Below are 60,948 nucleotides of genomic sequence, written 5' to 3' on the forward strand. Positions count from 1 at the left end.
ACTAAGTTCATTAGCGCCCAGAATAACTGAGGTCTCGGAGTTCAATAGAGGAAAACAATAACGTCTATGGATATGTCTGAAAATTAAATAAATAATAGTAAGTTACATAATTATGCATACATATCCGCTTGATTTTCAACTTTTGCCTTTGCACTATTATAAAACCTTAATTGTCCTCGTCTGTTTGGGGTATGATCTTTGTAACCCACGCCATACTTGGTTATTCAACGTTGCATACAATATTACTTATTAAGATGAAAGTTTTCAGTAACATCTTCGGTAGACTGTAAATATTTCGTCCTGATGCATAGCCAAATTGCCAATCTTTAACGCTCCGTAGCGAATGAAACGCAACTGTCACTGTCGCACTAATATGGAAAAGTGATAAATAGAGATGAATACGCAACAACGCTCCGGAGCGTTACCGATTAGCAAGATGGCTAAGCACCCTGGTATGCCAAAAATGATATCATCTTCCACTGTAAGCACACTTTTTTATGGAAATCAACAGAAACAACACACTATAGGTACTTGAAAGTTTATAAAATTTGGGGCCAGTGAAGTGAAGAAGTAGGTAACATACAATATGTACACCTAAATTTATTCTTAATGGACTATACCAATGATAATAATACTAAAATATCCTACTCTTAAGTTGAACTTGTATTCTAAGTTGAGTTTAGTTTAAGTTTTTATTAAATAAAAACTGTATGAATTTAGTGTTTCGCTAAGTTGATAGCAACTTACCAGTATGTAAAGTAGAATTCAATAGAAATGGCAAATAATGTAAACAAACCAATTTACCTTCATTTCTTCTTATAATCTCGCACTTTTTGTGGACAACCATGATTTTACCAACAGTTTACATGCCTACCTAAAACATTTATTTATATCAATTACTACTTCAAATATATGTTCATTATTATTATTTAAATGAAAACAACCATCGTAATTTTTTAGGTTCTACGTCAAATGCTGACAAAATTTGTCATATTTGTTTACATTATTTTGACATTTCTATTGAACTCTACCCGCCGTGCATTTTATATGTTCCTAGCGACCCTTGTGTAGAACAGAGTACTTACAACTTTTCTGCAGAGATGAGTGACTTCTTAATTTACCACATTCATTTTGTAAGTAAATATCTGAAAGCACAAATGCTAAACCGAGAAGGTCAGGTCACGTGGCGCTTTATGATTCAATTGTCTGCCGCGAGCGACCGTCTTCAACCGACCTCATCCGAGCCGGCAGGCGGACAGGTTGACGTCAACTGATACAACTCACATTTACACGTACAGCTACCCCTGCTTAGGGATAACTGAATAAAGTTAAGATTAACAGAAAGTAGGTAAAATTTAACCGGACGATTATTTAAGGAGGCTCATTTAAACTAACGAATTTATGTTAATTTCATCTCATTTTGACATCACTCGCTCGTGGTTTGGACAATACGGGGAAGAAAGAGTAGACATCTTCTCAGTCGTATACTCTTGCCTTTTTGAATTTTATTGTTTCCCGCCCTGCCTCTGTATTTTATTGCATTTGTATATTACAGAAAGCATCATTCTACGTAACTGAAGTCGCGAGAAGAATCTTGTTAACATTTAAATAATTATTTATTTACAATAACAATATACATAATGGATATATACAGAGGATTACTATACCTAGCTCATATTTGAAATAGGCCCTTGAGGCATTTTACCAAGGATGCTGGCGGCATTTCCTCGTTGTATCGCAATACTGATGCGTTGTGCGAGGAAACCGGCAGTTCTTCGGTTACCAGTTACGCTAACCAGACGTTTCGCGATTTCTCCAAAAACCTTGTGCGCGCTGGGACCCCATGGACCTAAAGTTTCAACGCCAAATGGTACAAAATGGTACTCTCTACCGAGGCTAAATAATAGATTTTATAACTTTGAATTTCATTTCAGAACTTAATTGCAAACAATAGGGTTGTTTCCATCTACAAATCTTAGGGTAGAATTGTATCCCAATAAATTCTTTTGGATTAGGTATAAGAACATGTTAAACTACTTTTAGGGGACCTGTAATGACCATATTTTTGTAAATATTGAATTTAAAATATCTTTTGGCACACGTCACGTGACCAAACTTGAAACGTCTTTGAAGATTCTGATGACGTCACAACGTTAGGCGATAAACAACAAATGACAAATGTCAGTTGACAGCTCGTATCTTCTACGTGTGTATGTATTTATGTGTCAAACCGTAAACTGTGACGTCACACAATTTTCAAAGAGCGTTTTGGCCGCGAAAGCATCCGTCAAAATATATTTTGTTAATTTAACATATTTAAAGCCGTTTTTAGTATAAAAGTTGAATTTTAGGGCAACTTTTAGTTAATATAGAACGTAATACAAGCGTTTCAAAAAATTGGAAACAACCTTATTATTTGCCACTGAGTTTTCAGACTCAACTTTGCGTCATGGTTTTACTTTTCTGAAATGAAATATGAATATATTTTATCTTGGATTTTTCAATTTAATTGACAAATGAGAGGTAAAAAATAAAAAGAATGGGAATGCATTTAATGTCGTTAACAAGTTAAATTAATATAAATTGTAATAACATAATTTATTATATAACTACTTATACAGTAATTTACGAACTTAAAAACTGAATTCTAAAAAAATAACAACACTATATACTAGGGTTGACAGGTACCCGGGTAAATGTGCCTAGCTCGCTGCTGGCGTTGCGCCTATGGACGGTTAACGAATTATGCTATTTATGCTGGACTAAATATGCGTCTGACATGAAATACGGACCTGGAATCGCCGCTTGATGGGAAAGCTACCTTGATGAGAAAAACTAGTTCGAAAATAGGATTAGAAAAGCTACATAAATTAAAATCACACAAATTTGTATACCCACATAATTATGATAAACAGTTTCATAAATTATAAAGTGTGTAAAACTGGTTGCAAGCTAGCTAGGTATGCTATATGTTATACGCGACTACTCCTGAGGTGCTTATAGGGGTAGCCAGGGCATCTGGAATGCAAGCAGTGTCTAATGTTAATGCTCCTAAACTACGAACATCGGGCAATGGGATGGAATCGAATTCCAAGCAAGCGTTTGGGCCCCAGTGACTGGGTATAACGCCTGGCCTGCACGTAATTCTGTGTAGGTACTACGTAGGTATATAATTTATATCTAGGGCTTGTACTCGACTAAGCTTATCTCGACGTCACAGTCTAATGGCATGCTTTTGATGCGAAATTAATATTCCGATAAAGTTCCCTTTAATTAAATTATGAATGTTTACTTAACTAATCTGACACTTAAAGGCGGTGGAACCGTGAGCCCGATCGAAAATAGTAAATGATTGGACTTAGACTTTAAAATAACGTACTCGTAAAGCTCTCTAGATAATTTCAAAAAGTTAAGAAAACTCGCACATTTATACTTACAGCTAATTTTACTTAATTTTCAGAGGGAAATCAATATGTATTTTCTAGCAGAAAAAATATTAAAACACAGAAAACAACGACTACTATACTTGCATATTGACAAACAACACTCTGCCTAAACCTTAACGCTTTAGGCAGAGTGTAGTACGACCTTGATATTTGAATTATTCATCAAATAAATTATAAGTAAAAATTCAACAAGAACATATATTTTTAAATTACACTTCTGAAGTTAAAATTGGGTCTGCGAGATTTCTTCAAGTCGTAGATAAATTGTTCACTTTGGCGTATTTAGAATAATTACCTACCTATCTGAATATCCCTACATTGTGAAGTGAAGATGAGTTACAGAGTTAGTTGGCAAGGCACGACTAGTACCTAGTGAAAATTTATTCGATAGCGAAACGTGACGTACGCGTTTGCGTTAAGTGTCATTTTGTATGGGATGTTAAGTTTCCAAAACGTGCCATTTGGTGCGCTGTTTCTAAATCCCATATAAAACGCGTACGTCAGGTCACGCTTCGAATCACGCATCGAATAAATGTACACTAGGGGTTCAGTTCTAAGTGTTCCATTTATCGGAACGTTACAACATCGCTACCAATATTATAATTTAAAAAAAGTACTAAGCACTAAATCCCTTTCTATGTTAGTTTTTAAACTTTTACCCCCTTATTCTTAAACGTGTACTAAATTTACGATGCTGCTAATAATCGTTTGTCCCTTTCCGACGTATCGGTATGATGGAAAGGGACAAACGATTATTAGCGGCATCGTAACTTTAGTACACGTTTATGAATAAGGGGGAAAGTGTTTAAAAATAGTTGATAAGTTCAAATATCTAAGTCATATGCTCACTGTAGATCTGAATGATGATATGGTAAGGGAAAGAAGAGCGATGGCTGTAACAGGCAATATGCACGCCCGCAGGTTTGCACGGTGTAACGAACAGGTGAAACTGACGCTTTTTAAAGCGTATTGTCAAACATTTTACACGTGCAGCCTGTGGGTGAAATTAAACAAAGGGCCTAATACAATACGTCTACAACACAACAACATCCTCAGGATGCTGTTGAGGCTGCCGAAGCACTGCAGTACATCTGGCATATTTGCCGATGCTAGGGCGGACGACTCTTTTGCCATTAGGCGAAAAAGAATAGCGTCACTGCTGAAACGATTGCGCGGCAGTGGCAACAGCATGCTGAGCGTAGTGACTGCCCGCTAATAAAATATTGAGTTGATGTAAGTATAGGGAGGGACATGTACCCCAAAAGTATTTGTTAGTAATTTTATGTCTTTGGCATTATTTTTGTTTTATGTTATTTATTTACTTTTTTGCATTTTATTTTCTTTTTGTTAGCTAACCCTTAGGCTTGTAAAATAAATTTAATTTTAATATGTACTACGTCGGTGGCAAACAAGCATATGGACCGCCTGATGGTAAGCAGTCTCCGTAGCCTGTGGACGCCTGCAACTCCAGAGGAGATACATGCGCCTTGCCGACCCTAACACTCCGAACCCTCGTTGAGCTCTGGCAACCTTACTCACCGAAATACACAACACTATGAGTAGGGTGATGAGTTGATGACCACCACCAGCACTAATGACCATTGATGGTCCGAAATAAACAATTGTTTTTTTAACGTTCCATGAAGCAGTAAACTTGACTTCTAAAAGTGTCCGGCAAAAGGGGTATCTAATACCCCTTTGTCAGCTATGACCGTGAAAGATCCCTAATTATAGTAATCACGTTGTCTCTCCCTAAGCATGGCGGCGATGACGAGATTTGATTATCACTTATTTACTAGGTTGTACCAAATCGCATGGAGAAATCGGGAGTCAAGCAAAGATTTCTAAATAGGGCCGTCAGAGCCAGAACATTTCAAAGGTCTTCATACTACTAAAACAAACGCCATCGCCATTTATAGGACAATGTGCAAGCTATGTGAATATGGTAAATATCGTTTTCTCAAACTTACAATGAAATGTAAGTAAGTACTTAAGTATTCATCTAAGGAATGGTAACATTTGGACAGTATCTTAGGTCGTGAGGCTGGTAGCAAGAGATTGTTTTCTTTTTTTATATCGGATTTCACGAGGTCCGGTTACATATTTGAGTTTTGTGTATAATTTGCAAATTTCCAGAATATATATAATAATGTAATATTGAGTATATTATATTATTATATATATGTATGTATGCATGGAAGGGTGAGTATATAATATTATGTTCAAATTAGTTACTTCAAATTAAGTCCGAACGACGTATCCGGTGCGATGAGTGAAGATGATATACGTATGCCTTAACACATAGCCCTGTAAAGCAACCTTCTTTTGTTTTTAAACGTCAAATTGTGACACAACGTCGTGGCATTCAAGCAATCAAATAGTTGTAGGTTCGTAATTTGTTTTTAGCTGTGTAAACCTACGAATAACACAAATTGACTGCATTTATTTTAGTACGGGCGGGAACCGTATGATCTACTACGGCATCTGGTACAAGGATAAGCCCCATGGCACACGTTCATAAAAGTCATGCTAAGTTTGGAAAAATAGTATAAAAAATTAGAATTGGCCGAAAGTACACATAAAGTACTACCTCCGGTTACAAAAAAAAAGTCAAGTTTACGTCATCTGATACAAAGATGAAACTGGTCGTACCCGAGTAGCAAACTTAAACTTTTAGTGACACTGAGTAAAGGAGCGATTTTTTTAATTTCAAGCGCTCGATTTCGTGTGACTCACTTCAATATATCTCCACTATTAGGTATTTAAAAAAATTAGTAGTCAATACCACTAGATTCCCGATTTCTATCTCTCGTGTTTCAAATATATCACTGCGCCATTTTCCGCAGACTTTTGAAAGACGAAATAGCACACATTATTCAAGATAGCGTCGGTTCCTCGAGGTCTCCAAATGTCAAATGGTGAGGACAAAAAAAAGAGACATTTAATTTACTTACATACTTGCCATTTTCAGAACTGTTCAAGAGATTCGAGGTTTGTCTTATTTCTGGCCCACTTCGTAGTGTCTGTAAATCCAGTCTATACGAAGTACCTAATAATTGAGATATATGCCATTGACAAAGCTCATATTCAATAAACTAAACATAAGTTTCGTTGGAATCCACGTGAATACACAAGTAAACATGTCAATGTGCGCATCGTTGTGTATTCTGTTTGCCTCGTCCAGCTGTAAGTTGACGGCCCAGCCTGCCTCGTGCCTCGACAGCATCCGCGCGGCGAAGCGTCGCGCCGCGATGCCCGTGCGAGCTACAAAGTGTGGCGCTAATCCCCCGCGCGGGCGATAGTGTTAATGCCAGGCATTAAACTCCTCCCCGCACTCGCTACAATGACACGTTTATAACGCCCCTCATTAAAATGGCAACGGCAATATTAACTACGTGCCGTAGGAAAAGAATTCATTATTAAAATACCGCCGAGACTAAGACTGTCTGGAGTAGAATTTAAGATGCAATTATACTCTGGAAATGCTCATAAAACGTTATGGTTGTTCTACGTTAGACGTTGGTATAGATGTGTGATAAAAAGCTTTGTCTACCTATGCAAATTACGGCATCATTGTGATGAGTGTTGATATGTATTTGTAATAATATCTGCTTTTAAATAAATGTGTGCATACCTATTTGGTCTCAAATGAACTAATCCTTTCCCCGGCAGCTTTATTATGAAGCTATTTCAACAGAACAGAATTGTGCGCAAATTCTCTTTGTCTTCAGTAGGCACTTTGCATTTCGGCGAACGCTTTACTTTATGAATAACATATATACCTACCTAAGTAAATTAGTTTATTTCCTCTTGGCGACAATTTAGCTCACGCTCTTGTCACAAATTGTCAGCGAGGGTAAATGCAGACTATTAAGGAAATACAGCAATTCAAGCAGCCCTTACCCTACATTAGAGCGCAATCTTACCCGGCGAAATTATAAGCAACACCTCGTGCCGTGCCGCGCGGCCGTTACTGCGGCCCGCGACGTGGACGACAGGCCTTTAACATTAGCTCATAATAAACTTAATCGCTTGCGTTTTGTGTTACTTACATGTTTCATTTTTAACCCTAGAAGGTACCTTTCCACACTATACGAAGGTTTTATCATCACGAAGGTTTTATACGAAGGTTTTATAGCACTTCGTCCTCCGTCAGACGTTGTCAAGGTGAGGAGATAACGGGTTTCATCAGGATAGAGGGAACTTCTTAAATTTTGATGGATTCATATCCAGACCTTGAAACTTACCCGAAGCGCGAAAATTTAGTATAACATGACTGTTTAACCAGACAGGAACGAGTCCTACAAAATGCTGTATCACCAATAACTGAAACAAATAAAAAGGGAAAATAAAACCTTTTGAAAAGAAACAAAACAGACTTAAAATGAGATAAAATAAAATATATAAGACCTTTTAGGTATTTACATAATATATACGCTAGCATCTGTAGTAAGCTGGTGCCAAGAAGCACTAGTTTGTGGGTTACTCATTAAAACGACAATTTCAATTATCGATGTTTCTCTCATCATCACTAGTGATCGCTCCAAGTTGTGTTTGTGTCAAAATAAAATTTCTTTGAAAGCATTAACATGAAACAAAATTACAGGATTTAGTCACAGCAATAATATACGGGGTGAATACTGAGCAATTTTTACTATGGGACCAACCCCGAAAGCGCGAAAAAAAAATTGGCTGTTTCATATATTTTGGCTGTCTGACCTTAACATTTTCTATGGGAGAGTAAGATATTTAGCCCGTTAATTGTTGCAGGTGACTAAATAAACACCCTGTATAAGTAAATTCCCTTCTTTATTTTAATGGGATTTTGGAAACTTCACTTATCATCTTTTTTTTTATACCTTTGTATATGATTTGTCTACACTTTATCAATTTATCATCGACTTCGTAATAATAGGGGCAAGTGCTGGAATCGTGAACTTAAAAAAAAAAATCTTATATTACTAACAATAGTTATTCACCATATTTATTAATAAAAAAACTAATGCCAATAAGTAAAATTTTATCCCTCTAATATAAATGTTTATTTGTGAATTCGGTAAGTTATTCAAGTGTTTGTACAATTACAAAATAAGTTTCAAGGTTTTATAGTTTTCTCCAGGGTTCGCATTTCGCCAGATGTGTAATTTATAACTAAATATTATGGTTAAAAAAAGGAGGTAGAGTAGTGTACCTATGGACACCCTGACATACGAAAAATCAAGCTTTATTCGTCTAAAGCGTTGCGTACTAAACGATGATTCCGAGGTCTTTGTAGATCCTGGAGACACTATCAAGTCCAAAGTAACTTTACTGCTGAAAAGTTGTACCAAGAATATTGTCCATAGGTACAAACCCTGCCTATATCATACAGTCCATAGGCACAAATAGTAGTTGTACCTATAGACAAAAATATCAATTTTAACGTTTATTTTATATCTATTGTTCCTATTCAGATAAAGTAATAAAACCAGTCTGCAATTATAGACCATTTAACAGTTGTTAAAAAGAGTTTTGTGATATTGTCAATAGTTTATGATTTATGAACAAAATACAGTCAAAATCTGGAAAATGTCTACGGGTAGAGCACTTGTCCCTACTTACAAATAATTTAATATACAGTTACAATAATTTAAAAGTACCTACTGCCAACAATTTGTATTAATGTTATTTTAAGTCAGTTTTATTTATTTTTAGATTAAATGTTTGATCTAACGTTAATTTTATTTATTTTATTAGTTGTTTATATAATAATTTATATAATTTTAAATAAATACGTCTCAATCCATGGGTCAATTACGATATTTTGTTCGACTGTACAATTTACGGCAGTTATAACCCAGTAAACACCTATTTAAATTTTGTTTGCAGTTCTAAAAATATTTTCCGAACAACTTGATACGTTCGGCGACCTCGGCGTCAAGAATCCAAGGAATGAATTTACAATTCCGTATGTGAGTTCAGCTTTACCGGACAAATGCTAAAACTCCTCCCTGGGCTACGCTTACTGAATTCAAATGTCGTAAACAGAAAAAACAGCCACGCTATATATAACCTGTCTTAGTTAGACAAAAACGAAGACAAACGAAGCCTAACATTTTAGCTAAATCCGGATCATCAATTTGTCATTCGTTCCTTTCGCCTCTTATTAAAAAGCATTATTGCATGTTACTTTACCTACTTTAAAGATACCCTTTTATTTCCACTCATTCTTAGTAAAGTCTATGGAATAAACTAGTCATAACTCATGCACATTATTATTAGTAACGTTTGCATTTAAATCATTTTGGCGTTCTGTTAAATCTAAAAAGGGAAGTACATCTATTCCACAGACGATACTACGGCCATACGTCGTCCTCTGATGGTCAGGGCATTTGTAATATTTTTTTCACGCCAGCAGCTAGAACAAGGGTAATTTGCTGCTTAAAAACAGTGAGCAAAATCGCATTTTACTCACCGAGTGAGACAAAATAACATTCAAGTGACCTTTAGATTCGAATGTCATTTCAACGTGCGGGGCCTAATACAAGTTCGAAATATTTGGATTCTATTGTCTTTATCCCTTTCACGTCATTAGCAAAAAGAAAGAGACAAAAAAAATTGCATACGTAATTCAACGGTATATTGACGGTTTATAATAGACCCCCGAAATAAGTCAGACCGCATCGTTCCAAAACACCCTACGAGTCTTCATTCGTAATAATTAATTAATAAAATAAACGTTTAAAATTTAATAAAAACACCATATTTTACGTATTTTATTATACAATCAAAACAATGAACTTATACAAATTTACGCAATTGTTACGCAGTAAATAATTCTACTTAACTACTTTTAATGATCTCTACTATAGTTGACAAATAGTAGTATCCGCAATTCGGACCGGATCTTACAGTGTTTTTTTTTTACAAAAAAAAGTTGTCGATTGAACTGTCAATTGATGTTCGTTAATTCATTATTTTCGTATTATTTTATTGAAATTTCTTTCGTTTTGTTTTATTACGGTAATTAAAGTTAATTGTTAGAATACCTTCAGAAAACATGAGTGAAATAGTGATCCGTCCGTCTGGATTACATTTTTTCAGGTTGTATTTTTTGATGGCTGACTGACGTGAAAAATTTTGTGTACTACACGAGATCAAAGTTATTTACATCTCGTGCGCTTTTGAGTCCCTTACTACGCTCAAGATTCTATTATAGAATCTTTTGCTTGCACGGGACTCAAAACAAGCACTCGAAGAAATATCAAACTTTGCTCTCTTGTTGTACAAATAACTATTCTGAATACTTTGGTTCTGTCTTCAAACATCACAGCCCTCTTGACTTAGCCAGTTTGACCTCTTTTCGCCTTGATTGGAATAGATCCAATAGACCCATCTTGTCAAATATCTCAATTAGTCCTACAGTACATATATAATATAATAAATGAAATCTCTGGATATGGGTATGGGTCCGGATAGGATACCTGCATCGTTTGTCAAGGAGTGTGGTGAGGAGTTGAGTGTTCCCCTCTATCTCCTATTAAATACATCTATTTGCACTGGCGCATATTGACTTTTGCCGTAACTCCAGATTTTGGTGGAAAAAAAAATACAACAACTGAAAAAGTCCTAAAATTTAATCGATTTTCATGTACTTTTCAATGATCTCAAGGGCTTTTGAGGTCGAAAACTTGGATTTGTCATTACTATTTCATCACTACCAATATGTATAAAAAACAGAACTACGAGCACCTCATTTGATGTAAGGTAACACCTCTTTTTAGGGTTCCGTAGCCAAATGGCATGAAACGGAACCCTTATAGTTTCGCCATGTCCGTCTGTCTGTCTGTCTGTCTGTCTGTCTGTCCGAGGCTTTGCTCCGTGGTCGTTAGTGCTAGAAAGCTGAAATTTGGCATGGATATATAAATCAATAAAGCTGACAAAGTCGTACAATAAAATCTAAAAATTTAATTTTTTTTAGGGTACACGTAAAGTGGGAGTGAATTTTTTTTTTCGCTTCAACCCTAGAGTGTGGGGTATCGTTGGAAAGGTCTTTCAAAACTAATAGGGGTTTTCAAGAATCATTTTTTGATAAAGTACATATATTCGGAGATAAACGCTCCGAAAGAAAAAAAAATGTGTCCCCCCCTTCTAACTTTTTAACCATAGGTCCAAAAAATATGAAAAAAATCGTGGAAGTAGAGCTTAAGAAAGACATTAAATGAAAACTATAGCGGACATGATCAGTTTAGCTGTTTTTGAGTTATCGCAAAAAGTTTTCCCTTCATAGTAAAAAGACTTACTTTAATTAGGTACTGATTATGCAAATTTGCCTATTTGTTTAACTCGGGTGAAAGGTACCGTTTCATCCCTTGGTTAACAATTTACTATACTTTAAGCTCCAGTTTAGCTTATTGTGACGAAAGAGTAACTACGGAACCCTACACTGAGCGTGGCCCGACATGCTCTTGGCCGGTTATTTGTTATCATTTCCATGTATTAATAGTCAAAGTCCGACAGTCGTACTTCACTCGCGAAACGCTCTCAACAAAACGATAAGCAAACGTGAAGTCACGGTCACCAAGAGCCCATCTTGAAGTATGAAAAACATTAAAATTGCGATTTAGTCGGTGAAATATTGCAATATAATATTATTTTGGATAAAATGTAAGGAATCGAATGGTACCCTTACTTTATTCCTTTTTGGAAATAAAAAAAAACCTTTAGGTTTGAAACTTTCAGGTTCTATATTTTTTTATCATTTCCATATATTATTTTAATAACCACATTATTGCGATAAATTGCTCATTTGCTATCTGTCTGTAATAGAGACCGAGGTACCTATTTAAATATTCCCATACTTGAAATGAAAAAATATATTGAACTATTTCACGATAACGAAAGCAAATAGCGGTACAAGCATAAAACAAATAGCAATTTTACGTTTTGGCAGCAGCAGAATAATTCGACGGCAGGTGCTCCGCGGAATTGATTCGTGCCTCTGCCTCCCCGTTCCGACTGATGACAACGCTACGAGTAGGTATCTATATAGTGTCAACCTAGCCACTTTACTATGATAGATTTTTTAACCCCAACAGAGTACCCGCAAAAAATTGTTAGATTGAGAAGTCATGGACAAAATATACGTGACATAATCGAAGAAAATGAAAGTTATAAATATTATTTCGTGGATTAACTTTCACAACACAGTGCCCTTTTGCCCATGATAGATTTTTGATTGGTGGAGACATTTACTCTCCAAGCAAAGCAAATTTGAACGGGTTAAAGGCAGCGATAGTCACATTTTTAGATGCTGTTAAATACGTTCGACTGTCCCTGACCACTTATAGTCAATGATTGAGATGAAAATTAGCAAGTCTATGTCCCCCTCGTAACTTCGATAGTAATAAAATGTAAGTCAAATCCTTCATAATTTCAGGATTTTCTACACAGCACAGAACTTGGCACCCATATAGACCTCAATTCTTTTGTTGGCGAGTCAACAACGACACATATTTTTAACATTGAATTTGGCTCTCATTTCACATTTATGTTTTTGTTGATACTCTCCACTATGATAATAACTTCTTAAAATTCTTTATACCCCCGCTATTATTGATGCGTTACTTATATTACAACGAAAAGAAATTGATATGATAATTGGACCCGGAGGTACGTTCTTAAACTACATCCACAAGAGAGTTATGGGCATTGTGAATGTCATCTCGCTTTGTGTGGTAGGGCACAGCACAGCGGATGTCATTCCAGATCTAGAGCAGAGCCCAACTGGGAAAGTACCTCCACCTTACAGAAAACCGCGGCCAAAAAGCACTAGACCCTACTCATATTCAGTTCTAAGTATGGGGAACCCCCAAAATTTATGTGTAAAAATCCTAATGCGGTTCATAGAATACATCTACTTACCAAGTTTGAACAGTAAAAAAGATGGTATGGTATGGTGGACTGTATGAATAAAAGGGAGGAATATACCTTTGATATTGTTTTAATAAATATTTACAATAAATAGAAAATCACATCAACGACACAACCAAATCAGTATAAATAAGTAACCTGAAGTAATCAGTACCCCTAGTGTAAATTTAGTCGATAGCGAAACGTGACGTACGCGTTTGCGTTAAGTCTCATTTTGTATGGGTTTTTTGAACAGCGCGCCAAGCGGGACGTTTTGGAAAGTCAAAAATCTCATACAAAATTACACTTAACGCAAACGCGTACGTCACGTTTCGCTGTCGAAAATATTTACACTAGGGGTACAGAATGACAAATACTTTTTTTAAGTCAATTTTGAATTTGAATTTATAATAGACAAATAAGAAAAATAAGCCTGATGCTGCAAAGAGTGTGCAACAAACAGTACCTATAGCTCTTATAGTTTCGGAAAAAAGTGACGGTGACATAATCGGACAGACAGACGGACATGACGAATCTATAAGGGTTCCGTTTTTTGCCATTTGGCTACGGAACACTAAATGACTTGTCAATCCACATCCCTTATAATCCCTTTTATTTATGCACGTACTATACGTCAATAAACGCAAACTGTTGTCATTAAATATTATTGAAGTTTATTATGAACAGATTGTCCTGCTTCATCCTCTAAAATACGTCGGTAACGGACGTTTGTCAGGCCGGTGGGCGACGCCAAGCTAAGTTTCAATCGTACGAGCGTTGCTTAGTCGAGTTTTTGGGCAAACCAGCCTAATATGTTCTCGTAATCCGTTACAACTATGCGTGACTTTAGAGGACGCTTACTTGGTTCAGCTGAGACTTCGACTAGCCCACTCGGTAAGCGGTTGACATGACTTCAGCCTAGCACTACAGTCGAAAAGTTTCTTCTTCGAACATCGACGCCATGAATTATGCATGGGAATTAAGTTTGACGCCAGATAAGCGGCCCTAAGATTTATTTGCCGATATGATGTGTAGAAAACAATCCAAGTTGTTTCGACTTTCTGAATTATGGCCGTTGTTTCATCGGGGCACGTCAATGCCAAACTTTTCGAGATCGCTTTTTTTATTTTTGTTATAATATTACATATCCCGAAATAGAGTCTTATTTCGTTAAACATATTTTTATTATCATTGAAACTATTTTTATAGATGTATCTACTGACCGTACACTTAGGTACTACTGATAAATGGTATGTACACACATAATAAACTAGTTACACAATGCTTATACAAATATTAAATCATACAAAAAATTAGGCCCATTGCCTCGCTGAATGGCGATAGATTCGCGTTGATTATTTGAGTGGATCATAGAAACATAAATGCTATAAAGTAATCTATTTCTTATAACGTATAAATGCAACTTATTATCTGATAAAGTACGTTATTTGCACCCATGTTACTAGAAAAGTGACGCAAATACGAAATCAGTATTGCGGGACTAGTCCGTTATCAGACTTACGCACGCTCTTACAGGACCTTCCCGGAAATTTAACTTCGTTAAGAATGAAATATGTCCCGCCGTTATTCCAAGGTTTGTTGCGCGAATACTTACATTTCGAGTTTCCACCTCTAGTTTTCTCATCAGAACCAACGGAAATAATTTCAACCGAGACTGAGTTATGACAAAACTCCGCCGGACATTGCCGCATCCGTAATGAGAATGGAGTCGAGATATGACCTTAATTTATTATCACATACTACTGGTCGGTACAACGGGAATCCTGCAATCGACTTTTTGCTATTAAATTTGTATGACAAACTGACCACAATTACCTATAACCAACACAATTTATACACGGCGACTTTTTGCTGAGATAAATACAAACGGGACTTCATTGCTACATTACAGATTGGCGGTGTTTGTGTTAATTTTGCAGCGCGATTGTATCAATTCAACAAATTTAATTGACTAATTGATTCATGGTACAACATTAGTTACAGCGCGTACTGTATGGATGCTTACGTGTTCGTATTGCGGATAAGTAAAACCTGTGAAGTTCGTCGTCGTTTGTAAATGGCCTATAGCATTTGGGTTAAGTATTTGCCGGCTTTGGGAACATTAGCAATGCACCTCGGCTTCACGAGAGATAAGCGGCGGGTACCAGAAGTGAAATAGTGGGTGGGAAGGCTGAGGAAGTATTTAATTAAATTCAGCGGCGGCGGGCTTCTGCCCCTCTACATCAGCTCCACTAATCACAGGTAGTAGAAGGCCGTCGACTTTACTTTAACAACGACACGGACATTGACTTTAACAAACAACCATTAATAAGTTTCTTTTGCTTTACTTAAGGGTTTTTTTTTATGACTTGTACATTTTACCTTATTATAACCGGATTCAAAGTTAATGTTATTTGTGTTTTCGTAGGCAATCCGACAATTCATAAGGGTTGAAAATCGATTTTCAAGATTTACTTGGATATATGGTTAAATAGTTATTTACGATACAAGTGCAAAAAATAGGAAATTCGTAACGAGTGGCGATAAATTAAAACACGACCGAAGGGAGTGTTTTAAATCGACACGAGTTGCGAATTACCTATTCGCACATGTATAGTACCTACAACGTTTTACAGTACATTATGGCTCTTTAAAATTTCAACATAGTTACGTAATGTGCTAATTATCTCACTTGGCAACTAATCCCTAGAATTGGCGTAGGCATTAGTTTTTACGAATGCGACTGCCATCTGACCTTCCAACTCATAGGGTAAATAAGGCCTCATTGGGATCAGTTCGGTTTCCTCACGATGTTTTTTGTTTTCCTTCACCGAAAAGCGACTGGTAACTATCAAATGATATTTCGTACATAAGTTCCAAAAAACTCGTTGGTCACCGGGGTTTGTACCCGCGATCTCCGGATTGCAAGTCACACGTTCTTACCGCTAGGCCAGCAGCGATTTTTCCACTTATAACAATATAATATCGAATAATTGCACCAAAGCATACTGGGCTAGTAGTTACTTATTTGCCTAACGTACTGCATTGAGACCCGAGTGGCGTAGAGACCTATGCGTGGGAGTGAAGAAGCACGACGAAGTGTGGCTGGAAAACTTAAGCAAAAGGCGTCACCAGGCTAATGGCCTGTGGGACTAAGATGGTCAGCTCTTTATCATTTGTCACCATGCCTGCCACGTTGTAACAAGTATGTAAGTGCGAAAGAGACGGGCATAGTGTTGTATAGCCACATAAGCGGTAATGCATTGGCCGTCTCAACTGCTCTTGACACAGCGTTGCAACAATCATATCCGTCGCCGGGATGCAGTGGCCATTGATGATGATGATGATTAAGTACCTAAGCTAAAAACGCGTTTTTCGAGAAAGACTGGGCGTTTTTGCTGGTTTTCCATTATACAAAAGTTTTATGCCAATTAAAAGGCTAAAATTCGTGGTTCTTGCCTCTATTAGTATTTCTCACAGCGTAGTCTAGTCTATTACTATCTTGTATACCAAATTGAAAGCAATAAACATATACTTGCATTACTATAAGGTATGTATTTTTTTGGATTCCATTATTTTCAAACTTTTCTCCACAATATTAGGTCCACTTCGGCGGCTTACAAGTTAGTATTTCGTTTGATATCTTGTAAACAAAAAAACTATGAAAGTTACAAGAAATCAAACAGAAAATTAACTTGTAAACCGCCCAAATAGATCTAATATTATGTAGTATGAAAGTACCTACACATACAGATGCATATGTAGATGTGCACGCACACATACATAGCTAGTTCCGGATATAAAATCGAGATAGCGCTTCGAAATTGGTTTCCTTAAAATGCTTCAAGAGGGGTCTCTTTTCCTATATAAAGCCTGACAACAGTTTATTTAACCCTGAGATAGTGTCGCTGCAAACAGCTTACGTATGGCAATAATGTGCGTACGTCATGTATAGTCGGGGTAGTGGGCATTGGCTTCATGTTGATACTCGTATAATGTCAAAACATTGCTTACAGAGAATTCGGTTCTTTCAATTTACCTATTCGTCAAAATCTGATTCTAAATATTCAATATTTATATATTCTTCGTTTTCTGACTCTGAAGAATTCTGATTTTCATCAGATGTTGTGTCGCTTTCAGGGCCCCCAACCTCGATTATAAAACGTTCAGTCTCCAATTCGATTATAGGACCTAAAGATCCTATAATCGACTTCAATTTTTTTAACATGGTCACAGCAATTGCTCCAATTTTCTTGAGTTACTTCCTATACGATAATAATTTATTAAAAAAATTAATCATTAATGATATAGACTGAATTCAAAATAATATACATAACTAAATTCTCAACATTAAAATAAATTGTATACCTGAAAACTATCTTCAACAAGCTTTAGAAAAGCCTTATTATCGATAGACACATTTTTAGTTGCCACTTTAGCTTTTACAATGCCCCAAATCATCTCAATAGGATTTAAATCACAGTGATATGGCGGTAACCTTATCACTTTGTGTCCGTATGTGGAGAAAATCGTGTCCATATATTGGTTCAGGTTTGTGACGTCTCAAAATCTCTACCAATCTAGCTTTGGATGCTTTTTGTGGAAATGAAATTTTATTCGAACGCTATGCTTTCTGTCGCCAGATGTTAGTGGTTTATTAATGCGAAAGGAATGGTATCGGGCATTATCCATAACTATACATGTGGGTTCACTTAGATTGGGAATTAATGTCTGCGTAACCCATTTCTTAAAATTATTTTTATTCATCGAATCATGGTAATCTGCTTTTTTTTCTTTATCATTATGTACCAGAAGTGCATTAGGAACAAATTCGAATGGTCCACAGGCATGAATAATAATATGTCGTTTCCCTGTTGAAACGGCTTTCGATACTCCAGGTTCATTTTCGCTCTGCCAAAATTTGGCGTGGTTCAGAGAAGTATGAATGTAGGTCTCGTCCAAATAAACTATAGGCATATTTTTATCCCTTACTTCTTATATTTGATCCAAATAACTTTCACGGCAAACCACAATATCGGAACGCTCCATCAATATTGAACGTTGGTTTCTGCATTTTTTATATTTGACTTCCATACTGTGCATCAGTTTTCGTAAGTACTCTCTGCTGCCTGTTAATCCAATGTCTTATTTCAAAGCAGTGAGCAGAGTTTTGATACTCGGTACTTGTTTTCGCACGGCATAAAATTCATGAATATGCCTTATGGCACATTTATCGAAGTCGTCTATTTGAATTCTCTTTTTGTGTGGGGCTTTGTTTTGTACAGGTGGCAAAGTAAAGACCATCTCATTGTTTTTAGAAATATTTTTTTATCGTCGATCTACATAAACCTTAAATGAAATATTAAAGTTTAAACCAAACCACTAACCAGTTGAATACAACCGCACTATAAAATGTCAATACCGGTCATGTCAACAACCAACTATAAAACATTGTTTATTGGAATGCTATGTAATCCTTCGTCTTTTTTAAGCTGTAAGTATTTCATTGCATTCACTACTTTTTTTTGCATCTTTGGAAATGTTTATATTTGAATATATTCGTAGATAAATATTTTCTGTTTGTTTACATCGGTGACATTGGATGACATCCAACTTTCGTTGTCAAAGAGTACTTGTTGCCAGTAAAAGAAATTAGTACCATTGAAAATCCGCAAAATGGCGAGGGTCAAATAAACTGTTGTCGGGTTTTACTTACTTTACTCTTTGCTCTAGGCTCGCCAAGGCGAATCGAATCTAATCGCAAAAAAAAAATCGTATGGCATAACATAATACAGAAACATATAATATCCATTTATCCATACATTTATTAATTATTATAAAACTGCGACTATTAATGAAGAGCCGCGGCGTGTCGATTTAAATTTATAAGATTACTGTGGCGACGCGTGTTTAGCGAATTACTGTGGAGACGCGTTTTAGTTGCGACTCGACTCGGCGCGCCTCAATTTACGCGGGGTAGCGCGGCGCCGAGGCTCTTCGTCATCAAGCGCAGTTTCATAGTAAATGTATAGAATGCATAAGATAAGACTGGCGTCGACTACAGTTGAATGTGCACCTTGGACAAAGATGTGCACCAAAGAATATAATACGCACCAAATGTACACTCATCGCGGCGAATAATTTCGATTCGATTCGATTTGCCTCGGCGAGCCTAGTCAACGCCAGTTATCCTAAAAAAAATCAAGTGGTTGACTTATTTTCTTTGTTTCAAATCTTGCAACATTTGTGACGTTGACTCATTGTCAAATTACTTTTGTCAAAAAATATTTTTGAATTGTGTTTACAAAATATAATCGCGCAAACATTCTTTAAGATATAATGGATATTATAGACACGCTAGAAAGTGGGGAACGAGTGACTAGTACATACGCTGAAAATTATTTTGATGACGAATACAGCCCTTGTAAGAATGGACTGGTATCAACAGATAGCGAAAAACGAGAAGACAGTAAGAAATCAAATACTAGTCCAAATGGGTTCCGAGAAAACTGGATATCACCAAGTGATTTACTTATTGGAATAATAGAACTCACTCCACCATTTACGTCTAAAATAACTAGAGGAATTACTCATGAGGGTATTATATCTATCGGTAATGGCATGTTGGCAAAAGAACGTCAAAAATTTGAAACTGAACTGAGACGGTTGCTTCGGGATAATGATGCTTCATGGAATCATATTTTATTGCATGAGAAGCAGCAAGTCAAACTTAAAGTGAGGAAATGTTTTAAAAAAATATTTGAAGAGAAAAGTAAGATAATGACTTCAGAAATAGAACATTTTTATGAAAAATGCCTTCTGGAACTAGAAAACCATTTGCGTTCTGAAATACAACATGTCCTGGTTAGTGCTCATGCAAATATAACCAGCGATTTAAATATAGAAATAAACAAGAGATTAAAGGAAGAAAAGTGCGTCCTCGAGACAGTTTTAGAAAAACAATACCGATCAGAAATAAATAAGATAACCAAATACTATAAAATAATGTCAGATTATGAATTAAACAGAAATGGCAAGATTATATCAAAAGCGCTACATGAAAGAAACGATGCGTTGAATGCTTTCTATAAACAAATTGAAGCTGAGACTATGACCAGTACTATGTATGTGATGAGTATGGAAAGAAAGAAATGTAAAATAAAACAATTTTTGCTTGAAAACTATCAAAATTCTGAAATAAAAGAAAGGCTTGAAAAAATTCAAGCAAAAGAAGAGATTATAGATTCATATAAGCAAAGAGAACGGTTTATAGCTGACATCAACTTTGAATGGAAAGAAAAAATAAAAAAAATCGTACAGTTATTTTTGAAGTTCATAAGTTTTAGTCTGAAATTGCTACCTGAACAGACTACGTTTTTGCTAGACTTGGAAAAACTGTTTGTTTTGCAACTTAATGAAATTCAGAAACATCCCCAAGTAGCACCACAGATATTAGTGGAAGTTGAAAATAATTTAAATAATATTTTCCATTTTAATGAACCGAATATAACATGTGATAAGGAACCATTCGAAGTGATTGGTGATACTTCGGAATCCATCCCAACACCTTACGGCAGCCGCGAAACCTTACCTTCGCACGTAGAACTTCCCGCTATAACGGTTTTACTAGAGAAAAAGTTTGTTTATGCCAAATGCAACAAATTTGATGAAATTAAAGCATTGTTGGAATCATGCAAATGTCTTGAAGAAAAAGCGTGTACATGTTTTAGAAATAAAGAAGAAGAAACGCCATCGAACATATCCGTGTCTGAATCTGCGTCTGTTTCCAGTGAATTATATCAAGGAAGTCAATCAATCAAAAGTGAATCTTCAATTGAACTTATGCAGGTAGACGATATCAAACGAATGCAAGATTGTCCGTATAAAAATTGTCGAGATTGGACTAAACAAATGACTCTTGATATATCAAATTTTGTTGAATTCACTGAAGAAAATTTTAAAGTAGTTCAAAATAGATATACCTTTCCGCTTAAAGAGGCCAAAAGACCAAAATTAACGAGTGCTAAAGAAATTGCACACAAAAAACTGCCTTTTGTCGAGGGTTTAAAGCAGGGCACAAGTTATCATGATGCGGTAACTCAGTGCTCTAGTGACGAAGACATGCCATTCGTCAAAATATTCGAAAAGGATGTTCCGGAATGTACTTGTGTGAAGAAGCATAGTTCTCAGCAGTTAAAAGACTATAATGAAAAAGAATCCAGGAGCAAACTGATTAACGAGATAATGGTAAAGCGCAGAATTTCTATGCAACGTTTATTGTTTAGTAACCCCAACTTACTGAAGATGTTTACCGATGAAAGTTTTGATATAAAGATTTAATAAGCTTTTTTTTACACACAGCTTTTCGGATTTCTTTTCTTAATTAACTATATTACAAGTGTAACAAAAATAGTGGGGATCCGTTTAAGGGCATATTCTGTATCGTATTCTGATTAGGAAAAAGTAGAAGAATTTTTAGATTTTTTTGCTGTGGGGCAGATTGTCCAAGTCGGCTAACCCTCCATACAAAAGCCAAAAATGTTTCGGGTCAAAACATGTTTCCTCTACTTTTTCCTTATAAGAACACGATACCGAACATGCTCTTAAACGGATCCTCGCTATTTTTGATACACCTTGTATGTATTTTACTTTTAACAGTTACTCTACTATTTAAAAATAAAAAAATAGGTACCTACTAACCGCTTATCATTAGCTATAATTATATGTAGGTATAGGTCTGTAATCCAAATTGGTTTTGTAATGGACCGGTACACACAGTACCGGCGTGCATCGGGATGATAAAATGAAAGGCTCCCGCAATAACCCGACTTAGACGTTTTCGTTACCATTCTGCATAATCTGCCCAGACTGCGTAGCCAACGTGCCAATCCTACGCTCTGTAGCGAACGAAAAGCAACTGTCACTGGCGCACTAATAAGTATGGAATGATGCACTAATATGCACTAATAATGAGTGATAGAGAGAGATGACTACGCCTCTGCAAAGCGTAAACGATTGGCACGCTGGCTAGGCACCCTGATGTGACACTCGCCGTTGTTGTGATGTGATTTCTAAAGGAAGGCTAAAGGCATTGTTGACAGGGCTGTAAAATACATAACTACTCACGGGTATAAATAAATACATCATAGTAGATTATTATTTCGTCTAAAAGTCTTCTAGAAATCGATTTTCGCTCAAGTCATCTCGTATATGGCTATATTTGGTATCAATAGTAACTGTGACGTCATAAAGTAGGCGGGACAAGGAAATAGTTATTTACGATACAAGTGCGAAAAGCAGGAAATTCTATGACATGTAATTACCTATTACTTATTCGCACATGTCTCGTACAACGTTTTACAGTACATATGGCCCTTAAAATTTTCAACATAATTACATAATGTGCTAATTTACGCACTAGTGTGGAAAAGTACCACCATATATACTGTAAAAATACTTTTCACTCTCTTTGGTCGTGTTTTAATTTATCGCCACTTGTTACGAATTTCCTATTTTTCGCACTTGTAACGTAAATAACTATTTTAATACAGTTGCTCAAAAAGTGCTACTTTATTTACGTAGCTGTTTCTGTAGCGTTCACGAAGTTGGTTTTTGGGACCTACGAGTTATACTTTTTACTTTTCCAACTTTTTAAATTTATATCTGACCGTAATCCATACGACCACACCAAAGAGTTGGATGTCCAAAAATTTTATATATTTTTTATTTCGCCATAACACGTTTATTACGTCCAAAAAATGTTATTACACGATATTAATTAAATATTTATTTGTTATTACAAAAATTAAATGTTATATAATACGATATTTCACTAAACATATTTTTAATTATTGACTGAATGAAACTATCATTGCCACGTTGGCTGTCATTAACAGAAAAAATTAAAAAGTAAACCCGGTGCCCGCCATTTTCACTTAAAATTTAGTTGTATCAAAATAATTCAACTTAAGGTGCGACCAGACCGCAGCTTAAAAAACGGTCACGATACGGAATCGCAGTGACGCGTCGTATGCGTACCGTTTTTGACGCATGCTCCCCACACCGCTGCTTAAAAAACGGTGACGGTACGGAATCGCAGTGACGTGCTTCTTCACGCGAATCTTTTTTGTTTACAAAACAGTTGCGTCTTTTACGTCATCGATGTGGTGTCTGCCATTAAGATCTCCGTGTAATATTTTTTGCGATTTTTACGCAGATCAATTTACGGTGCGTCAGCGTATTTTAAGCAGCGGTGTGGGGAGTATGCGTCAAAAACGGTACGCATACAACGCGTCACTGCGATTCCGTATCGTGACCGTTTTTTAAGCTGCGGTCTGGTCGCATCTTTAGATTACAACTGTGAGTGTTTTTTTATAAAATGAGTTGTTGTGATTTTTTGCAGCGTAAGTCTCCGCTGAACAAGTTCAAGTGAAAATTCGTAACTGTAATAGCTATTTGTTTTATTGTGATTTTTTCGCTAATGTATATTAAAAAACGTCGTTCAATGTACACTTTGCACACTTGCATTGAAATGTACTATTCTTTTAAACATACCATGCGGGGGTATCAAATGAAAAGGCTATGTGGGTAGATTTAAATGGCTTATTTAATTATGGCTAATTTAAATGAATGAAATGCCACCAAAAACATTTCATGTAAAGTGTTGCCAAGACTTTTACACTAAAAAAGTTATGAGATGCCCTAGTGGGCACCAAGACATTTACTTTGTAAGCGCAAACTTTATCAGCTCAATAAAGCCAACAGCTTGGTCAAACAGTACGGCTTGGCCGTTTCGTTATTGTCACATAAACACTCCTGCGGTGGACTTGTATATGTAGTACAAAGTACTTACTACTTAGCACCTAACATCGGTCTTTAAAATTCTGAAAATGATAATACGGGATTGTCCATATGACAGCTACGAAACGGCCAAGCCGTACTGTTTGACCAAGCTGTTGGCTTTATTGAGTTAGAGCTGATAAAGTTTGGGCTTACAAAGTAAAAGTCTTGGTGCCCACTAGGAGATCTCATGACCTTTTTAGTGTAAAAGCTCTATGCGCCTGTTAGTCTAGGCAACACTGTGATGAAAAACATTGTGTGTAACTCCGGGGGTAAGAATATTGCAAATTCGGGTCTTTAATTCTCTCCAGCCTGCGGCTGTCGGGAATAATCACCCTTGTATCCAAAATTTCCCTTACCCCCCTCGTTACACAATGTACTATTAATCTTACCCTATATTACAAACAAATATGAAATAAAAATCCGAACACTTCCGATACGACATACAACAGATGCTTTAGGGACGTACTTAACCGTTTTACCTATGACGTTGACCACAGTTGGACTCTCTCAGTAAGCTATGTAAGTAACCCTTAGGTCGCATGGTCCGACTGACTAGTCCGATCAATCGGAATACGAATATTTTTCTTTCCCGCTGGCTCGATTGATCGGAATATAAGGACTTCTGTGATTCTCGTAGTCCTACTATCGGAGTAACGGGATTTTAAAAGTTCGTCTAGTTCGATGAATCGAACCACGAGGTCATTTTTTTTTCCTATTGGATCGATTGATCGGACATAACTGTAGACTTGATTATGATTGCCTATTATTTTAATACCTATATAAAATTTATTAATCCTAATTCACATTGAAAACAGGCGGATATAATATCCTTGAGCGGTTTTTAGAGAATAAGGGCTCTTAAGATTATTTGTTAGATCTTTCCTTCAAAACCACTATTTCGTGGTAGTAAAATTCCGCGTCGAAAAGCTAGCCATACACGGACGGTTTTGCCCGTCGGATCAGCCCGCCAGATGTACCGCCAGCGGGCACATCCGTGCGTGTGTGTCGAGAAATATAGATACGGATCTGCCCGCCGGGCACCCGTCCGCAGGCAAATCCGTCGGTGTGTGGTGAGATATAGCCACGGATGTGCCCGATCCGACGGGCAAAACCGTTCGTGTATGGCTAATTAAAGTGAGAAAACACTTTTGAGATGTTGGTAGATTACAAAAGTAACCATGAAAGTACCGGTCGGACAAACAGGAAAAATAAAAATTGTGTGATCGGATTAAGAGGATTTTTCAAGGTCTCGTGGTTCGATCGATCGAACTAGACGAACTTTTAAAATCCCATTACACCGATAGTAGGACTGACAGGATTTTCTAAGTCTTTATAGTCCGATCAATCGAGCCAACAGGAAAAAAAACACTTCGTATTCCGATTGATCGGACTAGTCGATCGGACCACGCAACCTAAGGGGTACTAAATCAGTGTAGAAAAATAAATTTTATATTTAAAATCAGCTCTAGAGTTTGATGAAATGCGAGCATTTTTAAAATCACTATATTCGAATCGAGGCTGCCCAAATCCCTTTGGAGCTGGCATTTAATAATGATGCGAGTTTAATGTTCGAACTATTTTGCAATATCAAAGTGGTAAACTATATAATATTTGTTCAGGCACGGTTCGCCAATCAATAGCCACAATTAGTGATTCGAAATGAAAACTACCTGGAATAAAGTACGCCATTATTACAATATATATCTTCGTAGTTTGGTAAGAGCCCAACTCTGAAACCGCCGGCGCGTTCAATTTAACCAGGTGTTAACATAACCCGTGTCAGTGATCACAAATTGCTCGCCGTATCTTGTCGGTTACTCCCTAAACTCTATTCATTTGTTCTTGTTTCCTCCCAGTATTTATTTACGCAAGTCAAGGCAAAGTTAACGGAAAATCTCCAAATAATATTTTATTATAATGATAAATGTATTTCTCTGTACACGAGAAATTTAACAAAACTGTAATTTTAATCATTCAAATTGTACGTAATATATAATATTGAAATTATGCATAAGACAGCAAAATAAATGGTACGAGGAACGAGAAAGGGCTATCTTCTGAATGCAAATGCTTTATTTGTTTGTGAAAATACAAATATCACTCGGTGTATGCCCGTAACATTTGAGAAGTGTCTTCAATGAGGTTAATACCCACAGATTTTTCTGGTTTTAACTGTACTATTTGTTTTGGAATCATCAAAAATCTGTCTCTTTTTGTTTCTTCCGGGCTGCTTGTTTTTGTTTGATTATTATTATGGGATACATAAAAAAACATGTTACACATTTTAAACATTAATTAAACAAATATACCTATGTGCTAGCAAATTTTGAGGAACGTTACTTGTATTTTATTGCCGTGAGCTACTCCTTAAACAAATATTCCTATATTTATACCCAACTGCGTCAGAAGGAGGGTAGATAATGTTTTTCGAGCGTATAGTTGTACCGTTCTTAAGAACATTCTCCGCTTCCTATGGGAAATATTTTCAAACGAGAACATTTCCCATACAATTCTCGAGAAAGGCACAAGTCTATTCGAGCATACGTATGTATGTCCATTTCTTTGGTACGCCTAAACGGCTGGACGGTTTTTGACATATGAGGGGTCGTAGAATTCGTCAGAATTGTGGTAGACAGTGATATATGCTATATAAATTTTGAAAATAGCGCCCGCAAATGAAAAAAAGGGTGGGGGTGGTTTTTTTTATTAGCAATATGGTATGAAACTCTTTTTAGCTCATTATTTTTAAGCAGTTAGACTTTTTTGTAATAACAGCCTTTTGTTATTATTAATTCTGAATGTGGAACTTAAAAAAATACTCTTGCTGCGCCATCTACGTGATTAAATTTTTGAACTAAAAGAAATCTAATCTGTTTAGGAATAAATGATACACTTAATTTATTTCTTCTCAAAATTTCAAACTGGTTAAAATTGCAAGTAACAAAAATATTGACAATCACAAGTATGTTTATCAAACGGTATCAACTGCTGCTTATTGACGACGGAGCCGTAGGTATTACGCATGAGATTGTAAAATATACCCGAGCGATACTTGAACGTCAAAATTATTTTCATTGTCTTGTTTTTTGTATGAGATGGAATTTACTTTTATATTTTTGATGTAAATTATTACGCTACCTACAGATAGAAAGACATGCATATCACTGGACTTGATTTTTTTTTCTACAAGACATAAATACAAGCGTAACAGAGTGGTCAGAAACAAGACAATGAAAACAATTTTCACCTAATTATGCAATAGGTTTGATACAATCATGTAATTACAAGTAACACATAAAATTAAATAATTACGCATGAAATAAAGTTTTTTAATAATAATGATCATTTCACCCAAAGCATTGTTAAATTTCGCATTTACTACACGATAAATATAAATTGCAGCGTTAGCTAAGAATAATGCGGGGCGGCGGATCCGCGTAAAGGTAAATTTACACACGTCCCATAACAACTTAAGTTATTAAGTCGTCACAGCTCGGAGTTGCGACTTATGACATTCCTAGAATTACTCCTCAACTGTTAGGAGATTAGTGATGTGCTGTGGTGTAACTTGATAATAATATGAGCATCAAGGTGGGGTAAGTAATATCCCTACTTACTTTTTAGGGTTCTGTAGTTAACTAGGAACCCTGATAGTTTCGCCATGTCCGTCTGTATGGCTGTCCGAGGCTTTGCTCCGTGATCGTTAGTGCTATATAGAAAGCTGAAATTTGGCATGGATACATAAATCAATCAATCCGAAAAAGTCGTAAAATATAATAAAATATTGTTTTTAGGGTGGGGTAAACCGTCTATTACTGGAGATTACTGGCCACCTTATACTAAAATGGCTAAAATAAGAATTCTATTTATTTATTTATACAATTCAAGTAAACTAAATAATTGTCGTTCTGATGATTAACTTAGATTGTGTGATTATTAAACAGAATCCCTTTTAGTATAAGGTGGCCAGTAATAGACGGTTTACCCTAGCTCCCGTACAAAATGTTTTTTTTTATCACTTAATCTCAATAGTGTGGGATATCGTTGGATAGGTCTTTCCGGGTCCGCCCTGGGCGATTCCAGCCTGGGGCCCTGGAGGTCTTGGTCCCTTACCTACCTACCTACCTCTTAGTATATGACATTTATTTCACGTTATAATTTATATAGTAGTGTTTCTACTTGGAAACAAATTAAAAATAGTTTATGAAAATATTTTAATATGTTCTAATTCTTCTAATACTAATGTTGCTTTAAATAATATTAGCTACAATTTAAAATAATGTTTTTGGTATTGGAGTGGTCTGCACTTGCGCGAGGCCAGCGCACGGGGGGTGAAGCATTATAATGAACTCTCCAAACGTCACCGATAAGCGCAACCGATTTGCATATACATTCGGCCCGATTTGAAGAACGAACGATAAGTTCTGGTTTGTTTGTTTGTTTATTTATTAGACATTTATAAGCTAACAGGTACACCAAATCGCTTACAAACTAGATTACAGTAGGATATACAATACAAATTACATTATATACATTAAAACACAATTCATTATTTTCAGAAATATTAAATATAGGATTATTAAATAAATTAAATTAGTCAAATAGAAAACATCATCATTAAAATTAAATTATTAAAAATATAAGTAAGTTTTTTGTGGCCAAATATTGGCTAAGGAATTCTGATAGCTTTTTACCAAAACCACCAACACTATCCGCGAATATGTCAATCTGCGGGGCAACAATGGACATGACATTAAGGAGAGAGAGCGCCCGAGTCGTGGGTGAGTTAGCGGCGCGGCGGGTGCGCGCGGGGCACCCCGCGAACAGGCGCGCCGGGCGCCGCGCGGGCAGCGCGCTCAGGCCCGGGGGACAGGGACGCCACCCCGGGACGAACAGGCCGAGTCTCTCCAGTACATCCGGATTATTTACTGTGTTGTTTATTACACCGTAGTAGTGCATCAACAACAACAGCTTCCGCCTTAGCTCCAGCGTATGAAGCCCCACCATCCCCGAGACGAAAAGCGAAGGATACAGGAGAGGGTAATATCCATACTGCCTTTTGTACAGGTATCGGGCGAATCGTCTTTGGACTCTCTCCACCATTAACTGGTGTATTGTGGTATTTTTTTTCGCTGGGGTCCCACGCTATGGCTCCAAACTCTAACTTACTTCGGACGTAAGCATTGTACAACAATACCGCTACCCTGATGTTTTTAAACTGCGCTGATACCCTCATAATGAATCCGAGCGTTTTCGTAGCGGCTTTACACATCTGTGTTATATGTGTACGAAAGTCCAGCTCCACATCCAGTTTGAGTCCCAAATCAGATATTTCACTGACTCTTCCAAGCGGAACGTCTCGAAGATGGTATGCAGCGTACACTGGTGAACGAGCCCTAGAAAAAGTGATGATTTTACATTTAGATGCGTTAAATTGCAAGTTGTTAGCATCACTCCAACCTGCAAGAGCCTCAATATCTTTCTGCAGATTGTCACAGTCATCCCGTTCACTAATTTGCAGGAAGAGCTTGAGATCATCCGCAAATAACAGGCACCTAGAGTTTCTGACGACCCTCGGTAGATCGTTGATCATCAGTAGAAACAGAGTCGGTCCCAACGTGCTGCCCTGACTAACACCGGATCGGGTGTAATATGGTTGGGAATGATATCCGGACACTGCTACATATTGACTACGACCGCGTAGGTAATCTGCAAAAAAATGTATCAGCTTAGGCGTGAATCCGAACCCAGCCAACTTCTGCAGCAAAACGTCGTTGTCAACCAAATCGAACGCTTTTTTGAAATCAAAGTAGGCCACGTCAACTTGGGAGCGGTAATCCATGGCCTTAGTCACATAGTCTACAAAGCAGATGTGATTAGTTGTGGTTGACCTACCAGTCCTAAAGCCATGTTGAGCGTCATCAAGTTGAGCGGCCGTTTGATTGATGATTCTATTGTTGAGAGCGGCTTCGAAGACCTTGCCAAAAACTGACAGCACCGCAATGGGCCGATAGTTACTCACATCGGAACCGACACTGTTCTTGGGTACAGGTGTTACTCTGGTGATTTTCCAGCAAGAAGGGTAGGTAGAGTTCTGTAGTGCCAGATTGAATATGTAGAGAAGCGGTTGCTCCAAAACACTAATACAATCGCGGACTAAGAAGTTAGGAATACCGTCCGGGCCAGAGGCAGACCGTGCCTTCAGAACCCTGACTGCGCGTCGCAGCTCCCGCGCGTCGACGCTGTCGACAGCCACACGCGCTGCATTAGCCTCCGCAGCGCCACAACCCGCCGCCTCCACGGCATTCAAGCGCGGCGCCTCGCTGTGAAACACAGAGCTGAAATATTCCGCAAACGCGTCTGCCGCCTCCTGTCCGACCACGATTTTACCTTTATACGAATAGGTACTTACACGTCTATCCCTCCTTTTGCTTCTAACATAACTCCAGAAATTATTTGGCTCATCAATAATATTTCGCTCAATGTTTTCGAGGTATCGTCCATATGCAACTTTGATTAACATTTTGACATGCCCCCTGTAGTATCTATAGAGCTCCCTGATGAACACTTTTCCCATTTGTTTGTATTTTTTTAGGTGAAAGTGTTTGCTCTGAATATACCTGATAATTTCGGGTGTATACCACGCAGGATAGATATACCGCCCGGATCTTTTTCTTGGTCGTTTATTAGGAACACAACTAGATATACATTCCTTTAATTTTATATAGAAAACTTCGGTCGCCAATTCAACATTACGTGTCTCTAAGACCTCGTCCCAATCGATAGAGGCTAGTGACGCGTACAACAACTTAAAATCGGCTTTACGAAAATCCCACACCGGTGTCACAGGGAGACCACTCAGCGACGGCGAGGGTATCAACGGCACGCCTCGCCGTCGCTGAGTGGTCTCCCTGTGACAAATAAGTGTGTGTTTAAATAAGTTCTCATTTAGATATCGTTTGTATGTCGTATAATTGACAGATGCAGCTCGATTCGGGCGACCAATGTCACTCTTTGACGTTAGAAATATCGTAGATAGATCTTATTGGGATCACAGCGAAATCGAAATAAATGTCAATTTTGACATGTCGTTTAGCTATCGATATTTTAAAGATCTTTCCAAGATCTGAAACGTGTCTTAATTATTCTTCGAATCGAACCGATTGAGGCATTTTTTAAATTAAGTTCGTTGGGTAACTACGGAACCCTACACTGAGCATGGCACGACATTTTTTTTGGCTAAATTCGGTTTATTATAATGAATAAATAACTTTATACCTACTCATTAGCATTTCTTTTATTTTCATACTATTGTTTCAAGCAAATTATAAACTCTGTGTAACTCTAGCTACTTAAGTTGTGAGTTATGAATATAATGCTACCACTGACTGACATGTAGATAAACATACAAATAAGACTCCACGCTTTATATTAACGGTTTAAAATATTTATTAGTTAAATATAAAATTATACAATGCCGTTTAATGATTCAAGTAGATACCAATCTTGGCCGACATAAAGATTGCTTGAATAAAAGCCGGAATAACAGCCATCACTAGCAAAGTTCTCAAATAAATCTGCCTACAAAGCAATTTTCGGTTAATTAAACATAATCTTGTTGGAGTTGCCGTAACCGTGTCATCAAAGTTGGCAAGTTAAACAATATCGTGTCGCGGAATGTCTCAAGCATGTAGGCAACCTCTAGGCAAGCAAATATCTGAATAAATTGTGTGTCCCTTTCTATCTTAGGGACAGAATATCTTGTCAATCAGACTTGCACAAATAATGTCACGTAGAAGTGCCTGTCGATCATGCGTATCATACCGAGCTAGCGTATCCTAAGTATGGACGCTCACTTTCGATATGCCGTATCACTAGCATCGTGGCGTGAATAAATGCGTCCATTTTATTTTAACCGTAGCGTATCAGCATATCGTATCATAACGCCGTATCATTACGTATGGATGCTCACCTTGGGCATACCGTATCACTAGCATCGTATCGTAACACCTTATCATTTACCTTTATTTTCTGCTATGATTCGTCTGTACAAGGTGGCTAGCCAAAATGTCAATTGTTTACGCTACGACAACGAACCGCTATCTGTCTCTCTATATCACTAATATGTAACAGTTACAGAGAGACATAAAGCATTTCGTGGTCGTAGTCGTAGCGCAAACGACTGGCATCTTGGCTAGGCCCCCTGAACTGCATGCTGTTCAAAAATGTCGCCTGCTGAGATGACTCACCGAAATATATTAAGAGCACATCTACTTTATAATATAGTCTGTCAAGTCATTTCCGTCAGTAGAAAAAAAGTGGCAAATTTAAAACAATGTATGCACGAAGGGTTATCGTCGCATAGGAATTTTTAATTTCACGCCTTCTTATACAGACCTGACAAACTTGTTTAAGTTTTAGTTAAGGCTTTTGAGTGCCACGTCGACCAGGTGGTGATCTATTGTGACAGCCCTTTTAAGTTCATTATTAATGCCCATTGAATCCAGGAAATTCCAGATTATTTGTGTCGTAATGTTTTGTACCTCATAGGGTTGCAATACGTGCCACCATAAGTAGGTACTTATTTTTGAAATTGGTGATCCACAGAAACAGAGCATGTGCATTGCAGTCTCCTCTGACTCCTGGCAGAACCTGCATGTCGCATCTTATTTCTTTCAATTTCGTGTCCAGTCAGTATTCTGGTCACCGTGCAGGTTTTTGTGAACGTTGAACCCTTTAATTAGACCATTCAAGTGTTCTTGTCCTTTGACGAATTTCCACCATTCGATTGCTCTTGTTTTCAGCCTTGCTGAGCAGAGAATATGCAACCCGTTTTGTGATTCCACAGAACGGTTCTGGGCCGACCAGGGATGTGTCCGCGCCCTAGCAAGTTCATCTGCTTCTTAGTTTTCGTTAATGTCGGAGTGCCCTGGCACCCATCTAAGTATGACACGCGGGTTGACTCAGGAACTACAAACCGGGGGGCGCAGGTGAGCAGTAGCAGGGATGACAAGAGAACCGTCAATGACGTGGTACCTGTTGTGCCGCCGATGCCGATGTCGACGCCCATCGAGTGCTGTGAGGCGACAGAAGACAAGGACACATGGAAACAAGTTTCCTATAAGAAGCAGCGAACCAGTGCGTCCAAGTCGTCGCAGTTGGTAGCAGTTTCTCCCCCTGTGGCCTCGGCTATGCCTCCAGCTCATAAAACTTTACTATTGAAAGGGCAGTGCGGAGATTCTGCTGATAACACTGTCGGCAATAGCGCTAGGCGGGAATTCGACAGACGTCAATCGTTGCCATTGCGGCCTGTGGTTAAAGGTATCGGCCAAAATCATAATCTCCAGACCATAGAACCCAACAGGCGAATACACGCGTGTTTCTTCAAGCCCGAAACTACATCTGAACAGATTATAAATCATATGAAGGAGATAAGCCATGTTGCCAATTTCAAGGTTGATAAACTAAAGCTACGCCATGAAAACTATGCATCATTTATTATTTTAGTTCCGGAAAGTCTCTTTGAGCGATTTATGTCTGCTGATGCTTGGCCGGCAGGGACTCAAGTCAGTGAATGGTTTCAACGTTCCACCGGGCGCGTACAACGAGGTCGTCGCCACCCCGCCCCCGGCTGGAAAACTAACAAGGGTGACGAAGCCACTGTCCCGATGTCTCAACGAGATTAACTCAAGACCTTCACTGCAAATAGTCTACCAGAATGTGCGTGGCCTAAAAACTAAGTTGAAGTTTTGGCGTCACAATGTGTCGCTTCTACATGTTGATATTATCGCTGTTACTGAGACGAACTTGGACTCGTCAATAGGCGACCTCGAAGTGGTTCCACACGGCTGGTCAATGCTAAGGCGTGACCGGGGATCAAGAGGAGGTGGCGTACTTTTGGCAGCGAGACCTGGTATAATTCTTCGTCGGCGAACAGATCTTGAAACTATGACTGGGGAGGACTTGTGGGTCTCGGCCACACTCAATGGCTGTGAGTTTTTGTTATGTGTAGTGTATATTAAACCTAGTGCTGCAGATTCTGACTACATGACATGGTTCTGCAAAGTGGAAGACTGTACAAATTTAATTGAAAATGCCAATATTGTAATCCTAGGAGACCTCAATTTAAATAGTGCTACTGTGAATGTAAATAATTATTATAACTATTTTTTGACATTTTGTAATTTATCGGAGAATAATGACATTGTTAATGGTAAGGGAAGTAAGTTAGACGTAGTGCTCGTTTCTGAATGTGTGGGAGCTGTGAGTGTATGCGCAGCATCTGAAGGCTTAGTAGAGCATGCTGATGTTTACCATCCCCCACTGGAAATCGTTGTAACCACGGCGCAACCTGGAAGGGCTACAGTGATCGAGCCAAGTAACATAAACCCGATCACCGACTGGAATTTTGCAAAGGCTGACTTTCCTATGTTGTACGACCGAGTCACCAAGGTTGATTGGAGTACCGTGCTGGCTGAAAAATGCGTGGACGGGGCGGTTGAGCGATTGTATGCTTTATTGTATAGCTGTTTCGATGCATGCGTTCCCAAAAAGAGTCGTAGTAGGAAAACTACCAGAGTATATCCAACCTGGTTCTCCGCGGACATAATCAAGGATTTAAAGAGGAAGGGTGATTTGCACAGGCAGTGGAAAGTCTCAGGTGACTCGTACGTATATAGTCTGTATAGTGCACTTAGGGCTGGCATAAAAAAAAGAGTTTCCGCAGCGTACGATATTCAGCTATGCCTAAAAACGAACCCGAAATCCTTTTGGCGATATGTGTCCAACCTACGAAACAAAGGCGGATTCGAGTCCAGTATTACTTATGGGGACCGGATGCTTAGTGGTCAGGCAGCGGCGGGGGCTTTTGCCGACTACTTCAGTAGTGTATTCCTCCCCTGCGAGCCAAAGCTAAGTGCTGAATTAGCAGGTACTACTGGCAGTGATCATCTCATAAGCATATCTGGGTTTTCCGAGTGTGAGGTGGGACTAGGAGTAGACAAATTAAAACCGAATTGTGCGCTTGGTCCGGAAAATGTCCCCGCGTTTATAATTAAGGCATTTAAATCCCAACTTTCGGGTCCTCTAGCCCATGTGTTCAATCTGGCGCTCAAGTCTGGCACCTATCCTCATAGTTGGAAAACCTCGAGAGTCACTCCAATTCTAAAGGCGGGTGACAAGTCGCGAGCCGAAAACTACCGTCCCATCGCCATCCTGAGCTCATTTGCTAAGGTTTTCGAGAGTGTCCTGCACTCTAAATTGTACACTTTAGTTGATCCTTATTTAAATGATGCGCAGCATGGGTTCAGGAAAGGCCGCTCCGTCAACACCAACCTTCTCTCGCTCGTAAACCACGTCTCGGATAAACTGGACAAAGGATGCCAGGTTGATGTTGCATACCTTGATTTCAGGAAAGCATTTGACCAGGTTGACAACGATATCCTTTTAGAAAAACTGTCCGCAGTAGGCTTTGACCCATCACTCCTTCAATTGTTTGCCAGCTACCTGAAGGATCGTAAACAATTCGTTCGGCTCGGTTGCTTTGACTCCGATCTGTACCCAACAAGATCTGGTGTTAGTCAGGGATCCTTGCTAGGTCCCTTTCTCTTCACTATTATGGTGAATGATCTTTCGACCTGTCTGGTTTCCGGTAAACTTCTATTATATGCCGATGACATAAAAGTCATGGTAGATATCAAAACCCCGTCAGATTGCCAGGACATGCAGCATAACTTGGATGCGATATATCGATGGAGCGTTAAAAACCGCCTTTCCCTTAATGTGGCCAAGTGCCATGTCATGAGTTTCACCCGGGCTAGGCTGGGCATACTCTCGAACTACCTCATCGATTGCAAGTCTATATCCCGCACTCATTCTATGAAGGACCTGGGGGTGCTCTTTGATCCTGGTCTTACATTTCATGACCATATACGCTCTCTGGTTGCAGAAGGGTTTAAACGCTTGGGGTTTGTTACACGTAACTGCAAGGACTTTAAGCATGTTGGTGTCTTCAAAGTTTTATACTCTGCTCTGGTACGATCCAAACTGGAAGCAAGCTCGTGCGTATGGAGCCCATACGAGACGACCTACATGCTTATGCTTGAGAAGGTTCAAAAATGTTTTCTGCGTACTCTCTTCAAGAAAATGTACGGGTACTATCCGTTCATGTATCCGACGGCTTACTTGCAGGGTGCGCTAGGATACAATGCACTAGCGACGCGCAGACTGTTCGACCAGCTGGTAACAGTGCTTCGTATCCTGCGCGGTCGTCTGGACTGTCCTGAGTTAGTTGGCGAGGCATGTCGACTATTTGTCCCAGACGGGCGTGCCCGGTTTCGTGCTGACCGCCTGCGCCTCTTCGCGGTCCCTCCCGCCCGCACGGTCTCGCGGCGCAACTCGCCCGTTTGTCGAGCGTTGCACACGCTCAATAAGCTCGCTGCTGTGCAACACTCCTGCGATTTGTTTGCGGACGGCTGGACGGTTATTGAGAAAGATTGTTTAAAAATATGCGAGTTACTGACCTGATTTAATTATTTAAATGTTTAATGTATTTTATGACATGACGTGTAGCTTATTTTTATTAGTATTTTTTAACATATATAATTATAATGACCTTAATTATAAGAAATGTAATGTCTTAGGCTAGCCCTGTATTGTTACATTTTGTGGTTACTTGAATAAATCAAATGAATAAATAAATCAAATGACTTTGTTGAAGTTAGCCAGTGCATTTAGGTTTATTTTAAAGTTCTGGACTAGTTTCGAGTTTGACTCAAGGGATTATAGGGCCAGCAGAGCAGCCTGGATGTCTGTGTTGATGTATATACGAGTATGTTGGTGTCTTAGGTTTCTATCCAGGTTAATCTCCGTACATTTGTTGATGGCGTAGACGATGGCCTGGAAGATTGAGGCCTGTATTCCCATTTCCCATGCTGACGCTAGCTCTGAGCTTAGGTTTCTCACCATAAATTCCACACCCTACATCAATGCCTTTCTTGGAACCATCCGTGTACCAAATATGGCTTCCCTCTTCGACGTGCATTTGGTCTTTGGTCCATTTGTCTCTATTAGGAGGTATTTCTACTGTACACAGTTTAGTAAAATGACATTCAGTGTGCGTGTCATCAGAGGGCATGCTAAGGGTTCTGTTTGCAAAAACCCAGGCCTGTAGTTTGGTTAATGCTTCAGAGCGACGTTTTTGTTGGCCTTCTTTTGCACTTGCAAGTGGAGTGATATAATATCCAGCAGTGCGTCTAGGGTCGCCCCCGGTGTCGAAGACAAGGCGCCTGTTGCTGTTAAGCAAGTCGTGCATTGCAGGGTGTTTAGAGTTTTTATTTCCGTTTTTTGGCTGGTTTTGTTACACCAGACTGCGGAGGCGTAGGTGATAATGGGCCTTACTACCGCCGTGTATAACCACATAGCAATTTTGGGTCCTATACCCCATCATGTTCCTGCCATTCGACAGCAAAACCACATGACCATTTCCGCTTTTTGTATAATATTTCTCAGGTGAGGGTTCCAAGACCGACAGTAATAACAACGAGGTTAAAATAACGACATATTATAACACAATACGACATATAACACAAGAAACTGTTGCTACGACAGTTTTGCACTGATCTGATTGGTGCTTGGATCGGTACATGTACAAACTTGTCAAGAGCGTGTCCGTATCCCCTTTGATGATCGGGGAAAAACCGGTTAGAGATGGATCGCGGCGTATAACGTAATCGATCATAACCGCGTATCATGATACAGTGTCAAAACACGTCCATACTTACCGATCATGATGCGCGTATCCAATCGAGAGTGTGTTGTATTGAATAACATGGATTGCGCGCGATCAGATACAGCCGCGCGTTGCATGATCGCGATCTTTTTGCGTCCACCCTAACGATCATGATACGCGTCGTAGCTACGCGTTGGAGATACGATATGGTGAAATGATACAAGTTTTATGTATCATGTGTACGTATGTACACTTACTAAAAATACAAAAAAATTCTATTATTAGATTTTTTCTAACCGCAAAAGTAGTGGCAATTAATGCTAGGGTTCCTATGATATCTAATAATATTGCCGTACAATAATTGTAAAAGACATTATGATTCAGTGCCTAGTTATTGAGATTAAATTTTGAAGGAAACAAGTTACCACTACTTTTTCGGTTATAAAATTTCTAATTTAATAAAAAGCGGGGCATAATAAACATCCCGCGGGGTTTAGGCTCCGAAAATATTTTACATTAGCGAAAAAATAAGAAAAACCTATAAAAACAGAATTTATTGTAAGCACAAAATTACAAAAACCTTTGGAGCTTACCAACTGTTTTTATTCATAGTATAGTATTTTTGTTACAATATACAAATTAATAAAGTACACAAAATCTTTCACGCAACCAAAATTCCTGGGTATGCTAATAATAGTAATAATAAGCCCGCAGGGCCCGCAGAGCGAGCTGTTGGGGAGTAACGACCCCACGGACCCGAGTGTTCCCGAGAGTCGGTCAGGGTCTCCGTCTCCGGCGTGTCTTCGTCGGTCGGAGTGGACCCCAAGGGGACCCGCAGGACTCTCAGCTCTGGCTTGCCTTCATTGGCCGTCCAGAGAGGAATCGTTAGAGCTATATGCTCCTGAAAGATGCATAAGACGCGAGTTGGCACAGTGGCTGTTATCAGCCACTGGGTAGAAAGCGGCGCACACCTCTCGACACCCCTGAGGCGCTCACACCGGTGTTGCTCCTGGTCGTCTTTACGACGGCAGTTTCAGGGGCCCATCTAGTCAGCGGCAAGTCACCGCCTGCCTAGATAACGTGTTTAAGCATTGTTATGGCAGGTGTCCGGACCTCTTTACAATAGCCCAATCTTTTGACCAGCCAAAGTTCAACACCATAACCGGCCCTCTTATCCACTTTATTTACAATAGCCCCTACCGGATCCCTTTGTTTGACATAATTATTGAAAGTCATAATGTAATGATAGTCATATTATCATTAGTCATAACTCTGAAACCGTTAACTTTTCAGGAATTTCCTTAGATTATCCTATAGATAGGTTAGGTTAGGTTAGGTTTGTTTTATGGCAATCCTGAAAAGTTACGCGTTTCTGAGAAAAACCAAATTATGACTAACGAATATGCGGACAAACAATACATTATGACTTAAAACTTTATGGGAAACAATAGAGACCCTAGCCCCTACACCAGCTGGGACCGATTTACGGGTATCTATTTGTACCCGTGAATGGGTTCTAGCTGGTGTATTACATAACATCAAATTTGTCTCAAAACAAAATACATTTAATTGGGCATTATAAAAATAAACTAACTTATCTATTAAATAAAACTAAATTAAAACTAAAAACTAATACTAAATAAAATTAAAATATGTCTAAAAAATTTGCCCCTTTGGCATGGTGCCGAGGATGCTGGCAGCATTTCCCCGCTGTATAGCGATGCTAATACGTTGTGCGAGAAAGCTGCCAGCTCTTCGGTCACCTGTGAAGTCGACCAGCCTTTTAGATAGTTCTTTAAAAAGTTGTAGAGCATTAGGACCCCACGGGCCAAGCGTCTCGACCCCAAATGGCATAAAAATGTATTCGGGGCCGAGACCCCTGTACTTTTGTATTTTAAGCTTTTCGGCCCCTTTAGCCGCGGCACCCGCACTGTTACTGGTTCCGGTGAGGTGGGAAGGGGCTAGTGTGTCTACACAGGTTGCGTCCCACACCAGCACCCTTCCCAAACTCCAAGGAATCAAGGACATACCGTCCGGTCTCTTGCCGTCGTCTCTGGCTACGCCAGTTGGCTCCAGTAGAGCTGGCACGTTGACGGATGCAAGAGACCGGCGGATTATGTCATTCAGTGCGGCGTGCCTGGAAAAGCGGCCAGCATTTGTCTAAAAGGGCCTCTGCGCTGTTGGATTCGGCCCCACGCATGCCTCCCAAAGGTCCGGGACCCCATGGTCCCGAGATATGGAAAGACATACAAATAGTAATAATAATAAGGTTATGATTTTGGTACGACTAATTAGACCCTCGGTAGTGTATCTACTTACCTACACACATTTTATATGTGTCGTGAGATCGTGACAAAAGATAATTGGACTGAATGTAAGAATATAGTACCTTCTTCATATGCAATGCAATTGTAAAAAGTAGGTAGGTACCTCAATCGCCGCAATGTATAAATATGTTCTGCTCTCTTCCCGTTTTAGGTTGAATACTATCGGGAAATCTAAATGTAAGGAAAATAAACTGTACTTAAATTGTTTTCGATAGGTAATTATATATTCGTAATTAATTTTGTTCCAGTTTTGTGAAAAGCATCTTTTTTACTTGGCTGGACCGGCAATTCGTACCGACTCGTGCGTTAAAAATTAACACATGGCCAGCAAATTCCCTCCTTCCTTGTCTCGACAATAATGTTCTATCACTATTATTAGTTTTGTCGGTTCCATTGTATATTTACATAAGTAGGTATTTACATAGATAGATAGAATACTCTTTATTGGCACAGTTCAGTACAGAGATACAAGAAAAAAAAGAAGCAGTTGATTAAATGTAGAGGCAGATAACAGGCGGTCTTATCGCTAAAGAGCGATCTCTTCCAGGTAACCTTTGGGTAGCGGAAACAGAGAAGTTAATCAAAAAATCAGGTGTTGCTAAAACGTTATGAAGCCTGCCTATACATTCACACACACAATTACAGTGAATAAACATACTCATATAATAAATACGAATAGACAAACATAAATATACATATATATGAATATGTATAAAATAAACCGAAATATAGCTAAATATGGCAGCAGCATGTCAGCCACACCATAGAGTAAAAATAATTATGTACTATGTAAACACTAACCCCCTTATTCATAAACGTCTACTAAAGTTACGAAGCCGCTAATAATCGTTTGTCCCTTTCCATGATACCAATAAGTCGGAAAGGGACAAACGATTATTAGCGGCATCATAACTTTAGTAGACGTTAATAAATAAGGGGGTAGTGAGAGATAAATAATGTTCTTGAAGTGATTTTTTAAAAACAGTAAGAGATTGAGCGCGTCCAATGCCATAAGTCATAAGTTATTTATTTGCCAACGGGTAAAGAGTTCCAGAGTCGGACAGTTTGAAAAGTACAGAGCCTATTTTATCTAATTATATTCTACGTTATATTTATCAGTTACATAATAAGCCATATGTACATTATTTGATAATTTTAAACACTACACTTTAGCGGAAATGACCGTTTATTCCAATTTTAATACTGCCGGGTAAAGTTAACAGTGTTATGCTAACTTGACGTTTTGCCGTTCCATAATATTGTGTTAAGCGCGAGTTTCCGCGAAATCTGACACAACTGCACAGTCTGAATAAACTTACCAACTTCACTCGTGACGACTTCATTTACTATGTTCACCTATTGTTCTCATTATAATATATTTTTTTAATTTTAGGTACGGCTGGAGTTCATAAAGTTCATAATTAACGGTAGGTATAATTGATAACCGCTTCCTCTATTGATAGTGTAAAGTGTAGCTATGTTTAATGTTACATCAAATAATATTTTAAATATTTCTGACTAAAACAAGTGGTTGTAAATATCGTAAATAGGTAGGAAGCAACTACTCGTAAGCAACAAAAAGCGCACGGACAATATTGATCAAACAAATAACAACGTAGCGCCGACGAGGTTCTTGGATATTTGTTTAGTAAAGAAAAATCTATAAACACATTGCTTTTAATATTTAATACCCACGTCTCTAGTGACATTACATCAATAAAAAACTCCTTTTTGAGATATATATGTAGGTAGAGGAGAAAAAAATGCCTTGAAAAGTTAGTTTATAGGCTTAGTCTCTCTCAAAAACTAGACACAACCAAGTCTCGTTAACTTTGTGCATTTTTTTGTGTGTGTTGAGTGTGTGTGATGCTTATAAAATATAATTGGACAATCTTACATATGAAACCCTGTTCATACAGTAGGTAAGCTGATCAGTAATAGTCTTGTGCGAACTCGACGAGGATACCTAAATATAACTAATATGTATAGTGTGTAGATGAAACATTTGTTTTTGCTCATGACACAAAATCGTAATTTACGTACCCATTGCTAGGAAGTAAGGAATGAATATTGGGGCAAAATATACCTGATACCTTTTTCGTTTTGAACAATTATCAGGTTATCACGTTTCCAAAGCAACGCTACATTTCAACACGATAGATATAAGAATATTGAGACATGTAATACATTAGAAAGTATTACGCGCAAAAATACTTGATTTGTACCTATAGTTTAGATATAAGGTGAATCTGAACCTTCTAAGACTCAATGAAAATAAAACTTAATAACATTTTTGGAAATTAAATACTACAATACATCGTATATTGTGATATTCCTGTTTATTTAAAACATAAAAGATTTTTAATATTTATATGGTCACTATAAGATGTTCTTAGGTTAGCTAATTAGCTAACCTAATAACATACATGTCTTAAGTTATTACTTAATTACATAATAACTTAAGACAGAAAGTCCCTTAAGTAGGGACTGAATAAATTAACCGACTTAGTACAGAGTTGCGAGACTAGGTTTTTTTTACATGATATGTTTTTGATGGCATCTCATTTCTTTTTGTAGACAGTCATACTTTTTTGCCTTTCCGGTACCTTCTACTTCTGGAATCCTCTTATATTATACATATACTAGACCCTACTCATAGTGTAGTTTTTCCTTGATTTATACACTAAATACTAATTGTATTCTAAATTTGAAACTTCTATGTCTGCTAGAAGTGCCTTAGAATTTTGATGATCGGTCAGCCAGTGAGTGACAAAATTAAGAGACTTTGACTAGTTATAATTCTTAAACTACTTGTTCAAATTGAATGAAATTTGAAACATACTGTGTTTATACAATGCCTGCTCGGTTACTAAACTGCCGTGCCCCCAGATATAAAAGTGATGAATTTTTTTTACTATTCGCTACATGTACAAGTACAAGTACGAGTTAGATTCACGTACTAATAAAACGAAATGAAATGATAACAAACATTACATAATATTGATTTCAAAATAAAAGTTCGAATTGGCCTAAAGGAGTCACAGTAATATGACAATATGAGATACTTGGCGCATTTAATTGTCACTGAGACAAGTGACGAAATGGCACTAAATCAAATTCCTTGAGTCACACCAGTTGGCATTAAGTAAGTAAATAAATCACATAAATGTCAACCAACCATTAGAATTAAACAAAAAATGTAAGATGGTAAAGATGAAATAATAAGCGAGAGCGTATAATTAAACTAGGACCGTGTCATTTTTTCATGTTTCAAAGGCTACGCGGAAAAGTGCAGTTCCTACCTACTGCCGGGCTGCTTTACATTAGCTTCACCGCCATTTGAAATGAACCCGTGAAACAGCGTGACGTGACTAATGTGACAGATTGAAATCTATGTGGCCAAGTTTTTACAACCGTGTTTAGCGAAAATGCACAGATACAAGTCAGCCAATAAGAATTCACATAAGTCTCGTAAGATGATGATAATAAAACCATCGAAATACGAAACCACTGAGGCGATTCAAGCTAACAGAAAATACTGGGGAAATGTTTTTGATAAATTGGATACGCCTGCCCAAGTAAGTACGTAGGTACATAAATTATGCTTTAGGTCAAATGCAAATTGTATAGTTTTTCACTCTACACGTATTCGATGATTCATGTGAAAGTATGTTTATCAGACAGTATCCCTGTGTTCGAATCCCGGTAAGGGCATTTTGTGTGTGTACCACTAGGACAGATGTGCAAGTTGCGGATTTTTTTTAAAGTTTGAAAAGTTCTCGGAAATTTTCACAGGAAATATTTTCCATATGGAAATTTTGCAATTTTTGAAACTATCTTATCATGTAATATTTATTTACACTTATACATAGGAAGAAGAGCAATTGCAAAATCGAGACGACGAGAGCGCCTATCTGGCTGAAATATTGCCCGAGAAACTATACCACAAAGTTTGCAGTACATTGGACTTACCCTTGAAAAAAATAATGCCCAAAGAAGAAATCGGGGGTTTTACAGAAGGTAGGGTTCTTAACACCAACTTCAAATCAAAGGAGCGGGTATTAATTCGCAGACTATATAATTTCAATGCCCATTTCGTTTATTTGTCATTTTTTTTAACATACTTTCCCTTTTTAATCGATTTAGTATAGAGGCGTATTTTCAAAGTAAATTGTATTGTCAACTTTTACTGCCATTTTTCGAACAGGACTAAATTCTTATAATGATTTATGGGTATTTGATCCATGTTCTTTCACTGATAGATATGTGTTAAATATCAAACGGTGTCGCCATCTACTCGAGTATAGGCCAAAGGTATATCGCCGTCTATTCGAGCATAATTTTTTATTGATTATTCGAGGTTCGTTTTTTCTAAGACTTTATTCATCTTATACGGAGTTATATAATATATTTGCCTTTAACTACAGGTAACTACAGGTTGTTGCATATAGGTAAATTTACAAGAGCTGGCCCGAAGACAGGAAGTTTTTGTACAGGAACCTCGTGCATTTAATATGCTCTCCTCTTTGCTCTAAATATTTTTAAGGCACTTCATACTTTTTCGTTTATCTAGAAAAAAAAATGCAGATAGTTAATTTACACATTATTAGGAGTAAGCAGGTAAAATATATGGCAGTGGTCAATGTTTAAAAGTGACGGTTCGCTACAAAGATTTTTATTTTTTGCTATGATGGAGTTTTCATTTCATTTGCTTTATTAATATCATTTTCCTGCGATGCGCAATTTACACAAAAGGGTCTAGCAGGCTAAGAAAGGAGAAGTGGCCCCTGTGACGAATATCGGATTTTTATGTCATTTGTTGGCTATCTTGAACCGTCACCGAAATAATGTCAAAAATGTCAAAATGACATTTTATGGACACATTTTTCAAAGTCGTTTTTCTCCTGAACTATTTAATTGCAGGGCAACGTACTTTTCATGCCGTTGACGGAAAAATGACGTCACGCTACATAGAGTATGATCCTAATTAGTATTTTCGTAATAATTAATCATTTATCAACCTCTATAAGTAAGTTATACATATAATTGACAATCAGTATAGAAACGTCTAACTGACTTTCATGTTATTGTCACTCAAATAAATAATAGATTATTAATTTATTAAATAATACATATTTTTGATTTTTAACAGCGTAACAGGTTTTTATTCTCGTAACAAGTATTTATTTTGATACCCGTCAATAAGTAAGTTATCTAAATTTGTAGTATTGTAAAACAACTCCCTGTATATTAAATTACGTCATTTTTGCGTCAACGGCATGAAAAGTACGGGCCCTATAAGGTAGAGCAATCAAACCAAATCATAGCTACAAAGAATAAGTAGGAGTATAACTCAGAATTTTTTATTCCCTGAATTCCCTGAAAAACATAATTATGAAAATGTCAAATATTTTTTGATAGCTCTTTTCAACAAGTATTTCCCTCGAGGACTTTTATTATGTTCATCTGGACATCACAAAGTATAATTGTACCAATTTACAAAACTACACGAATTATTTCCTCTGATTACCCATATTGGGTTAATATAAGCTCTAACGTCTCCCTTCTGGACGGCCAATTAAGGCAAGCCAGAGCTGAGAGTCCTACGGGTCCCCTTGGGGTTCCACTCCGACCGACGAAGACACGCCAGAGACGGAGACCCTGACCGACTCTCTGGAGCACTCGGGTCCGTGGGGTCGTTACTCCCCAACAGCTCGCCACAAGCTGCCCTACGGGCTTATTGTTATTATTATTATAAGGGAGTGAACGCCTCCTCCATTTTACACCACATTTCCCTGTCTTGAGCTATTGTTACTACTTAGCTGGGAAACTTGTTTAGTTCCTTGACCATATTTCCAGTGGGCGGCCTGACTTTCTTTTACTACTATATAACTTATAAAAAAAATATTACACAATCTCACTCATCATATTACTGTTTTGTGATAAACTCTTAGATATCTATCCATTCGTGCTGGCTTTGGGGAATCGACCTACTATTAATATTATAGTTTAGATTTTACCTGACATTGTGATTTTTTTAGAGAAGCGTCATAGACGGATCGTGAAGGATCCAGTTTTATATCTGAGAAAAACCATTCGTATCGATAGAGAGATTGACTCCGACACTGAAGTAGAAGTTTCTCCCAGGTAATGTGCATACGCGCGCTACGCGCAAATTTGTACCCTGCAAATTTGTAGCTTGGCAAAGACCTGACACTGACATAATCGTAAGCGTGTGCGCGGTGTGCGTAACATATACTTTCTATGCATCTCGCTCGTACTGGCATATTAGGGCGAATATGTCAGTGTCAAACTAATGATAGCCGTATAAGGTAACTTTGAGCTGCTTAATCTGACTCTCTCCCGTATCGAGGAAAGTACATATAAGTAATCATTTCATAAACAGATGACCTAGACAGGTAGTGAATCCAATTTTTTGTGTACCTGTTCAGAACGCAGCTTATATAGACGTCACGGAGGACGGCCGATGACCTCCGCAATTTGAAGTTCGGCATCGTCCCCGTATAATTATAACGTCCGCCGACAGCAGTCAACGGCTATCCTCTAAATTACACCAAAGCAACCAGTTGCTCTGTAATTCGATCTTTATTTTTAAAAATAAATGCATATCCTACTACTATTACTATTATTGTGGCGCAGTGATCCAAAGAGGGTCTTGGCCTCCAAAACGAGAGAACGCCACCTGTCCCGATCCTGTGCCACTTCCTGCCCGTTATCCAAAGGAGCCTAAGCCTGAACAGTACCTATATTTTTTTATTATAACTTTCAATAACATATTGTTTAGCCGTATCACTAATCAATGTAAAATTAAGCGTTCTTTTCATTACCAACAAATTCCTTATCAGACTACATACATATTATAATATATCTTAAGAACGTTCACATACACATCACGAGCAATAAACGGACATTTTTAAACTGACCTGTTTTCCTTCCTGTTGAGCGTAGTTTTTTTACATATCGTAGACAACTTTTTTCTTTCTCCTTACAATATAAAGTAGGTACCTACCACGTACCTACCCATACTCATGGCGTTCTCAATGTTGGACGGATATTAAACTTCGTGTTATTTCTAAGACAGTCTATAATATTGCTTGCTAATAATTATTTTCTTTTCTTAGCTGGAATAAGAGACGGGATATAAGATAGGATAAATATTGAAATTTTTGTTGATGTTGTGTTAGGTTTTAGTTGAAATACACAGTTGTACGTCCGAAGTTTTCACCAACAGAGCAACCCAAGATGGAGTAAATGTTCATTGGGAACTTCTAAAAAAGCCCGAAAGAGAGCAAGTGACCTGGCCGACGCACTACCTTCAACCGGAGCGGGAGGAAGAAAAAACACTCGTCCGAAAAGCCGACGATCTCACAGACCGGGTAAAATTTTACACCCACATACAAATATGTATTTGCCGCACTAGACTAATTTTCTCACATTTGGCAACGTTTTCCGTTTTTTGCTGTTTTGTATTTATCATGCACCACCCAGCACCCACACGTGCCTACGCATTATTTTGCACTTTCTTTGAGCTAATTGATCCATATTCGATTAGGTATTATTTCTGGAAGTTATATTTTCGCATACCCATACTTATTTGTGTAAGTAAGCAAATCATTGCTCATTATACACATATATGGCATAAAAAGATGTTTACCTACTTGTATACAAATTTGTCTCGAAGATGTGGGCCAAAGAAATTAAACAACTCAACGAATACTTATGTCAAAGTTGTAAAAAAAGACTACCATTGCTGTTTTTCAGATTGTGCGCGAGTTTTGTGAATATATGACACAATTAGGAGGAAATCAACAGTCGCAGTTGTTTAAGCCGAAGGCTATTAAAGAACTTTTTCAGGTAATACTCGTAATTATTAATGTATAATGCAACATACTTAGTCCCCATTTTCCTCTCTGGATATTGAAATCACGGGAACCATTTTTCATAATCTGATGTAAACCACAAAACACACTTCGTTTTTTTAGGGCTCCATACCTCAAAAGGAAAAAAACGGAACCCTTATAGGATCACTCGTGCGTATCCGTCCGGCTGTCCTTCTGTCCGTCTGTCACAGTCTACTTGCTCCGAAACTACTGGACCAATAGTTGAAATTTGGGACACATATGTAAGTCTGTGACCCAAAGACACTTTTGTGGACAATACAATCAAAGTTATATAACCACTGTGGTACATGCATATCCCGTTTTTCTTATTTCGGTCTCAAGTACTGAAAAAATGTATCCTGCCTGTAAAGGTGCCGCATAAAAATTAGCTTTAGGTTCCCTTAACTATGCGATGTCTACAAAAAAGACACGAACTTTACTAAAATATGTGTGTGACCCATAAGTACTTACCATGTCAATTCTATAACAAAATAGTTAACTTATACGGTACTGGTTCAGCATCTCATAGAAGATGTTTACCTCGGACACAAGAGATCATTATGTGTTCCTTTCCTTTCCTTTTAGTCAACTTATGCCATTAGGTGATACATCCACCATTCAATATCAATTATAATATTCAATTTTATAATTAGTAAAGTACACACGTGTTATAAATAATCAGAACGTAAATGCCCAAATTCCAAATACAATATTAATTTATCAACGAGTCGTCAATGATAGAATTTCATCTGATATAACTGATATAAGTACTCCTGGTATTAAATTTCAAAATGATAAATTGAATAACATACCGACGAGTTGAAGTGGTACACTTCATTTGTTTAAACTTTTATGAACAAATAGGGAAGCATGATATTATTTTGTGGAAAAAATCTATGGACCCTCCCTGGAAGGAAACTACTTTAAATCCTTTAGCTAGCCCAATTTACTGAAATGAAACATTCCTTTATTTTTGAAAAGAAACCAAACTGTATTCAAAGAGGTTTTAAAATTCGATTGTCCCACCCGGGAATCGAACCAACTAAAAACTAGACAAATAAACGCTCGCTATTTTATTATACGAATCGGTAGAATTATTGTTCAGGATAAAATTTGTCCAATAAACATTTGGCCTTTGAAATAAAATAAAAAGTGAAAAATAATATTAATTTTATTTTATCATCAATACGAAGAACACAAACATTTATATAGCTTTAGGAAATTTTGTATGGATTTTTTTTTTCATTCCTAAATCTTATAAATTATAATAGTAAAAAACTCGAGAAAAGTAAAATGCAAGGGTATAGCAATAGTTAATAATATATAATAAAGAAATATTTTCCATAATATCAATATCCAGAAAGGAAAATGGGGAATGTGTTTGTTTGAAGAAGCCGTCCTCTACTATCCTTTATGTGCCTACTTGTCTTACGAATTTAATATCTGATTAATGAATCCATATTTTCAGATTGAATTTGACACGCACGTGGCTCGCAGTCTTCAAGTAATTCCAAAAGAGTTGCCATCAGTAGAGGAAAAAATTGCAGAAGTAACTGGGAATCTCGAGGTTAGCAATAGCTATTATACATTGAACGGTTTTCAATTCGTTCAATTAATTTTACTTACAACTTTCTAGCTGTCACAATACGCAGTATTGGAGAGGGAAGTGACGAGAGACATTAAAGCGGAGCATCGCCCTAACATTGTGGAAGCCTTCAACCGATCACTCCCGCATCGCGAGCAAACACACGCGCCTCATAATCACACCAAGAGTATGTGGCGGTCAGCGCGCCACGTGCCTAAAGACCTCGTCTCACTAAAAACAGTTTGGGAAGGCATCACTAACCTCAGGTTTGGCTGTTTCTATTCCATATAAAGCCAGAGATGATCTTCAGAATGGATGTATCTGAGTAGGGTATTTAGCTAACGTTTACGCGCAAGTTTTTAACAGACTTCTAAATTGCATAAGGTTACATAGTAAAAAAAAAAAACCCGTAAGGCTGCGTTTCCACAAGAGATGTGCAAAGTAGCTGTATGGTGCAAGGATGCGTAACGTTGCGATTGCGAAGCGAGAATGTGGAACGTTGTGATTGTGTCCGAAAGGGATGGGCGAGGTGGTTGAGCGGTGCGAGGATGCGTAGCGAGGGTGTGTAGCGGACGATAATTTATCGTTCGCGTCTGTATCTCGCAACACATCCCTCGCAACCTATTCTTCATGTGCTTCTCTTGTTTGGTATGTACAAAACCTCTGCGCTGAGTGATAGGTAAACGAAGTGTTTCTATTGGTTCATGCATGACAAACAAATCCCTCGTTCATCTCTGGTAGAAACTCAGTCTTATGCTGTATTGCGGTAGGTACGAGTACCTTATCACCTTAAAATATTATAATAGCAGTATCTACTTTGAAAATTTAAACAACATTCAAGCAATCCTTGGATGCATAACTATTTAAATAAATAAAAATAAATAAATATTATAGGACATTATTGCACAAATTGACTAAGTCCCACAAATTGAGTAAGCTCAATAAGGCTTGTATTGAAAGTACTTAGACAACGATATATATAATATAAATATTTATAAATACTTAAATACATAGAAAACACCCATGACTCAGGAACAAATATCCAATGCAATCACACGAATAAATGCCCTTACCAGGATTTGAACCCGGGACCATCAGCTTCGTAGGCAGGGTCACTACCCGCTAGGCCAAACCGGTCGTCACTATTTGCTAACTATTTGCTTTTTGTTAACTCGCAGGAGCGTTAAAGAGTATTGCCGCTGGATGATTGATCATCCAGAGTACAAACGTGCCCCTTACTTGAGCAGTCTAGGCATGTTCGACTCTGCCGTGCTAGAAGCCAGGCTCACCCTGGAATCACTACAAAGGATGGCGTCTCCGGCGGTGGCAATGAATTCCCCCAGTTCTAATGTATCAGCACCAATAGAACACATCCGAAGAAGACTTTCGCAGTTGGCTGATATGGAATAAATAAGTACCTGCAATTTTCTAAAACTTTATGTTCCTAAAACGGAAATAATTTAATGTTCCTTCTAATTTTTGTTTTCTAATTATAACAATAACCTTTGAACAAAATTTAGTTTTATTCGTTCAAGTAACACCAGCTATTCCGACCTTGGCACAATGCCGATAAGCAAGATAACGTTTATATAGTTGCCACTCATATATATTCAAGCACTCGCGTAATATCTCGCAGGATAAGAAGTCAAATCAGACTTAGTTGAAAATATTAGAATTTATTCTTCGGCTACAACGATGACTGAAAGTGTCAGTGTGGGTGAATCGAAACTGGATTTTGAAACTGTTTTGAATAATGCCGTAGGAGAATTTGGCAAATACCAGTTGATTAGTATCTTATTGTTAGCAATACCAGCAGCGTGTTCGGGGTTTATGGCTGGAGATTACATTTTTACTGCAGCAAGGCTGCCACATCGATGCGCCGTGCCACTATGTGACGGACTAGAACCAGAGTACCTACCGGACTGGATATCAAATGCAATACCAGAAACTGCCACAGGCATTGATGAATGTAACCGATATATAAACATAACAGACAATAGTAATACTACTCTGGGCGATGTGTGTCCCGCAATAATGTTCGACAGAAATAGAACCGAGTCTTGTGACAGCTTCGTATTCGAGAGAACAAACACCGTTGTGTATGATTTTAATTTACAATGTCAAGAATGGCGAAGAGCTCTGGCTGGGACGTTCAATAGTATTGGAGGAATGGTAGCTCTAATTATTGCCGGCTACATATCAGACAACTTAGGCCGACGAATGTCTATTGTGTTTTTTGGATTTAACGAAGCTCTGACTGGTCTGGTAAGAGCATTCTCAGTAAACTATGCTATGTACGTTGCTTTTCAATTTTTGCAGACGGCTATCGGCGGCGGGATATATAGCGCCAGTTACATTCTAGCGACAGAACTAGTTGGGCCAAAGTACCGTGTTCTTACAAGCGCTACGATGTCATCTGCATTTGCTGCGGGTCAAATGATAGTGGGCCTTGTAGCTTCAGTAGTAACGGAATGGCGACATTTGACTTTGGTGCTCTTTTGCCCCGTATTTCTTACAGTTTTTTTACTACTGGATTGTTCATGAAAGTCATCGTTGGTTGCTGAGCAAAAATAAGCAGGAACAAGCTAGAGCCACACTCAATCACGTAGCTGGTGTCAATGGACGTACTATTTTAATAGCCGAAATGGAATTCCTGTTGACAGCGATACCAAGAAAAATGGAAGCAAACAAAATTGACACCAAAACACCTTTATTAATACGAGTCGTTAAAAGTCATGTTATGTTACGAAGGTGTTGTATTACTCCAGTTTGGTGGATCACTACTACTTTTATTTACTATGGTTTGTCAATAAACTCAGTTAGTCTTTCGGGAAATATGTATTTGAATTATGTTGCAACCGCAGCCGTAGAAATTCCAGGGTACTGGACGGCAGTTTTAGTATTGGATAGAGTAGGAAGAAAAGTGACTTTATTTACGGGATACATGTTGTGCGCCATTTGTTGCATTTCGTTTGCTTTTATCCCTAACAATATGTATGGTTTGTCACTAGCTTTATACCTTACTGGTAAGTTTAGCATAGCTGCCGTCTTTACTTCATTGTATCTGTATACTTCTGAATTGTATCCTACGAGGCATCGACATTCGTTCCTGGGGTATTCTTCAATGATGGGTCGCATAGGGTCCATTATATCTCCACTGACACCGCCTCTGATGGTGTATTGGTCGGGAATACCGTCGATGCTGTTCGGCGCGATGGCGGTCATCTCGGCGGTGTTACTCCTCTCGCAGCCGGAGACGTTAGGAACCAAACTACCGGACACCATAGAAGACGCGGAACTTCTTGGATCTGCATAGAATATTAATATACTAAGGTTGCATATTAACCTTATTAGCGCCGTAACTAAATTAAAGTAGGCGAGGTTTGATGTGGGACGCTATGTGTGTCGGCACCTTCGCCGCAATCTGCCCTTGCAAATATAGTCTAGTTTCCGTGTTATTTTTTTCGTAGCAGGCAAAAGGCAAATGGCCTTTGATTAAAACTTGTAAATAATTAATAAAATAACTACAATTTTGCATTATCCCCCTCTTAAGTAACCCAATACCAACACAAACTCACGGCCGATTTAAACGCTAATAAATCCGAGAAATACAAGGTAAATACACGTAAAACATGTCATTAGAAAATACAACTTAAACCCTGGCGGTGTCGTGTGGCATCGGTAAAATTTCTCATCCGACACTAAAGATCATCTATAAGTATGTAGGTAGGTATCTTAGGATATACCAGAGTACCTACTTTTGAAAATTATTTTAAGGAAAATGTAATTCAAAAATAAGAAAACTATTAAAATAAAAAAATATAGATTGTTTGTGTAATATTACTTGCGAGCGGTTTATAGATCGTGTCTTTCACGATGACGCGTGACTTGACTCGTATTGTGATATTATTTAAGGTTAGATTTGACAAATATGCGCGTCATCGGAGATGACACAAAACTATGGGAACTAATGTTTTGAAATTGTGATTTTAATTGCAGACCCATAAGTAAAAAAAAAAGACAGAACCGTTTAATGGCGATTATAAGACCAATATTTGCAATTATTTTCTATCTAGACCATTTCGTTCAATCACGTATCAAGTACAGCCACGATCTTTGAAATATAATGAATATTAAAGTAACATCTATTTCAAGGACATTGCGTGTAACCAACCCCTTAACCAAGGGACGAAAGGCACCCATTTCTGTCAAGGTGACGAGACTGAAATGGTGGCTTTCACCCGAGTTAAACACTCTATTTTTCTTTTCGAATACGAGAAAGTAAAATATATGTGCATTTAAAAACACGACTAAGTATAAATTTCAGTAGAATTTCTTGACTTCAATTACTAATACTACTTACTTGGTACTTCCAATTATCAATTTAAGAAAAATATCGTTATTTATGGAATGTTAGTTAGTTATCAGAATGGAAATTGTACAACAAATTAACTCCGCATACAAAACCATTTATGGCGGATATGATATTGAACTCTATTGACAGCTATTAAAGTTCAAATTTTAACAAATATTACTTATTACATGCAGTAAGGGGTTAAAACCAAAATTTTAATTGCTTATAATCAATAAAATACCGACCAAATGCGAGCCGGACTCGCGCACCGAGGCTTCCGTACAAACCTGTAGATATATATTATTATATGATGTTACTAAAAATTTACGGTTTTCCTAATTTTTTTTATCTGTGCTATAAGACGTTACTTTGTACCAAATTTTAAGATTCTGTGTTCACTGGAAGTACCCTGTAGGTTTTGATTCCCTTGCGAGTGTCGAAAATTTGCGGAAATTTGCGGCATAAGCGGCTGTATCTTTTGATTGCGTTGGCTTAGAAGTTTGATTTTTTCAAAGCTCCAAGGGATAGTAGACTTGAGTATTTTATATAAATTCCAGCTTGATACCTACACGCGTTCCTGAGAAAAAGGGTCTTGACAGACAGACAGACGGACGGACGGACAACAAAGTGATCCTATAAGGGTTCCGTTTGTTCCTTTCGAGGTACGGAACCCTAAAAAAGAAAGAAAAAAAATGTACTTATAAAGTACCATTCTCTAGAGCAGAAACGTATCACTTACTGCACAGTTTTTAGAACAACGACAACCCACTTTCAGAAATTGAGAAATGAAAAATCCCTTATTGGTAATAAAATTATGCTAATTTGAGGGGTTTTTAGAAAATTTTAGAAAAGGCTATGAAACATAGGGATTAGTGTCAAATCGATATCACTTCGTTATTAGCGAGTGTAATGTGTGTAATCAATGAAATTAAAGGAACTATATCCATAGATAACAGCTTATGCGGGATTTAATAAAATATACTTTGATCTTTTTATCGTTTGAAGAAGGTAGGTAAATATCAATAAAAATATTATTTCATATCATGAGTTATTAAAACACGAACTACGTTTACGACCTCTTACATGCGTTAAATTATATGAAACAAAACAACGTATAAAGTATTATTTTAAAGTTTTATTTTATTTAGTTAATAGTTAATTTTATAGACTACATGCCAGGAACAGATTTCCCGGGCGAAAATTCGTATAGTGGTTAACGACTATGTATGATGAACCCTCGTGGACGTCAGCTGCCGCTCTGTTGGTGGGTTGAGAAATGGCAGCCACCGAAACACGTAAAAAATAATGGTCATCACCTCCCGTTTGATACTTTGCCCGCTGGTCGCATGAATATGTAAAAAATAAGCGCTGTACCTGTTTATGATAGCAATAACAAATCATGAAACTTTACATGTATAGTAGATACTCGTACTCCTATAATGGAACAGAAACCGGTAATGGGAGATAAAACCACAAATTTTGTAAAATAAGTAAATAAAACTAGTTTATAAGCACTGGCAACATTTTACCATAAACAAGAGTCATAGAGCTTCTTAAGTTTGATGTTTCATTAAATATGCTTTTTTCTTAAGAAATTGGCGCCAAGTCAAAAGTTGTCGTGGAACTGAAAAAATAATCAGTAAGAACTCTTACCAACTCCGCTAAGAGAGGTGAGCACGTATTTTAAATTATAATAATATATTTACTTCGGGTAAATTAGAATGAGTTTGGTAATTTTATTTACTATGAGATTAGGTAGGTACACAATACATTATGTTGTTACTCCAGAGATGTAAAAAAAATAGATATTTTGCAATCCTATAATGGGATAGGAGTTGTAAAATTGCATACCTCCTATGATGGGACAATCTTATACACTGATGCTTACCATGCCGTAATTTCATGTTTTAAGAATAAATAAGTAAAATGTAGTTAACAAACATGTCGACTATTTTAAAATTTCACGTTTGTGTCAGTATGGTATGATAGTCAGCAGCATTACTGCAGCAGTATTGCAACGCGATATTACTGCTTGCCGCATTTCTGAGGCAGCAATGCAGTCGGCAGTAATGTCGCGCTGCAATACTGCTGCAGTAATGCTGGTGCAGTCTGAATACGAACGGTACCTTAAGGTCTTGTTTAGACGGCGGGAAAACCCGCATGAGATTTTAGCTACATTGCGGACTATTGAGGATATTATATACCTAGTACATTTAATTCTGCCGACCGATCAAATACCCCAATGTAATGAATCTCGTATGCGACTTCTCTCATAGTCTAAATTAGCCCTAATATATTGAATTGTGGAATTAAATACATTTATTTTAAATTAATATAGTTGTCCGTATTCTCATTCTAATATTTCAGATCGCTTGGCCATGTACTCATGTCCCATTATAGGGGACCTATCACTGGTTTCTTTCCATTACCGAGGTTTCATCACTGAAGCTTTGTGGTCCAGCCATGTGGTTTGGAGATAAAAATACATAGTTTTAATTTGTTGATTATGTGGAAACGAATTGCAGTATCTTTTGTACAATACGCCTGAAACATAAAAGACGGATATGCCATTCAACTTTTAACACGTCAAGGAGTAGAATTTTTACATGTATCAGGAAAATGTCACAAATGCTACAAATTTGCTCTTAAATATCCCATGACTGGTGTCGTTATCATAAGTGGTAACACTAAAATAATATGGATGTATTTGTGTCCGTTATAAATGCTTTCATTCATTCATGAGATACAGCCTGGTGACAATGGACAAACAGACCGACAGACGGACGGACAGAGAAGTCTTAGTAATAAAGGTCCCGGTTTTATCCTTTGGGTACGGAACCCTAATAAACTGTCACTTTACTGCTATTTATGACTACGAGTACCACGCAAAAACATTTAAGTTAAGGCATAAGGTACTAACCCGGGTAAGGGTAGATAATTTTCGGCAAGTTGGAAAAATATATATAACTTAATTCCCACTAACTTTCACCTCCGAATGTTAAAGCAAATAAAAAAAGAAAACAAGCTTTTATTATTACTTGTCCTTTGGTTCTTAATAAAATAGTTTACGAGTAATCTATACTCAAAGTTGAATTACTTGTTTTCAAGACCCCAATCCGAAATACCTTCTAAGACTAAGATCGAACTAATAGCCAGGGACTAATTTCGTTTCGGTATCAACGGTACGGTATCGATACCAATTCGTTTTAAATACCGGTATAAAATAACGCTACCTTTATTTTCATATATACCAGTAAGGCTAAGATGGTCGTCTTTTTCTCATTTGTCACCATGCCTGTCACGTTTTAATAAGTATGTAAGTGCGTTAATGACGGGTATAGTGACAAGTGATAAAAGTGCGACCGTGCTACAGTCGCACTAGGGTTAAGATGGTCGCCTCTTTATCATTCGTCCCCATGCCTGTCACGTTCTAACAACTATGTAAGCGCGAAAGTGACGGGCATAGTGACAAGTGATAAAAATGGAACCATGCTGCCACCGCAGGATTCAACCGGTATTATTTCGGTACCAATAAAATCAATCGTTGCCAAGGCGACGCCGAACGAAATTCACTCATAGGTGACGTGAAAAAGCAAAAACGATACCTTTGTGATAAAGGTACCCAAAAAAACTAACGGTACTATTTTATTCCGCTACTCAAGAAGGGACACAAATATTAGGCAACATTACGGAATTATATTTAAGACTGATACAACTACACATCAGATATTCCGGATCACGATCGGTGACAATACAAACACTTAACTTATTGTAAGAGATCAGCTGCTGTTGTTTTCATAATCCGTCGTCAACACCTGACACTCAAATGGATATAACTAATACCACTACTTACTATCACTATGGCCGCTGAAGGCAAAATGGCCGAGCGCCTCATTGCGCCGGAAATTAAAAGTATTCTCCTGTCCACTTATAAAAATGTAATTAATGTTGCCAACTCGTGTTGTTTGTTGTTGGTATCGCGATATCTACCTACACAATACTACTCGATCGTGACACCCTGCTAGTAGAATAGCTAATTCCAGCTCAAAGCAAGGAGAATAAATTAAATTTTTTATTGTATCTTTACCTGTCTTATGTACAAAAAGTGTTTACACACATGCATACATACATAAATTGCATACGAAAACGCCCGGTCTTTTGCCATAAAAAATTAACGCTTATTTTTATGGAAAAGAACTAGGGTAAAGGCACCTATTACCGTGGTAGTTAAGGAACTTTTCAAAAGAGATCCAAAAATTAAGGGTATCAATGCTGTCTAACAGCCAGGAATATTTTTTTTTCATCAGAGCATTTAATGAACTTTCCGTTTCACACGTTTTTGGATTCATTTTGGGTTATTATATGTATTAAAATATTTTTTGAAGCCAAAATGACCAAATCTTCTATTACCGTGGCAAGGGACAGGCTGTGATTCTATTATCGCGAATTGAGCTTTCATTACCGAGGGTACAATTGGCATGATTTTTCTGCACTCGTTAACAGAAACGAAACTCAAAATTCGAAACCTAATACCGAGGGTTAAAACAATAATAACGACGTGGGTTCTGTATATTATTTTTGTGTCATTAAGTTTAATAATGACACAAAAATAAAAAATAAAACTATAGGAGTATGTTTAAAAATAAGAGATATATTCGAAGAGATTATAATTACACTTTGGCACAATCAAATACTATTAAATAGTTAACTTACCAAGTACCCACGAGTACCTGTATAACAAGTTATAAGTTGAATGTTTTACATGTAAAACAACAAAAATTATTGTTAGTAAAGTTTTACTAAGGACGTATATGACAAATAGGCCTGCCTGGTATTAAATAAAGTAATTTTTAAATGCTATAAAGATTGATAAGAGTGTGTCTTACTGACATAATTAGCTGCACAAAAAAAAACAAGTAACATTTTCTCATAAGGCACAGCGTAAATTATAGTCGAAATTTTATAAGCTGGACGTTTACCACCTGAGTGAAAGTTTACCACAGTGAAATGGTAAACGTCCACCTAATAAAATTTCGACTATATATAAAAACATGAAATTTTTTAATTCTAATATTTTTGATAAGGTAATAAAGTTAAATAAAGTCTCTCACATATTATGTGTTATAATTTACCCGTTTATAACTAACAAATCACAGTACTTTTCTTATTGCTGATTCTTATAGCTAAAAAAAATCATGTCTGAGATTTTGGACTACTGTATAAATAAAATTATATAAAAAAAAAATCTAATCGGAACTGTCCGGCAGTTGGGTACCCTTCCCTGTCTGTCAGAGTAATGACTGAATCAGAAAACAGAAGAATTTAAATCTGATAATGATAACTGAAGTCTAAATTTTATCAACGAAATCTGTACTTGCGGTACCCTAAATGCGATATTTCAATACAATACCAAATAGTCACTCGGTAATAGATAACTCTTTAAGAGCCTATTACCGACCCATTCGATATTTCTCTGGGTCGGTAATAGATTTCTATACATTCTATTACCGAGGGTAATATGATCATACCATCGGTAATAGGCTTAATTTGGAGTTTAATTAAACCTAATTCCGACCCATAAAAAGATTAAAACACAGATGTTTTTTTCAAATCAAATCAAACACGTATATTACAAGCTTCTTGTAAAGACAAAATCACATAACTGGCAAGTAAATTTTAGGTTTGAACTCAAAATAAAAAAAAGTTGACAGATTAAGGGTTCCCATAGAAACAAGGAAATCGGTGCTGAAGTTTTTGTTAAAAATTAAGGGTTAGTTGAATACTTTCCATACCACGGAAATAGCTCTTTAATAGCGTGAATAGATCAAGAATGGAATAAATAAAAGAAATTATAAAATTGATAATTTGTACCAAAACTAAAGAGTAAATAACAAAACTACCACTTTTTCTATTACCGTGGCATACCACGGAATTACTTACCACAGAAGTAATTGGCGCCTATCACCGCTGTATTTTATTTTCAATTTTAAACGTATTTTCCGTTAAAAAACTAAGTTAAAAGTAATTCAAAATCGTGTAGAAACCAATACACAACCTCTTAAAAGGCATTGCACTAGTTTATTTGCCATAACTATTACGTAAAACACTAAGTAAGATTGGAGTGCACTTACCTGTGGTGTCACGCGTCTGTATGGAACAACCGGTTCTTGCGCCGCCGTCGCACAAACTGACGAATCGCGAGTTTTTGGTTACACTCACACAAATGCACACTAATGGGCACGATAGACCAATGAATGAGCTTGTTTTGTGTATGCTTTATTTCTTAGAGAATAGATCTGTTTGCTTGCAAAATGCGTATTTGTAAACACCGCGGTGTTAGACGTCGATTTTGATACCCGCGTTAATAGCCGCCGTTACCCTACTTGTTTTGGTAGCAATTGCGATCATACAATCTAACCTGCCATCCGATCTTGCACGCTAGACCTAATTACACAACACGTACTTAATTAATAATTACAAATATAAATAATTGTACTGTGATTGCCGTTAGACAAGTCCAATTTTAGTATGAAAATTATACTATAGACAGTTTTTATATCCATCACGTCAAAATAGTAAATAGCACTCACTGCCTACAACAAGGACGAGCCACACGGCGGTGTCTGGAGGTTAATGCTCTTGATTTATTTACTACTCCGTGCTAAGATAACGTAAATAGGTACTTTTGTGACTTTACCACCGAGTAGATACAGACATCGAAATGCCTTTTAGGTATTTAGTTATACATTCGGCTACTATAGCAACTGTATATTGTAGGTAGATTTTCTTTTTATTATCTAATCAAATCGTATGGTGTTTAAAATAGATACTATTCGGTATAAACTTCTTGCAATAAATGATTATAAATTATGA

General features: G+C 37.5%; 4 protein-coding genes across 4 annotated transcripts; all 4 read left to right on the forward strand.

Moving 5' to 3' along the window:
* The first annotated feature begins 19,212 nt into the window (after positions 1 to 19,212).
* LOC133516982 (uncharacterized) lies at positions 19,213 to 22,032 on the forward strand. Its single transcript, XM_061850081.1, has one exon. The coding sequence runs from the start codon at positions 19,677 to 19,679 to the stop codon at positions 21,675 to 21,677; it is 2,001 nt and encodes a 666-aa protein (XP_061706065.1). The 5' UTR covers positions 19,213 to 19,676; the 3' UTR covers positions 21,678 to 22,032.
* An 11,017-nt stretch (positions 22,033 to 33,049) lies between these two features.
* On the forward strand, positions 33,050 to 36,704 carry LOC133517471 (uncharacterized). Its single transcript, XM_061850803.1, has 3 exons — positions 33,050 to 33,634; positions 33,738 to 33,899; positions 34,374 to 36,704. The coding sequence occupies exons 1-3, from the start codon at positions 33,050 to 33,052 to the stop codon at positions 36,702 to 36,704; spliced, it is 3,078 nt and encodes a 1,025-aa protein (XP_061706787.1).
* A 6,418-nt stretch (positions 36,705 to 43,122) lies between these two features.
* LOC133516985 (uncharacterized) lies at positions 43,123 to 51,236 on the forward strand. Its single transcript, XM_061850084.1, has 8 exons — positions 43,123 to 43,813; positions 44,108 to 44,255; positions 46,277 to 46,382; positions 47,488 to 47,632; positions 48,018 to 48,110; positions 49,605 to 49,703; positions 49,773 to 49,987; positions 50,900 to 51,236. The coding sequence occupies exons 1-8, from the start codon at positions 43,664 to 43,666 to the stop codon at positions 51,129 to 51,131; spliced, it is 1,188 nt and encodes a 395-aa protein (XP_061706068.1). The 5' UTR covers positions 43,123 to 43,663; the 3' UTR covers positions 51,132 to 51,236.
* A 136-nt stretch (positions 51,237 to 51,372) lies between these two features.
* LOC133516983 (organic cation transporter protein-like) lies at positions 51,373 to 56,404 on the forward strand. The gene is given in 2 exon segments (XM_061850082.1): positions 51,373 to 52,241; positions 52,243 to 56,404. Coding segments are annotated over 2 exon segments (1,620 nt in total). The 5' UTR covers positions 51,373 to 51,416; the 3' UTR covers positions 53,038 to 56,404.
* The last annotated feature ends 4,544 nt before the right edge of the window (positions 56,405 to 60,948 follow it).

Source organism: Cydia pomonella, chromosome 4, assembly GCF_033807575.1.
Source record: "Cydia pomonella isolate Wapato2018A chromosome 4, ilCydPomo1, whole genome shotgun sequence".
Lineage (NCBI taxonomy): Eukaryota > Metazoa > Arthropoda > Insecta > Lepidoptera > Tortricidae > Cydia > Cydia pomonella.

Coding starts and splice junctions, on each gene's coding strand:
- LOC133516982 (XM_061850081.1), top strand. CDS start 19,677: ATGGATATTATAGACACGCTAGAAAGTGGGGAACGAGTGACTAGTACA.
- LOC133517471 (XM_061850803.1), top strand. CDS start 33,050: ATGTGTCCGCGCCCTAGCAAGTTCATCTGCTTCTTAGTTTTCGTTAAT. Junction 33,635..33,737: donor GCCATGTTGCCAATTTCAAG/GTTGATAAACTA, acceptor CTTGGCCGGCAG/GGACTCAAGTCAGTGAATGG. Junction 33,900..34,373: donor TGCAAATAGTCTACCAGAAT/GTGCGTGGCCTA, acceptor AATTTATCGGAG/AATAATGACATTGTTAATGG.
- LOC133516985 (XM_061850084.1), top strand. CDS start 43,664: ATGCACAGATACAAGTCAGCCAATAAGAATTCACATAAGTCTCGTAAG. Junction 47,633..48,017: donor CCGACGATCTCACAGACCGG/GTAAAATTTTAC, acceptor GCTGTTTTTCAG/ATTGTGCGCGAGTTTTGTGA. Junction 49,704..49,772: donor AAGTAACTGGGAATCTCGAG/GTTAGCAATAGC, acceptor ACAACTTTCTAG/CTGTCACAATACGCAGTATT.